General features: G+C 34.4%; 3 protein-coding genes and 1 pseudogene across 5 annotated transcripts in view; 1 reads left to right on the plus strand and 3 right to left on the minus strand.

Moving 5' to 3' along the window:
- Positions 1 to 10,690: 10,690 nt before the first annotated feature.
- On the minus strand, positions 10,691 to 29,272 carry LOC111398611. Of its 2 annotated transcripts, none has more exons than XM_023025605.1 (8): positions 29,121 to 29,272; positions 28,962 to 29,030; positions 27,435 to 27,464; positions 15,977 to 16,009; positions 15,735 to 15,805; positions 15,397 to 15,478; positions 11,038 to 11,130; positions 10,691 to 10,944 (listed from the first exon to the last, which is right to left on the minus strand). In XM_023025605.1, the coding sequence occupies exons 1-8, from the start codon at positions 29,229 to 29,231 to the stop codon at positions 10,885 to 10,887; spliced, it is 549 nt and encodes a 182-aa protein (XP_022881373.1). In that variant the 5' UTR covers positions 29,232 to 29,272; the 3' UTR covers positions 10,691 to 10,884. The 2 variants fall into 2 exon arrangements, with proteins under 2 accessions (XP_022881373.1, XP_022881371.1); XM_023025603.1 differs by lacking the exons at positions 10,691 to 10,944; positions 11,038 to 11,130 and adding exons at positions 14,039 to 14,294; positions 14,388 to 14,480 and having other exon boundaries at positions 29,121 to 29,271.
- Positions 29,273 to 31,692: 2,420 nt separating this feature from the next.
- LOC111398613 lies at positions 31,693 to 41,476 on the minus strand (annotated as a pseudogene).
- Positions 41,477 to 42,431: 955 nt separating this feature from the next.
- On the minus strand, positions 42,432 to 49,771 carry LOC111398614 (carbamoyl-phosphate synthase large chain, chloroplastic-like). Of its 2 annotated transcripts, XM_023025607.1 has the most exons (6): positions 49,632 to 49,771; positions 49,347 to 49,513; positions 47,431 to 48,825; positions 45,868 to 46,560; positions 42,834 to 44,403; positions 42,432 to 42,756 (listed from the first exon to the last, which is right to left on the minus strand). In XM_023025607.1, the coding sequence occupies exons 3-5, from the start codon at positions 48,751 to 48,753 to the stop codon at positions 42,853 to 42,855; spliced, it is 3,567 nt and encodes a 1,188-aa protein (XP_022881375.1). In that variant the 5' UTR covers positions 48,754 to 48,825; positions 49,347 to 49,513; positions 49,632 to 49,771; the 3' UTR covers positions 42,432 to 42,756; positions 42,834 to 42,852. The 2 variants fall into 2 exon arrangements, with proteins under 2 accessions (XP_022881375.1, XP_022881374.1); XM_023025606.1 differs by lacking the exon at positions 49,347 to 49,513.
- Positions 49,772 to 70,817: 21,046 nt separating this feature from the next.
- The window catches only part of LOC111398615 (decapping 5-like protein), a 5,992-nt gene continuing 4,720 nt past the window's right edge, over positions 70,818 to 72,089 (plus strand). Inside the window, exons 1-2 of the mRNA XM_023025608.1 lie at positions 70,818 to 71,067; positions 72,004 to 72,089. The exon at positions 72,004 to 72,089 is cut by the window's right edge and continues 15 nt beyond it. Coding sequence (XP_022881376.1) covers positions 70,902 to 71,067; positions 72,004 to 72,089 — 252 coding nt within the window. The 5' untranslated portion in view covers positions 70,818 to 70,901. The remainder of the gene's footprint in view (positions 71,068 to 72,003) is intronic.

The raw sequence follows: 72,089 nt of genomic DNA on the forward strand, positions 1-72,089 counted from the left end.
TCTACCTGCTTACGGCAACTAATCTTTCACTATAATTAATGATGAAAAAGTGTACAAAGATTCCCACACTTTCATATCAGTCCATGATCGAAGAATAATATAATAATATAATCAAACCTACCCAGTCCATCGACTAGTATATTCAGCCCTCCGCCCACCCTTTCTTCAAAGTTCAAAATTCAAACTACTATAATTATATATTTCAAGAACTGTCTCATTCAAATATATTAAGTACCGATACTTAATTTATGTTAATCATCGAGTGACGTGGCACACTAAAATAGGTGGTGAAAGATAATAATTGGTTTTAAAAGTAATTACACCGTCTACTGTAATTTGCCACCTAAATATGATATTAAGTATAAACAAAGTACCGATACTTTGAAGATCAAACCTGTGTGTCTATATATATATATATATATATATATATATATATATATTATCTAGAAGGGAAATGTGAGTAGCTGTGTTTTATTAATCACAAAAAGTCATCATTAAGTTCAACAAAATCAAGCAAGCTTTACAAGTGTCCAAATGTTGCCATCATTGCTTTAATAAAATTACGTTTTTTCAACTAATTAATTAATGTCAATGGAAAATAAATTATATACATTACAGCTAATGATTTCATTGCTTTCATCATCAAAATCTTTATAAAACTAGTAAGGCTAATTTGACGAGACCTCTGCTTTTTGTAAAAGTTTATCTAATCAGATAACACACTTTTAAGAAAATATTAAAATATATTTAAAAGCAATTTTTTAATGACAAAAGCAACTTTTGACTTTTCCAAATCATTGTCCAATGCGGCCATAATATCTCAATACAGAAGCATTAGGGTACGGATCAATTGATTCGACATTAAAAATGACTCAAAGCATCCAGAAGAACCAAGTTTCCTCATTTTTGTATAAAAGAATTTCTCTATGGATCTCATCTTTTATTAACAAGCTTAATTTATTTCAATTGAATTGAGGAAAATTAAAAAAAATGACGATTTTAGTGTTTTCTACATATGTTGCTTAGACCTAAATATATAATCATTCGAGATCTCAATATAGCTAAGAGGATGAAGCAATTATTAGACATCTCCCTCGTGTAATTTATATATCTATTAACAATTCAGAATGTAGCAAAGTATTGAAAGGAGTTTAAAAATTCTACTCATTTTGAGCCGCCCAACAACTTACGGGCTCGTTTTGAGATGATCATAAGTCGAGTTGAGCTCACTTTTTTTCTTGTACATGCTTGTGGATCAGCTCATTTTTGCTCATTTTAAGGCTTATTTTACTATTTCTTTTTAAAAAAGTGCTCCTTTTTAATTTATTTTATTAATTTCTTTGAAAAATGAGAAAAGACTCGTCTTGTGGCAACTTGCCCCATGAAACCACAAGCAAAAGGATCGGATCGAACCCAGGATTTGGACATGAGCTAAACTAACCCGTCTATAGAGTAGAACAATGCTCGGGTGTCTGAGGCCAAACCAATTCGACTCGATCCGTTACCACGTTTGCCTTTTGACCTAGCTAATTATAATATGAAAAGTAGTTGGAAGATGAGCAATTATATATGTCCTTCAAACCAATTAGATATCAAAATGAGTTGACTCTACATAATATCACAATTAAACAATGCTTTCTATGTCAGAATTTATCAATTGCCAACTTAATACTATTTTACTAATACTTCAAATCAGCAGTAAATAACTTTAATAAGAGCTGGCAACAAGATATTCCAAGGACTTTGTACAATAAGTCAAAATCAATCATATAAGTTTCTCTTAATAAATGGTCAAAAGGGCAGGTTAAATGCTGGCATCTCCCTTAAGAAGGCTACAAACACGAAAAACTAATCCTCTAAAATATAGCAAATCATAAGACAACTTATACATATCTAGTGTACGTATAAACATATCACCAGAAAATGAGACAGCGCAAAGTTCTCAAAACAACCAATTACCAGTACAAAGCACTAAATTTTTCGAATAATGCTATCTAACACCAATTTAGGTGTCAACATTTTATTATTTATATTACCTAGGTCATAAATCATTATATTTAATTGAACATGTAATTTAATGCTACAAGTGTTGTTATCTAGATTGGTGTTAAACATGGATAATGCTGGCCCATGGGCGTAGGTAGCGTTGTGCTTGCCCTAGTTATCATATATCTATACATTGATTAAACGTGTCAAAATGTTTCGGGTTGTCATTTGTCAAGTCCCAAGCAGCCCGGTCTAGATGAGTTGTGATTTGGACCATCTGTAGGGGACCTTAGTTCTGCAAGGGCCTATGTTTATTGGCCTGGTGAACACCTATAGTATTGCATGTTCTACACTGAATGGAATAGGATCGAAGTGGCATTTTTTACTTGTCTCTTTTCTTCATGTCTAATTCGGCATAAGAAACGTGTAGTGAAGTTCTCTCATAATACTTAGTAGGCTGATCATACCATGAAGGAATGAAAATGGACAAAATATAAAGGGGAAGAAAGTATATTTCGTCTGGCACCAAATGTTAGTATAAAGTAAAAGCAAATTTCTTAAAATTGGGATAACTTCAAAACATCAAATAACTTCTTAATATTCGAGTTTAGGGATATAAACAAGTTGAGTCGAAGGTCACGACTCAAGTAAAAAATGGCTCGAGCTTGTAAAGTCATGAAATTCATTTTTTTTTTAACAATATAAATTATGTGCAATTTATGCTAATTCGAAATTTGAATATTTTTTAACGGCTACAAAGCAACTGTAGCTGCCTGATATAACAAAGCGTATAACAATAAATAAATGAGAATATATTATAAAGAGTTTCTATTAAATTATGTTTCAATTTTTAATGCTACAAGGTATATTCCTTTTACTTTCAATGTTTTCTCTATTCTTAGTTTTAGTCAGCATTGAATATTGATTTGTATATTACACACAAAAAAAAAAAAAAAAAAAAAAAAGAACAATTGGATATGTCATGTAATTCCTTTTCTATGACTCAACTGACCCAGGCCAACCGAGACAGCTTGAGCTCAAGTCATCGCCAAAAAATGAGGCTCGATGGAACCCAACTAGCTTGGACTTTTTACAGCTGAGTGACAACAGAATTGACATCCCTATTCAAGTTGTTCTTCAAGTTGGGCAATAACAACTGTCCTACAGGCCCCTCGCCTATTTGGGGAGGGGGCGCCACTTAGCATAGGGCTTGTACAAACAACTTTAATGTAGAATTTAACACGCAAGGAAGATTTTTCATTTTGCCAAACAAGGAAATTCAAGTAAGTGACGGTGGTTTTATACAATTAATCTATTTGTACAATGATTTTGTACAACATTGTTGACAATGATGGGTGTGACAAAAAAGTATTGATTGAAAAGATATGTTATTTTTCAAACTGTTCAATGATAACAATTCATGTGGCAATATTGTCAACAATGTTGTCAAATTCATTGTACATAAAGCATTGCTCGGTTTTATATGTTGTTATCAATTCTCAAACCCAGAGCCGGTTCAAGGCCACCAGTGGCCTTGGGCCTCAACATATAGGGGGCCTCCAAAAAAAAAAAAAATATCAAAGTCCAAAAATACTATGTTTTGTACAAAATTTATGGAATCCTTGCATTAAATATTTGCTTGAAGATGTAGTACTACAAATAAAAGAAAGGTTGTCCCACAACCCAATAATGACATTTTTTTTTAATTTGGTGTAATTATTCAAGGTTATTTTTTAGTTTGTAGATTTGATTGCTTCTTTAGAATTTTTATTTCTTTTTAATGTAGAAAATTTTAGGTAATAAATGTTAGTCACCACTCACATGCCTCACGGGTTTTCAAAAGGCTATAGTTTTATTTCCTGAATGCGAAATTTGATTCTTGAACAAATCAAATGGTGAGTGAGTGTCATCAGCTTAATGTTCTTTATCACGAGAAATTGTGTTTGAATCGACCATCATTGATGCTAACGAAAAAATTCACATATACATCCGTACAAGATATTAATTCACATCTTACTATGTCATGATAATATTAACTAAAAATAATAGATTGATGGTTAAATATGTTTAAAATACTAGCTCCTAAAATTAAATCCCAAACCAAAATTTGTAACTGATGTAAATTTAAATTGTCTCATTCTAGTCCTTCCGTAAACAGAATTTAGTTCAAAAAAAATAAGAAGTATGATGAACGTACACATTCATTGCATTCTAATCCAAATACAGAAAATATTACTACGTTGAAAACATAAATGCTGAACCATATTAATCTTATAAAGCGATCGATACACATATTGTTTGACGAAATATTGTCAAGATTTTCACTATAACACTAGGTATGTTTCAATATAATTTAGGGATTTTGGATGTGGAATATGAAAGGACGCTAATTTAGGATTTTGTTCTTTAATTTGACATAATAAGGGTGTGTTTGTTGAAGTAATCTTAGCTAGGTAATGAATAGCTAATTATTTGTTTACTTTTTTCACATTCCTTTTTACTATATAAAAACAGTATGTATGGTTAAAAAATGTTGAAATCACAAATATTTATTAAAAAGTAGGTGTGTGGCATAACTTTCTTTCGATGTTAAAGAGATTACTAAGCTGGTTAAGAGATTTATTTAGGGGCCTCATAATATTTCGTTGCCTTGGGCCTCAAAATTTTTAGGGCCAGCCCTGACTTGATTATAAGAACCAATTTGTGGGTGGGCATTTTGATTGGAACAAACCCCCCCCCCCAACGGAACCGGAAGTTCCAGTCCGATTCCAAATAATAATAATAATATTAATTAGTGACCGGAATCGAGAACCGTGGATCTCAAACGGTTCTAAGTTCTTGACCCTGAAATCAAATTTGTTCTTTTTTATATTTTTTTGTTTTTTAAATTATTCACCCAGTTCCATTGACAAGGCCCAACAAGTAACAAGTTTGCAAGGTCCAAATAGTAAGTACTCTAATCAATTAAATTCATACACTTGAACAATTGAATCATATCACTCTTGTTCGTAATCACGTAATCACTCCTCATCGTACTTTACATGTTGTCGGCCTCGTAATCCTCTTGAGGTGACATACCAAGAGCCATGGATAGAATTCGATGCTATTAGGATAAATGTTGGATGTTATTCAGTTGCAAAGTTGCAGTGAATTAAAAAAGTGTTGAAATATGTATAAGTGACATTTTATTTTTTCGATATGAAGGTATAGAATAAGGGATTAAATGACTTTACTTGTGGATGTAGGTATAGACTAGGCTTTAATCTTAATTGATCCGATGAAGGTATAGAATAAGGGTCATACCGCAGCTCCTCAAGCAACCTAAGTGCACGGGAGGGGGCGTGGAAAACAAGTCTAGTTCAAGTTGCTCTCTCTCACTCTAGGATTAGGCGATAGTTTGCCCTAATTGCTAAAAGCAGCTTATTAGTGTAATACTCACAGTTTATATTTTATTCGAGTAAAGTCTAGGAAAAACAATAGGCCATCATAGAATAGACTGATACTAAAAGAGGATGAGTTCACCTATTGAACGAAATTAACTATGAGAGCTAACTCTCGCCTACAATGAGTTAAAGCAGATAGAGCAAAGTGCGTTTAGGATTGATGAGGAAGCTACCCTTGGTACACTTGGACTTGTATTTTGATTAAACCTCCCAATAAGGGAAGGCGCCAACGGATATTGAACCAAGCAACAAGGCTACTAATTATTAGAGTTAATTCCTTAATAAGTGAAATCAAAGGGTAAAATGCATTGTGAGTCACTCAACTTTGACTGGATGTACATCCAAGTCACCCATCTTCAATTTGGTGCGATTATATCATCCAAATTTGATTTTCTAACAAATCTAGTTACTTCTATTTACTTGCACCGTTAGTCGCTATGTCCACTACTATTAGTTTAACTAATGAAATATGTTGATCTCGATGATAAAAATAATAAATAGTTGAAATATAAAAACATGTTTTAAGTTTATATTATTGTTTTGAGAATATATTCCAGGATGGATTATGTGCATTGTTGATGACATAGACATATTTGATAGTAATACTTTAGTTTTGGGTAATTAGCACAAAATGTCCTTATCTTTCAATGTTATTGTACAAAACGTCCATATTTTTCATTTTTTGACATTTTCACCTTTCATTGCCGAAAATATTATTTTCTCAATAAAAAAAATGTAAAATGACAAATATACCATTCTATTTAAATAAAACAAAAGGAAAAGGAAAGAAAAATTTTTAAAAAAAACTTACGATTATACTCCCAAACTTTTTAAAAAATTGCAAATGAGTTCAAATAAATTATTAAAGGAGTAATTAGCATAAATCGTCCATATATTTTAATATTATTATACCAAACGTTTCTACTTTTTATTTTTTTGACATTTTCATCCTTATTTGACATTTCATTGAGAAAATTATCATATTCATCCATTTTATCAAAGAAAAGATGTAAAATGATGAATATGCCCTCATATTTAAATAAAACAAAAATAAAAAATAAAAATAAAGAACAAATTATAACTATACTCCCAATTTTTCCAAAAAATACAAATGAATTTCAAATAGATAATTAAAAAAGAAATAGATATCACTTTTTTTTTTAAAAAAAATTATTTGGAATTTATATGTACCTTTTTTTGAAAATTTTAGGAGTATAATTGTAATTTGTTCTTTATTTTTTTATTCAAATAGGAGTGTATATATGTTATTTTACGGCTTTTAATTGAAAAATATAGTGAGAATGCCCAAAAAAATGGAAGATAAAGACTTTTTGTACAATAATATGGAAATGCAATGACATTTTGTGCTAATTATCCTATGAGTAATTTATTTGGACTCATTTGCAGTTTTTGAAAAAGTTTGGGAGTATAATTGTAAATTATTTTTTAATTTTTCTTTTCTTTTCTTTTCTTTTTATTTAAATAGGAAGTTATATTTGTCATTTTACATTTTTTATTTAAAAAATGACATTTTCCACAAAGAAATGTGAAAATATGGATGAAAATGTTAAAAAATAAAAGGTGTGGACGTTTTGCACAATAACGTTGAAAAGTAAGAACGTTTTGTGCTAATTACTCTTTAGTTTTCAAGTCAGCACATAACGTTAATTAAATTTTCGGGGCCTTTAATAGAACAGTCGAATTTATATAACTTGATTGCACCAAATTGAAGATGAATGATTTAGATGTACCAATTGAACAGAGGAGCCTCAACGACATTGAGGATGATTTCACTAGTCAACAAACGGCTTCTATCTACACTAAAAATTGACAACCCTAGATATATTTAACTCTAAAACTCTACCTGCCTACGGCAACTAATCTTTTACTATAATTAATGATGAAAAAGTGTACAAAGATTCCCACACTTTCATATCAGTCCATGATCGAAGAATAATATAATAATATAATCAAACCTACCCAGTCCATCGATTAGTATATTCAGCCCTCCGCCCACCCTTTCTTCAAAGTTCAAAATTCAAACTATTATAATTGTATATTTCAGGAAACGGTCTCATTCAAATATATCTCCTAAGCACCGATACTTAATTTATGTTAAGTATCGAGTGACGTGACACACTACAATAGGCGATGAAAGATAATAATTGGTTTTAAAAGTAATTACACCGCCTATTGTAATATGCCACCTAAGTATGGTGTTAAGTATAAACAAAGTATCGATACTTTGAGGATCAAACCCGTGTTTAAATATTTTTTTTTTTTTATCTAAAAGGGAAATGTGAGTAGCTGTTTTTATTAATCACAAAAAGTCATCATTAAGATTCCAACAAAATCAAGCAAGCTTTACAAGTGTCCAAATGTTGCCATTATTACTTTAATAAAATTACGTTTTTTCAACTAATTAATTAATGTCAATGGAAAATAAATTATATTCATTACAGCTAATGATTTCATTGCTTTCATCATCAAAATCTTTATAAAACTAATAAGGCTAATTTGACGAGACCTCTGCTTTTTATAAAACTTTATCTAATCAGATAACACACTTTTAAGAAAATATTAAAATATATTTAAAAGCAATTTTTAAATGACAAAAGCAACTTTTGACTTTTCAAAATCATTGTCGAATGAGGCCATAATATCTCAATACAGAAGCATTAGGGTGCAGATCAATTGATTCGACGTGAAAAATGACTCGGAGCATTCAGAAGAACCAAGTTTCCTCATTTTTGTATCAAAGAATTTCTCTATGGATCTCATTGTTTATTAACAAGCTTAATTTATTTCAATTGAATTGAGGAAAATTAAAAAAAAATGACGATTTTAGTGTTTTCTACATATATTGCTTAGACCTAAATATATAATCATTCGAGATCTCAATATAACTAAAAGGATGAAGCAATTATTAGACATTTCCCTCGTGTAATTTATATATCTATTAACAATTCAGAATGTAGCAAAGTATTGAAAGGAGTTTAAAAATTCTACTCATTTTGAGCCGCCCTACAACTTACGGGCTCGTTTTGAGATTATCATAAGTCGAGCTGAGCTCACTTTTTTTCCTGTACATGCTCGTGGATCAGCTCGTTTTTGCTCATTTTAAGGCTTATTTTACTATTTCTTTTTTAAAAAGTGCTCCTTTTTAATTTATTTTATTACTTTCTTTGAAAAATGAGAAAGGAATCATCTTGTGGCAACTTGCCCCATGAAACCACAAGCAAAAGGATCGAGTTGAGCCTAGTATTTGGACATGAGCTCAACTGACCTGTCTATAGAGTAGAATAGAGCTTGGGTGTCTGAGGCCAAACCAGCTCGACTCGATCCATTAACACTTTAGGTTTAGCCTTTTGAACTAACTAATTATAATATGAAAACTAGTTGGAAGATGAGCAATTATATATGTCCTTCAAAACAATTAGCTATCAAAATGAGTTGACTTTACATACTATCACAATTAAACAAGGATTTCTATGTCAGAATTTATCAATTGCCAACTTAATACTATTTTACTAATACTTCAAATCAGTAGTATATATAACTTTAATAAGAGCTGGCAACAAGATATTCCAAGGACTTTGTACAATAAGTCAAAATCAATCATATAAGTTTCTCTTAATAAATGGTCAAAAGGGCAGGATAAATGCTGGCATCCAAATGAATACTCCCTTAAGAAGGCTACAAACATGAAAAACTAATCCTCTAAAATATAGCAAATTATAAGACAGCATATACATATCTAGTGTACGTATAAACACGTCACCAAACAATGAGACAGTGCAATGTTCTCAGAACAACCAATTACCAGCACAAAGTGCTAAATTTTTCGAATAATGCTATGTAACACAAGTGGTGTTAAACACCAATTTAGGTGTCAATATTTTATAATTTATATTACCTGGGTCATAAATCATTAAATATAACTGAACATGTAATTTAATGCTACAAGTGTTGCTACCTAGATTGATTTTAAAACATGGATAATGCTGGCCTATGGGCTTAGGTAGCGAAGCACTAGCCCTAGTTATCATATCTCTATATCTCGATTAAACGTTTCAAAATGTTTCGGGTTGTCATTTGTCAAGTCCCAAGTAGCCTGGTCCAAACTAGCTGTGATTTGGACCATCTATAGGGGACCTCAGTTCCCCAAGGGCCTGTGTTTATTGGTCTGGTGAACACCTATAGTATTGCATGTTCTACACTGAATGGAATAGGATCGAAGTGGCATTTTTTACTTGTCTCTTTTCTTCATGTCTAATTCGGCATAAGAAACATGTAGTGAAGTTCTCTCATAATACTTAGTAGGCTGATCATACCATGAAGGAATGAAAATGGACAAAAATCTAAAGAGGAAGAAAGTATCTTTAGTCTAGCACCAAATGCCAGTATAAAGTAAAAACAAAATTCTTAAAATAGGAGAACTTCAAAACATTATATACCTTCTCAATATTCGAGTTTTGGGATGTAAACGACTCAAGCCGAAGGTCACAGCTCGGGTAAAAAATGGATTGAGCTTTTTTGGCCCGAGTCAAGCAAGCTTGATTATTTATTTATTAATTTTCAAAGTCATGAAATTCAAAAAAAAATTTAACTATAAATTATGTGCAATTTATACTAATTCGAAAATTGAACTTTTTTTTAATGGCTACACCGCAACTGTAGCGGCCTGATATAACTTAGCGTTGTGTTAAAACCAATGGCGACTATGAAATTTTGAATTCCAATTTTGTAGATGTTATAAATGTGGTATCTTTCATATGCCTAATAATAATTGCAATTGATTGGTGAAGCAACAATAAATGAATGGAAATACATAATAAAGAGTTTCTGATAAATTATATCTCAATTTTAAGCACTACAAGATATTTGGCTTTTACTTTCAATGTTTTCTCTATTCTTAGTTCTAGTCAGTATTGAATACTAATTTAGTACATTACACATTGTTGTTCACAACAAAAAAGAAAAATTGAATATGTCATGTAAATTCTTTTATATGACTCAACTAGCCTATGACACAGGCCGACTGAGCCACCGAGCTGTCTCGAGCTCGAGCCATTGCCAAAAAATGTGGCTCAGTGGAACCTAACCAGCTCGAACATTTAGAGGCTGAGCAACAAACCAAATTGATACCCCTATTCGAGCTATTCTTCAAGCTGAGCAATAACAACTGTCCTGTAGGCCCCCACCTATTTTGGGGTGGTGGGCGGGGGCACCAAGGCCTGTACAACCAACTTTATTGTAGAATTTAACACGCAATGAAGATTTTTCATTTTGCCAAACAAGGAAATTCAAGAAAGTGACGGTGGTTTTATTAGCTGTTGTCAATTCTCAAACCTAACAGATATAGCTTACAAGCAGGATATAACAACAGCAAAACTACTTAGTTGCTGGTTTGAGATTCACTCAAAGTTTGATGCATGAGACTGCTGATGGTATTTTATGTATTAGTGATCCTCGTGCTGCGGCCATTCTCATAGTTCAATATCCCAGTCCTTAACTGTAGAATTAAGTGATAAGAAACTTTTAGTAGAAGATATTTATTCAAATAATATTCACGAATACTAGCAAAAAAGTCACAGGAACAAATTACCTCAGCAAGAAGGTTCTCAGCACCAGAGAAGTCGTGCTTTTCTCTCTTTAGGAGTTCAAGACGAGCACTGATATCACGCTTCTGTTCTTCTGCCTCGTCAAAAGGCATTTGAGAGAGAAAGTCATTAGCCAAGAGTTCTCCTTTAATTAATTGTGCAATTAACAAGCAGATGAAAGGCCAGATTAAGCCAGATTAAGTTTTACAAAATTACAAGGCTGCCTCAGGTGTTAAGCAGTTCACAGAGGTAGAAGCAATTTAAAGCAGTTGGGAGGCACAAAATGCAAAATTACAGGTGCCAAGAACCTTCCCTGAAAATCGCATAGATAAACAATTAGCCATTTTAAGTTCAAAACCAATTAGGAGAACCCGAAAAACCCATTCTTTTGAGATTTCCCATGTGAATGTGATCCTTTTAATCATCCAACAAATTTCTGCACCATGACAAGAGATAACAAAATCATCAAGTTTGGCTCACCTGTAACAACGAGCCTATTCTTATTATGGCATTTGTATTCAATATAGAGAGATCAGGTGCAAGAAACATTTTTCCCATTCTCAAGCATTTTCAGTAGCATATATTCTACTGTAATAGCTTATCAGAAACATTTTCTTCATGAAGCATTGCACTTTATCATTAAATCTAACAATGATCTATTGATTAAGTAGGTAACTCAGCTAGCCCATAAGCAGTGGCATAATTATTCGTAAAAAAAGTTGTAACTAGGCCGTATAAGTTCAAGTTTTCTTGCTAAAAGATGCCACCGGGTAGTATACACAGAAACACAGGATATGCATGTCTACCTGGACTTCGAATTTAATGTTTTACCATAATTGTTACTGCTGTAGACTATAAATATGTATAAACAGAAGCAAATTATAGCATAAAATTACAATCTAATGCATTTGCATTGCTTCCGACTTTCAGGATTCAATAAAATATAGACTAGATAAACATTTTCACTCAGATGCTGACATTACAGTTTCACTGAGCAATTGTATATGTCCTTCAAACAAATTAGATATCAAAATGAGTTGACTCTACATAATATCACAATTCAACAATGCTTTCAATGTCAGAATTTAGCAATTGCCAGCTTAATACTATTTTACTAATACTTCAAATAAGTAGTATATAACTTTAATAAGAGCTGGCAACAAGATATTCCAAGGACTTTGTACAATAAGTCAAAATCAATCATCTAAGTTTATCTTAATATTAATAAATGGACAAAAGGGCAGGTTAAATGCTGGCATCCAAATGAATACTCCCTTAAGAAGGCTACAAACATGAAAAACTAATCCTCTAAAATATAGCAAATTATAAGACAGCGTATACGTATCTAGTTTACATAGAAACACATCACCAGACAATGAGATAGTGCAAAGTTCTTGGAACAAACAATTACCAGCACAAAGTGCTAAATTTTTCGAATAATGCTACCTAGCACTAGTGGTGTTAAACACCAATTTAGATGTCAACATTTTATAATTTATATTACCTAGGTTATAAATCATTATATTTAATTGGACATGTAATTTAATGCTACAAGTGTTGCTACCTAGATTAGTGTTAAACATGGATAATGCTGGCCCATGGGCTTATGTAGCGAAGCGCTAGCCCTAGTTATCATATATCTATATATCGATTAAACGTGTCAAAATGTTTCGGGTTGTCATTTGTCATGTCCCAAGTAGCCTGGTCCAGACTAGCTGTGATTTGGACCATCTGTAGGGGACCTTAGTTCCGCAAGGGCATGTGTTTATTGGCCAGGTGAACGCCTATAGTATTGCATGTTCTACGCTGAATGGAATAGGATCGAAGTGGCATTTTTTACTTTTCGCTTTTCTTCATGTCTAATTCGGCATAAGAAACATGTAGTGAAGTTCTCTCATAATACTTAGGAGGCTGACCATACCATGAAGGAATGAAAATGGACAAAATCTAAAAGGGAAGAAAATATCTTTAATCTGGCACCAAATGCCAGTATAAAGTAAAAACAAAATTCTTAAAATAGGATAACTTCAAAACATCATATACCTTCTCAATATTCGAGTTTAGGGATGTAAACAAGTCAAATCGAAGATCATGGCTCGGGTAAAAAATGGATCGAGCTTCTTTGGCCCGAGTCAAGCGGGCTTGATTATTTATTTATTTATTTATAAAGTCGTGAAATTCAAAAAAAAATTTAACAATATAAATTATGTACAATTTATACTAATTTGAAATTTGAACTTTTTTTAACGGTTGCAAAACAACTGTAGCGGCCTGATGTAACCAAGCATTGTGCTAAAACCGATGGCGAATATGAAATTTTGAATTCCAATTTTGTCGATGTTATAAGGTGGTATCTTTCATACGCCTAATAATAATTGCAATTGATTGATGACGCAACAATAAATGAATGAAAATACATAATAAAGAGTTTCTGCTAAATTATATCTCGATTTTAAGCACTACAAGATATTTGGCTTTTACTTTCGATGTTTTATCTATTCTTAGTTTTAGTCAGCATTGAATACTAATTTAGTACATTACATATTGTTGTTCACAACAAAATAGAAAAATTGAATATGCCATGTAAATTCTTTTCTATGACTCAACTAGCCTATGACACAAGTCGACTGAGCCACCAAGCTGGCTCGAGCTTGAGCCATTGCCAAAAAACGAGGTTCAGTGGAACCTAACCAGCTTGAACTTTTAGAGGCCGAGCGACAAATCAAATTGACACCCCTATTCTTCAAGCTGAGCAATAACAACTGTCTTGCCAGCCCCCCGCCTATTGGGAATTAGGACTCCAAAAGCCCACTTTATTACTTGAACGCGACCCGTGCACTTGAAGTGTAGTATTTTATTGAACAAATGCACTTAGAGATGACAATTTACCCCTCCCGCCTAGACGAGTTGATGGGGCGGGCCACCCCCGCCCCCCCCCCCCCCCCCCCGGCCGGGGGGGGGGGGGGGGGGGGGGGGGCACCAAGGCCTGTACAACCAGCTTTATTGTAGGATTTAACACGCTAGGAAGAATTTTCATGTTGCCAAACAAGGAAATTCAAGAAAGTGACAGTGGTTTTATATACCGTTATCAATTCTCAAACATAACAGATATAGCTTACAAGCAGAATACAACAGCAAAACTACTTAGTTGCTGGTTTGAGATTCACTCAAAATATTGATGCATGAGACTGCTGATGGTATCTTATGTATTAGTGATCCTTGTGCTGCGGCCATTCTCATAGTTCAATATCCCAGTCCTTAACTGTAGAATTAAGCGATAAGAAACTTTTAGTAGAAGATATTTATTCAAATAATATTCACGAATAAAAGCAAAAAAGTCACAGTAATAAATTACCTCAGCAAGAAGGTTCTCAGCACCAGAGAAGTCGTGCTTTTCTCTCTTTAGGAGTTCGAGACGAGCGCTGATATCACGCTTCTGTTCTTCTGCCTGGTAAAAAGATACATTTGAGTGAGATAAGAATCATTAGCCAAGAGATCTCCTTTCATTAATTGTGCAATTAACAAGCAGATGAAAGGCCAGATTAAGTTTTACAAAATTACAAGGCTGCCTCAGATGTTAAGCAGTTCACAGAGGTAGAAGCAATTTAAAGCAGTTGGGAGGTGCAAAATGCAAAATTACAGGTGCCAAGAACCTTCTCTGAAAATCGCACAGATAAACAATTAGCCATTTTAAGTTCAAAACCAATTAGGAGAACCAGAAAAACCCATTCTTTTGAGATTTCCCATATGATTGTGATCCCTTTATTCATACTATAAATCTCTGCACCATGACAAGAGACAATAAAATCATCAAGTTTGGCTCACCTGTAACCCCGAGCCTACTCTTATTATGGCATTTGTATTCAATATAGAGAGATCAGGTGCAAGAAACAATTTTTCTCATACTCAAGCCTTTTCAGTAGCATATATTCTACTGTAATAGCTTATCAGAAACATTTTCTTCATGAAGCATTGCACTTATGTTTATCATTAAATCTAACAATGAACTAATGATTAAGCAGGTAACTCAGCTAGCCCATAAGCAGTGGCATAATTATTTGATTGTTAAAATCCGAGTAAAACAAATAGTAACTAGGCCATATAAGTTCAAGTTTTCTTGTTAAAAGATGCCACCAGGTAGTATACACAGAAACACAGGATATGCATTGCTACCTGGACTTGAATTTAATGTTTTACCATAATTGATACTGCTGTAGACTATAAATACGTATAAACAGAGGCAAATTATAGCATAAAATTACAATCTAATGCATTTGCATTGCTTCCAACTTGCAGGACTCAATAAAATATAAGACTAATTAAACATTTTCACTTAGACGCTGACATTACAAGTTTAAATTCACCTTTTGCAACATCCCCGTAAGGTAGTGGATTTCGTTTTTCTTTGCTTCGGACAAATTTTGTGCAGTTGCTTCAACATTACTCCTGTAATTTTGTGGTCATTACTTCATGGAAATCATATATTTACATAATACAGAATTGGCCCAATTGGAAGGGTAGAAAGTTTGGCAGCAGAAATCATAACTTTTAATCACTTCAACAAATAGTATTCAGAATTGATTAAAAAGTCAATTTAGTTACAAGAGGTCCATCCCAGCTTCTAGTTGCTTTTCATTCTAATAATGAAACTAATCTGCTAATAATAAATTGCTAAATAGCTAACAAAAATAAGGACACCTACTTCTCAGAAAGAAGAGGGTCCAGACTATGTTCTTCCACGAGTTCCTCTACACTGTCAAGAACTGTTGCAGCCTGCAAAAAGACAAAAATACAACAGCCAAGATCTTTCCAAATTCAACAATGTTCAGCAGAATTAAAAGACCTAAAATCATCTTTTATGGTAACACAATTTCGCAAATAAAACCTTTTAGAATTTCAGGGATACAATTTCAACAGAATAAAAGGATATTTTAGAGATCATACCTGTGTCGCAAGACATATAGACTCGAATTCTTCCTGCAAGAATTGAGAAAGACGAATCACGATAATATTTTATTTCTTTATATACTTTTAATATTTTTTTCCTTCCAATGGGTATGGTATATTCAGATGTGATGAAGCTCGTGACTAAATCTGGATGTATGACATAAATGATTGAAATACACCTTTAAGAGATAACTAGCATTGCCAAATTGGGTTGAAAAAGACTTTTTATGTAAGAAACTAATCCTGATCACCCACAAGGAAGAAATATTTAGCCACTCGGTCACAAATTTTAACTTGACTCATAGAGAGCATGTCAAGTCCAAGGCTTTTTTAGCATCATAGTTTTACTTATTTAAGAAGTTCATATGCACTTGAATGCAGAAGCCCGCACTTCTTTCCAGGCTTCATCTACAAAGATTAACAAAGGTGTTGAGAAAAAAAGTGAAAATACGATCACACATGACAAAGATGACAAACAACAAATAGAAAACATTTAATGCCGGATCTAATAAAAAGCATGAAGTGGCATAGGTGAGACCATCAGGTCAATAAATTATTGGATGGGACATCATAAAATACCTATTATGAGCATGTTAGAGGGACAGTGGCAGTGCATCCCCTAGGAGAAGGATTATGTGAATTAGGCTTGATGGCATTCTATTAAGCCTCCAATCCGTTTCATTTATGCTAGAAGAAACTAGAAGAATTGAAAAGTTACTAGAAGGGATGTGTAACAGCATTCGGTTAGGGAGCAGGAGAGAGGAGAGAAATTCTGTTAGGAAGAAATGTTATAAATAAGGGTAGGAAAGAATAGATAGGAGGCAAATATTTGAGTGAGTAGTAGAGTGGTTTATTCTTGTTTATAGCCTTCTTCATGCTTTATGTTTATTCCAGTTTCTGTAATCACCCGCTTTTAATCAAATAATCACTTATTCCACAATTTAACTTGTTCTTTCCAGTTGGTATCCTAACAAATTGGTATCAGAGCTCGTTCGATCCAATGGCGCAAAAGAAGGACAGCGGGATGGAGGCAGTGGAAAAGGAACTAGAAGAAGTGAGGGGAGGCATGCAAGGACTACCAATCCTAGAGAAATCGGTGGAAAATCTCAACCAAAATATGGTAAGGATTCTGCACTCCTTGGAGGAAACTCAAAACTGTCGCAACACTTGTTAACCCCAGAGCGGGGTTAGGGAAGAATCCGAAAGGAGAAGGGTCTGGTAGCATCACAGAGGACTCCGCTCCAATCAATTCCACCAGGCAAGAAATCAGACGTGGCGAAGAAGTGAGATTAGAGCAGCCCAAGGAGGAAAACAGCTGGAGGGGAATCAAGAAGCTGGAGATACCCATCTTCGCCGGCGAAAACCCTTCCGGGCTGAGAGATACTTCGAAATCAATAGTCTCAACGAGAAGGAGAAACTGGGCGCAATTGGAGTTAGCTTAGATGGCGAAGCTCTTTCGTGGTTACAATGGACGGAGGCAAGGACTCCATTTCACAATTGGGACCAATTCCGACAGCAATTACTGATGCGATTTAGGCTTACCCAAGAAGGGAACGTTTGTGAAAAATTTCTGGCGGTCAAACAAGAAGGGACCGTCGCCGAATTCAGAAGGAATTTTCAGTCACTGGCAACACCGGTCACGGGGATCTTAGAGGAAGTAATGGAAGGGATCTTCGTTAATGGGCTGAAGCCGGATGTAAGAGCTGAGGTTAGGGTGTTGGGCCCAAAAGAGTTGGGCCAAATTATGGATATGGCCCAACGCATAAAAGACCGAAATAACTTAATGAAAACAGCAAGGGAGAGTCCGGCCCAAAAGACAAACAAAACACTGGCAGCTCCAAATCACTGGGAAGGGAGGAAACCCAGTCCATTTCCAACACGATCTGTGACGGTGGGAGAGAAATTGATAGCGCCAACCAAGGACCCGCCGGTCAAGCGTATGACCGACGCCGAATGGCAGCTCAGGCAAGAAAAAGGGTTGTGTTTCCGGTGCGATGAAAGGTACACTGCAAGTCACCAATGTAAGAGGAAAGAGCTTAGGATTTTGTTGCTACAGGAAGGAGATGAGTTAGGAGGGGAAATTGAGTCGCCGGTGGAGGAAGAAAAAGTAGAGGTTGCTGAGTTGGTCGAACTCTCTTTGAATTCGGTGGTGGGGTTATCAACTCCAGGAACTATGAAGCTCAAGGGTGCGGTAAAGCAAAAGGAAGTGACTATTCTGGTTGATTGTGGTGCAACGCACAATTTTATCTCTCTGGGTCTGGTCCACGAATTGGAATTGTCAATCACGACTACTACTAATTATGGGGTCATTATGAGGTCTGGTGAATTGTCAAGGGCAAGGGAATTTGCAAAGAGGTCGTGTTGGAGATGTAGGGCTTGACCGTAGTAGAAAATTTTCTACCTCTGGAGTTGGGTGGAACCGATGTAGTGTTGGGAATGCAATGGCTTGGGAGTTTGGGCTCAATGGAGGTTTATTGGAAGTGCCTGACCATGAAATTTTGGATGGGGAAATCAATGATAGTGCTGAAGGGGAAACCAAGGCCAAATAAAACAGGAATATCACTTAAGGTCATGGTAAAGCCTTTGCAAGAAGAAGGTCAGGGGATATGGGTGGAAAGCATCTCGGGCTTGGGGAACGAAACTCGAAAGGAAGAAGTGTTAGCAGAAAATATCAAACAGCTGATACAACAATTTCAATACATATTTCAGGAACCGCCAGGATTACCCCCCGTCGAGAAACAGACCATACCATTAGACTTAAAGAGGGAACTGAGCCAGTCAACGTCCGGCCCTTCCGCTACCCGCACATTCAAAATAATGAGATAGAGAGGATGGTCCGGGAAATGCTTGCAGTCGGGATTATTCAGCCTAGCATATCTCCATTCTCTAGCCCCATTTTGCTTGTCAAGAAAAAGGATGGCAGTTGACGCTTTTGCATGGATTATCGTGCCCTCAACAAAGTCACCATTCCCGACAAATTTTCAATTCCTGTAATTGGTGAATTACTGGACGAGCTGCATGGAGGAACAGTTTTTTCTAAATTGGACCTCAAATCGAGGTACCATCAAATTCTGGTGCGAGAAGAAGACATACATAAAATGGCATTCCGGACACATGAGGGGCATTATGAATTTTTGGTAATGCCATTTGGGCTCACAAATGCACCGACCACTTTCCAGTCACTTATGAATCAGGTATTCCGAGGCTATTTAAGGAAGTTTGTTTTGGTGTTTTTTGATGATATTCTGGTATACAATAAGGATGGGAAGGAGCATGAACGTCACTTGAAGATGGTCTTTCAAACACATCGGTTGTATGCCATCATTAAAAAGTGCTTCTTCGCCCAACCACAGATAAAGTATTTGGGCTATTGAGTAACGGCTAAAGGGGTGGCAGCCGACCCTAGCAAAACTAGCCAACACCAAAAACTCTTAAGGAACTTCGGGGCTTCCTAGGATTGACAAGCTATTACCGAAGGTTTGTGGCCCGCTATGGAGCTATATCTTGGCCTCTCACACAGCAATTATAGAAGGATGCATTTGGGTGGGGGTAATTAGCATAAAACATCCCTACCTTTCGATGTTTTTGTGGAAAACGTCCCTACCTTTCATTTTTTGGCGGATTACACCCTTACCTTCACCTTTTTTTGCGCAAAACGTCCTTCTGTCAACTCTCCGTTAAAATGCTCCATTAAATAAAAAAGGTAACTAGCACAAAAGGTCCCTATCTTTCAAAGTTATTGTGCAAAACGTCCCTACCTTTTATTTTTTAGCATAATTAGCAGAAAAGGTNTAGCATTTTTACCCCTACATTTCACCTTTCATTGCGCAAAAGGTCCTTTTCATCCATTTTTTCAATAAAATGACGATTTTACCATTCTATTGAAATAAAACAAAAAGAAAAGAAAAAAATAATTAATTAATTGCAATCATAATTCTAAATCTTTCAAAACATTAAAGATAAATCCTAAATTCTCCACTACCGCTACTTTCACAACCCCACCAAGCCACCACCTATAGATCCATATAGCACCACTTTTCGATCACAACACCTATCAGACTCCACCACCACCAGCATCGCCTCACTCTCCCCAATATCCTCCTCCATAGTATTGATCACCAATCTGTCCAAAACAACCACATTTACGGTGGTGGAGTTCGGTGGGCATGGTGGCCGAAAGGTGGTATTATGTGGATTTATAGTTGGCAGCTTGATAGGTTGTGAAAATGGTGGTGGTTGAGAATTTATGATTTTTTTGTAATTTTTTAAAAATTTAAGAACTATGGTTGCAGTTGGTAATTCATCTTTTCTTTTTGTTTTATTTGAATAGGAGAGTAAAATCGTCGTTTTATTGAAAAAATAGATGAGAAGGACCTTTTTTGCAATGAAAGGTGAAAGGTAGGGGTGAAAATGCTAAAAAAATAAAAGGTAGGGATGTTTTTTACAATAACATTGAAAGGTAGGGACCTTTTGTGCTAATTATGCCAAAAAACGAAAGGTAGGGACGTTTTGCACAATAATATTGAAAGGTAGGGACCTTTTGTGCTAATTACCTATTGATTTAATGGAACATTTTAACGAGAACTTGATAGAAGGACGTTTTGCACAAAAAAAGGTAAAGGTGAAGGTGTAATCCGCAAAAAAACGAAAGGTAGGGACGTTTTTCACAAAAACATCGAAAGGTAGGGACGTTCCTTTGGGTGGACTCCAGAGGCTGAGAAGGCTTTCCAACAATTAAAAATAGCCATGACCAAAGTCCCAGTTCTAGCCCTTCCGGATTTCTCAAAAACATTTGTGGTAGAAACCGATGCATCTGGATACGGTCGGGGGGCAGTGTTGATGCAGAGCCAACAGCCCATTGCTTTCTTTAGTCAAGTATTATCCAGCAAGTCCCAACAGAAGTCAGTTTATGAGAAGGAATTGATGGTCATAGTATTGGCAATTCAAAAATGGTGACATTACCTATGGGGGCGACGATTTCTAGTACAAACGGACCAAAGGAGCCTGAAGTATTTGCTGGAATAAAGAGTAGTGCCCGGGGAGGTTCAACGATGGGTTACTAAGTTGATGGGATATGAGTTCGAGATACAATATCGTCCCGGCACGGAAAATAAGGCCGCAGATGCGTTGTCCAGAATCCACCCCTCGGTAGAGTTCTCGGCCATCACTACTCCGACGGTAGTGGACGTCCAAACAATATTGGAACAGGTAGCCTCCGACCTTCTTCTCTCAAAATTAAGGAGGAGTTGCAAAAAGACCCCGACTCCCACCCACGTTTCTCACTGGAGCAAGGGAGGTTGTTGTACAAAGGAAGGCTGGTAATTTCTCAGACTTCATCATTAATTCAAAACTTAGTCTGGTGGGTGGTCACTCCAATTTTCTCCGGACATACAAACGGATGACATCAGATTTATATTGGAGGGGAATGAAGAAAGATATCAGAAAGTTTGTGGAGGAATGTCCAGTATGCTGATAGGATACCAACTGGAAATCAGATGAATAAGCTAATGAGATAATAACCTTTGATTGAATAATAAGAAAATTACATAAATTAGATGACAAAAGCCTATAGAAGGCTGTAACCGAGAACCACTCTACTACCTTCAAATATTTCCTATCTTCTACCCTCCCTTCTACCTTTATTTATAGCAATTTACTAACTAATTCCCCTCCCGCTTGCCCTTGTAACAGAATTCTGTTGCTGTCCCTCATTCTTGAGTCTTCTGGGTTCTTCTAGAGTTAGATGCTTATCAATACCCCGGGGTTCCAAAGACACCTTGTCCTCAAGGTGGAAATTAGGGCCAATTGTCATCATTTTTTTGGGGTTCAGACCAGAGTCAAGCAGAATGTTGCTAGGTTTAATATCGTTGTGTACAATTCGAAGTCGGTATTGTTAATGCAGATAAGACCTCTTGTTACTCCCAAGCATATGTCGAAGCGTGTTGGCCAGTTAAGAGCTAAACTTCTATTCCCAATTAATACTCGATCAAGACTCTTGTTTTAGAGATGCTCATGAACAAGCAACGATTTATCTACCTCGATGCAACATCCATACACTTTCCCCAGATTACAGCGTTGCACAACTAATATAGTGACACTCTTCGCAACAAATTGACTCTTTCCTTGATGTGATGCCACTGGCATTGCGTATTAGCAACAACTCTCAAAGGGGTTTCATCAGTCTCTTTTATTAGGTTAAAGTCTATGAAATCCAATTTTCCCTTGGCATATATATGAAAAACACGCCATCCTAGACCCATCCACTTAATAGGAGCTAGAATTCCAATTTCTGCAAACTTAAGTTTTACAGTAAAATTACCATTCTCAAGATCCAATCTATAGTATCTCAACGTTCCAGCAGGAATTCGAGCAGTTTGAAACAACTCAGAGTCAATAGCAGGAAATTGGGACAAAGAAGAGCCTTTATAGCATGGGCTGTTGCTATCAGAATGCTGACCAACATTGCTAACTGCCCATGTGTCTGTACTGCTTGTGTAATGTGTTGTAGGACCAAGAGGCTTTTCTCGTCCATCTCATATACAATGTGATCTAAACCACCACATTTAATGGCGCAACTGGCATTCAACCGAGTATCTATCATGAGTATGGTATCCAACGAAACTCCATAGCCAGTAGTCCCTATCCATTGAATGCCCGAATTTTGATTCAAAGATGGGTCGGGTACCGATGTAGGGGTTGAAGAGGGAGCCGCTATCATGTGAATTGGGGAGAGAGATGTATTCACGTTGCACAAAGGAAATGGACTTGTATTACAGATTGGGCCTAGTTTTCCTTGGGCTTTCAATATTAAGTTGATTTGTACTTATTGGGCCCTCTCCAAAATCAAGCCCACAGATTTTACAATATGAACATCAACCCTATTTGCTAGCCCATTGACATATTTCTCCTCCCGTCTATTCGTTGATGCCTTTATCTTGTCCAGCTTGTTTTGCAGTGGATTTCCTGGTTCAAAAACTTCAATGAAGGAGAAGCTAGGGCTTCCAACATCTCTTCTTCTTTGGTAGTATCTTCATGTTCCAGTCCCACACTTTCAAGATTTCCACTCATGGCTGCTTAGGATGAATCAATGTTTCTATAGCCTTCTAGGTAGCCTCCATTGGTTGCAACATCCTGGCCATGATCTAGGTTAAACATTCCACGGACCCTTCCAATCCAGATAAGCACTGAATTTTTGTTTTCAATTTCTTCATCTTCTTTTCCATTGCATTCACTCGGCTTCCTATCTTCTTCTCGGCCATCAAATCGGACCTGCTCTGATAGATCCAATGGAATTTTGGGATGATTAGATCATCAAAACTGGAGTATCCAATAGGCTGTGAGAGATCTCCATAAGTAGGATTATAAAGACCCAATTTATATGAGCTGTAATAAGAAAAGATCCATGGAAATACTGGACCCTGCAGCCCCTTATTTTTATTATGATGCTCGTGTGGATTTTTCTCTTTCCACCGATGGTAAAGTAGGTTTCCTAGTTGCAGTAGATTATTGCTCGAATCTGGAGAAATTAGTTGGTTTTTATGGGTGTAAATAGTAGTTGGGCCATTCATCCTTACTCCATTTAGGCCCATTACGCCTTGGGTTTGATTAAATGAAATTTTGCAATTTCCTTGTTGGGCCATCTCTCTAATATAATCCAAACCCACTATCTTCACCCATTTTTCTTCTGTCATCTTCTCTGGAGTCAGCTTAACTAGTTGCTCTTCCATTACAACGGCTAAAATGTTCGCCAGGGGGATTACCCATGCCTCCGACTGCTGGTGGTACTCCTCTTCAAGTGCAGGGCTCTCTAATTGTCGATTTCGGTACTTTGGTCGCCATTATTCGCCCAGTCCTTCTTTCACTTCTCTATTTCCTTCCTCCACAGCCAGCGTGACTACTAAATTCATTGTAAATTCTAAAGGGACGTCCTTTGGCCCCTTTTTCTTCCATTCTCTCTCTTGCCACTTCCCAAGTTCGACTGCAGGATGAGTACTTATGAATTCCGACTGTAGTGGTTCCTCCGTCACACTAGTCTTCTCTCCTTCTAGCGCCAGTGGAAACTCATACTTCTCTTCTTCCTCCGACGACGGTGGCTGTTCATTCTTTGTCTCCCAGAGTGCTGTCGTCCAGTTCACCACCCTTCCCGACTTACCTTCTGGAATTTCTTCAACAATGAAGATATGCTCCTCATGGAATCAAGCTAATGTCAACTTCTTCAATTCTTCCCAGGTTTGTATCGGACAGCAATAGTCTATCTCTTGAAACCATGCCCAAGCCTCTCCAAGGAAGCAAGCGACTGCGACTTCAACCTTCTCCCTCTCCGATAAGTTTCGATTCATGTTTATGCATTGCTCTGCCTCAAACAGCCACGAATCTAAATTATCCTCATAGAATATCTGTGTGTTGAGTATGCACATGATCCAACCCTGAATCGACCTCCTTTCTATTGCATCACCATCTTCTCCGACTCAAGCTCAAAACTCTTTTGATTCTCTGCCGCTAAAAATAGTTTCCCTTAGTCTAAGAATCGACCGCTCTGATACCAATTGATAGGATACCAACTGGAAATCAGATGAATAAGCTAATGAGATAATAACCTTTGATTGAATAATAAGAAAATTACAGAAATTAGATGATAAAAGCCTATAGAAGGCTGTAACCGAGAACCACTCTACTACCTTCAAATATTGCCTATCTTCTACCCTCCCTTCTACCTTTATTTATAGTAATTTCCTAACTAATTCCCCTCCCACTTGCCCTTGTAACAGAATTCTGTTGCTGTCCCTCATTCTTGAGTCTTCTGGGTTCTTCTAGAGTTAGATGCTTATCATATGCCAGCAGAACAAAAATTCAGCTTTATCGCCCGCAGGCCTCCTACAACCCCTGCCTATTCTGTGTCTGGTTTGGGAAGATACTTCCATGGATTTCATAGAGGGACTACCAAAGTCAGGGGGATTTGACTCCATATTGGTGGTGGATCGCCTAAGCAAGTATGCTCATTTTCTCCCCCTCAAACACCCGTTCACAGCACCGATGGTTGCAGCCATATTTGTCAAAGAAGTGGGAAAACTTCATGGTATCCCGAGATCCATTGTATCAGATCGGGACAAGGTCTTCTTAAATCAATTTTGGACGGGATTGTTCAAGCTACAAGGCACTAGTCTCCGTCGAAGCATGGCGTATCACCCACAAACAGACGGCCAGATAGAAATTGTTAACAAATGCGTGGAAGCTTATTTGCGGTGTTTCACATTTGATAAGCCTCGAAACTGGACTATTTGGCTACCATGGGCCGAATATTGGTATATTACTACCTTCCATGCTTCCACAAAAATCACTCCTTTTCGAGCAATTTATGGGAGAGACCCTCCTCCACTCATTCGATATGGTGTCCAGAACACAGTTGTTTCAGCCGTAGAACAACAACTGCAGGACAGGGATCAGATTTTGGATGAACTGAAACATAATCTGCTCCAAGCTCAGGCCCGAATGAAGTTATCAACGGATCAGCATAGGAGAGACACTGAGTTCATGGAAAGGGATTTTGTCTATGTAAAGCTAAGACCATACCGCCTACGGTCTCTAGCGAAAAAACCCAATGAGAAACTGGGTCCCAAGTATTTTGGCCCATATAAAATTATAAAGAGGGTGGGTACAGTAGCCTATCAGCTGGAGTTGCCACCAACAACTACAATTCACCCGGTTTTTCGTGTGTCTCAACTAAAAAAGGCTCTAGGAAATTTGGAGTTTAGCCAACCACTTCCCATGCATCTGGACACTAGTATGGAGTGGATGGTTGAGCCAAAACAAGTGCTTGGGGTGCGCAAGGTAGGAATTGAGCAGCAACCAGAAACAGAAGTGCTAATTCAATGGAAGGGGCTACCTAAAGAAGAGGCATCCTGGGAATTAGCTAGTTTGTTCCAGCAGCAGTTTCCCAATTTTCACCTTGAGGACAATGTGATTTTGGAAAACGGGGGTAATGTTAAGCCTCCAATCCGTTTCATTTATGCTAGAAGAAACCAGAAGAATGGAGAAGTCACTAGAAGGGATGTGTAACAGCATTCGGTTAGAGAGCACGAGAGAGGAGGGAAATTCTGTTAGAAAGAAATGTTATAAATAAGGGTAGGAAAGAATAGATAGGAGGCAAATATTTGAGTGAGTAGTAGAGTGGTTTCTTCTTGTTTATAGCCTTCTTCAAGCTTTATGTTCATTCCAGTTTCTGTAATCACCCGCTTTTAATCAAATAATAACTTATTCCACAATTTAACTTGTTCTTTCCCGTTGGTATCCTAACACATTCACAAGACACAACACCAAAAATAACAGTGATTTGAACGAAGAGAAACTAAGTACTCTAGGTCGACCGCCCAAATCGTGGAACTAGTTGGACTAAAAACAAGATTTGAATGATCTTTCGCTTAATAACAAACTGCTCTCAGCAATTAATTTCTGATCGCTTGACTTGAATGATCAAATGGGAACAAGTGATAACTAATTTGAATCCACTTCTCTTATCATAGAATTCATAGCACATTTTCACAACAATAAAAACCAGAACAGAATTTAGTATGAAGTGTTTAGGAAAATAATATACTCCCTCTACCACACTAAGGGATTTCAAATTGAACTATCGTTTAAGGAGTATGCACCGATTGCATTTCTTCAATTTAGTCTAGCATTCATGTACGAAAACACCATTAAATGAAAAGTCTAATTAAATGTAATGGCTAAGTACTTGACAAAACAATTGTATGGAGATAAAATCAGAAATATTAATCAATATTTTGAAATGATTTTATTTTGGGGCATCCCAAAATGTGAAGTGTGGAATAATGATGAGATGGAGGAATATTGTCTACTACTAGACAATATCCATCCAGATAAAATACAAATAAAATGTGAAAGATAAATTTGTTTTGATATACTTTAAATATATTATATATATAAAACATGACAATACTCCGATTCCACTAATTGGTCTCATTCTGACTCGTCGTAAAGTAGATCAGAAAAGATAACCTTAATGTCAATGGACCAGCAGAATGTACCACCACAGTTTCAAACTTATAGGAGATATAGTAACTAGTAAGTTATAAGGAATCGGCCTACGCTACATATCAAGTCAACCTCAAGGCCTGTTTCTCAAAGTTTCTTTCATGGTATTCATTCTTGAATCTTTCAATGGCACAGTATGGTCAAAGTCTAGTCACGTGGTAATGGGATAGCTTAACTCAATGGCACGCTCAGTCGTTGAAAAGCAGGTGAAGAACATCAGAACCGCCTAGAATGGCGAACACTGGTTTTGTTGGTTAAAAGTTAGTAATAATAGATCAGGAAATAGCAGTAAGATGATAATCTTAACGATTGAAAAACCACTGAATTATTTCAATTCATAAATAGTGCAGAGATATAATTTTGTGCAAATGAAAGCCAATACACATTATAAATTGCATACCTCTATATCTTCATGCAAAGAATTGATCACCTGAAATTAAATCTTAAAGTTCAGTGAGGAGGAAATGCCAAGTGCCGAGGAAGACATTTCCTACTGTTAGGTTCCCATAAAAAACAAGGGTAAAACAGAAGCAAGGGAAAAATCATACATGGAAGGCATATTCTCCTACGGTGTTCTCAACAGCAAAAAAAAGGTTAAAAAAAATATTTTTATTTATAATGTTGTTTAACAGAATTAAAAGAAGAAAAAAAAATCACATTCTGCATGCAAAAAATAAAAAATAAAGCAAGGGAGTTCATTTTTCACATAATTTTTTTTTTTATTTTCCTTTATTATAGCTTTCCCACATCCATTTCCACAATGAAGCACAAGTTACAGCCAAAAGGAAATATTTTTAAGCATCAGATGTCATAACTTGATTATAAGAACCAAATTATGGGTGGGCATTTTGATCGGAGCAAACCTCCCCAATGGAACCGGAAGTTCCAGTCCGGTTCCAAATAATAATAATAATATTAATTAGTGACCAAAACCGAGAACCGTGGATCTCAGACAGTTCAAAGTTCTTGAACCAGAACCGTAGGAACCCGACCTTGAAATCAAATTTGTTATTTTTTATAAATTTTTGTTTTTTACAATTATTCGCCCAAATCCATTGACAAGGCCCAACAAGTAACAAGTTTGCAAGGCCCAAATAGTAAGTACTCTAATCAATTAAATTCATTCATTTGAACAATTGAATCATATTACTCTCGTTCGTAATCACTCCTCACTGTACTTTACGTGTTGTCGGCCCCATAAATCCTCTTGAGGTGACATACCGAGGGCCATGGACAGAATTCGATGCTATTAGGATAAATGTTGGATGCTATTCGGTTGCAAAGTTGCAGTGAATTAAAAAAGTGCTGAAATATGTATAAGTGACATTTTATTTTTTCGAAATCTGCTAGATATCGGGAAGATATATATTGTCAGCTCACGTTTTTTATGAAAAATGTTATGGATAGAATCGAACTGAAACCGATAGTGGTTTCAATAATGATGTGGACCCGAATGGTTCCACTTACGAGATACCCAAAGTGTAATGGATGGTTCAAGGTATTGAAATATTCAAACTGATCCATCCGACGCCTAGGCCTAACCAAAATAGCCTCCAATATCAGTAAGACCCTTTTCCAGTTATACATGTTTGACTAAGCTTAAAATTTTTTACTTAAGTAAATAAGCTTTAAATGAGATAAACAGTTTATCCATAAAAAGCTAAAAATAATGAAGTTGCTTATTAAGAGGTACTAATTTACTATCACAAATATAACTTATTTTACTAAAAAAAGAAAAGGGTCAGTGATCCAAATTACCCAAAAATGTTGAGAGACAAGATTTTTTAGGCTTAGCCAAACAATCTCTTCGAGAGGGGGGGGGGGGTTGAAGGGGGGCAAAAATTAAATTTTATATATATAATAACACAGAAATTAAAAAATAAAACCCTACTCGGAATAAACTTAAGCAAGCATTGATATATCAAACCTGAATGAACAGACGGTGGAGGCGTGCGTGTTCTGCTGCAGTAAAACTCGGAAAAGCTTTACAAAATTCCTATGAATTAACAAAAAAGGAAAAATCAGTTACTGATTCAATTGAAATAAAAACAGTGATATTACTGTAATTGACTAAAAAAAAACTAACCTCTTTGGAACAAGCAGTTAATAAGGAATGCAATGCACGCTTGAATGATTTCTTCAGATTCAATTGCCTAGATCCTGGAATTGAGGCCTTCATTTCACTATCTTTTTCCATTTTATTTTTTTTCTCTTTTTCTGGTGAAATGTTTGAAAAAATATTGGGAATAAGTAAAGAGAGTACCAATTTGAGAAAGGGACAGAAAGAGGCGGGAAATTATATTGGTCTTCTTTTAGAGAGAAAATAATAGTAAAACATATATAAACAAGAAAAATTCGCAAAGTGGTGTCCCATAATTTTTTTAAAAAATTAGAAATATATTTCATTTAAAATAATTAAATACATATTAGCACAAAAAAAAAAAAAAAAAAAAAAAAAATTTAGCCCCTCTTTGGGAGCATTTTCAAGGGAAAAAAATGAGATTTTTGACCGTTAATTTCAAATTTCAGCCGCACTTTTTGACTGTTTCTCTCTACCGTGGATCCCGGTTGGCATCTCAATGGTCAGAATTTTTCTACTAATTTCCTAAAAAATGGCTGCCGAACAGAGGCTTAGTAAAATTTCTTTTATTTTGTATTATAAATTTTTTTCAATAATATATTTAAAAATAATAAAATTTATCGCCAATTCAGCAAAAAGTTGGGATTACAAACATTGAAAAAAACAGAATGGAAAAAAGTTCAAAAAGAATGAAAAGGTTAAGAATGGTCTCGTTTGACATTAATATAAGAATAAGTGCATGTTTGAGCTACATTATTTTTAAAAAATTCATTCTTAAATAGTGATTTGACATCATTTCAACCACACATTTTTCAATAAAATAATATTACACGCAATTCAAAAAAATTCTTATTTTTTAACCACACATTTCTCATCAATACATTATTCAATAATGCATTATTATCAAAATAATGTGGCTCAAACACCCCTTAAGAATGAAAAATATAGTCATTACAGGCCCACACAAGAAATAGAAAGTCAAATATGGTATCTTGATGTAATGGATAACGATTATATTTTTTATTTTCATGGACAAATAATGGGAAACAAATTGGGGCAAAAAATTTGAAGATCATAAAAAGAATCATTCATTCAAGCCCTAATTTTCAAGATGCTAAATTTTAGGTAGGGATGACAACGGTTCGGTTTTGGTTCGATTCGACCAAAATCATCACCGAACCGTCAAATTTTTTGTCATACCATAACCACGTAAATCGGTTCGGTTCGTATCTCGATTTGGCTTGGTTCAGTTCGATTAACAACCACGAAAATAAATTATTTTTTATAGGTCCATCCGTCAAATTGAGATAAAGCAATTTATAAAAAGAGAGTTAATGAAAAAAAATACACGATATTCCAAACGAAAATGCAAACATTATCCCAAATTCTAATTGCAAACTACAAATTTAACAAACAATATTATAAATATAATAATAATAAACTTTTCATTCATTCTTGATTCTTGTGCATTGTAGTTACTTGATTCATGATCAATAATTCAAAAGTTTGAACCTTAACTCATATTTAATCTCTATTCTTCCTCCACAACTCTTACTAGCATAGGTCAGCACTCAAAATTAATTCTTATATAGTAACTAAGAAATATAAGTAAAGAATACAACGATACCACCTAATCCAGAATGGTTTTAACTAAGATTTAAATAAAAAAATGTATCTCTTCGTCAACTTTCTCCTCACTAAACATTGTCATCCCTAATAAAAGAATGATTTTTTTTAAGCGGGTAATCGGTTCGGTTTCGGTTCGACGGCATAAATATCATACCCGCACCGTCACGAACCGGTTCATTAAAATCAAATATCATATCCGTCTCATTGCACCATCGGTTCAGTTTTTTCGCCCCATTCGTTCCGGTTAACCGCGATTTTCGATTTTAACGATTCAAATTGTCATCCCTAATTTTAGGTTACTTTCAATTGATTTCTGACAACGATATAATAAACATATTCTTTAGCAAATAATATGACATTGGAAATGTTACGAAGTGAGTATTCTAAGAAGGAAAATACTTCTTACACATAATGTGATGTCCACCCCTCGCATGGAGGGGATCCATTTCTAAGAAACTTAACTATTCTCAATTCAAACTTCTCTATAAAAACTTATGATTGTTTTTCTCGAAACCTAGCAGTTACCTTATCTACCATTTTCATATTTTCATCTTCTAACAGATTTCCTGTGAAATTCAATTGTATCCATATGCACAAATTTGTTATTTAGACTTCATCTGTCTAGGAAATATTAAAAGAATGTTTTGATACTTATGCTTAGATATGTTTGACATGAATTTTGTTTTTGCAGAAGACTTTTTGGATAAAACAACCTTAATTTTTGTTTAAAAATTAAATCTTAAAAGAGCTTTATATTTCAGGAGTACTTTTAAAAGAAATCACATTAAACCAACTTTCCTCTTAAAGCTCGTCCAACTAAAAAAATACTTTCATTTAATTAGTTATCAAAAGTCAAGCTAAACGGTCCCTTAAATATTTTGTCCATAAGCAAATAAAGTCACCATCTTTAGTATAATAATTCTATTGAGAAGTCTATTAAATTTTTAACAACCTCAAGAAATTATTGTACACAGTCATCTGGAAAAATGGCTCCAGGAACAAGAAAATCAAAACATAAAATGAATGTCAAGTTACATGCATGGAAATCACAACAGCAAAAAAAAGGTCCTCATTGAAATCCCTCAGCAGTGCAAAACATGCACAAAAAGTGCTATGTGGCTCCAAGAACCAGTAATCTTCTTACACAAACACCGTATTTCTACGTACACTAAAGATTTCCTGCAAAGAGATACAGAAGTAGCACAAGGTTTTACTGCCACATATGGATGCCGCTTGCTGCACTCCTATCAGGGTCCTCTAAATTCCTCGGTGTGAACTGTGACTAGTCTCATAGGACCAAAATCACCATCTCTTAGCCAGTTGCTCGAAAAAACATTACCTCAACCAAACAATGATAATTCTCCAGAAAAACCTAATCAAGCAGCATATGATGTATCCATTCAACAAAATTCTAGTCGAGCAAATCCTTGAATAAGTTCGGATTCTGACCAGATGGGGTCACACCCACTTGCCTTACAAGTGCATCCTTCTCCAAAAATTCTTGAACATTTGATCCCTTGCTTGGTTGCTTTGCCAGATGTGCTTTGGTCACATTTGGAGGTGGCGCAACAGTAGTACTCTGGCTGCTAGAAGACATGTCTGCATAGATAGACATAAGATCAGGTGCATCGGGCATGCTAACTCCGCTGGAACTTAGATTGGTCGTGTCTTGTGTTAGATTCAGAAGACCTTCCAATTGCTTGAAAGGATCTACAGACGGTGCACTGCTAGTAACAGTTTGTTCACCCAAGTCTAGCAAGTCTGGAGGTGATTGGGATGTTGGTCTTACAGCAGCAGTATCAGATGAACTAGTAGCCTCGGCTATAATAGACTTGTCTGAAGCATGACTGTTGGTCTTTGAAACCTTCTGGCCAGAATAAGATTGTTTTCTGTCAGATTTTGATGCTCCTCCGAAAAGAGAAGCAGCCAATTTTTTCTTTTCTGATGAAACCTCAGTGTGCTGCTTCCTTGAATCATAAGAGACATTGTGTACTTTCGACTTTGTACTGCTTATTGACTCATGTTGAGTCGTCCCATTATTACTTCCAAAGGTATCACTGCTTGAAGGAGATGGTGTGGTAGAGGAGAAAGCAGGACGACCCCATTTCTTTTGAACACCTTCTAGCCGTAACTTGAGTTCGGATGAGCCTGAACTAGAGACCGTTGGAGCAGATGAAGCAGGTTGGTGGACTTCTGCAACATAAGATGGCTGAGTTATGGGAACAAGTTCAGCTGAGGATGACAGTACTGAGGGAACTTTTGATGGTACTGAGGGTTTAGGAAGCTCATATGCTTCAAACCTAAGAGCATGTGTTGAAGATTCATGATCTTGGCTTCTGAAGTTACTAATGTTTGACAATCCGGAGCGTACATCCTCAGGAATGTAAGGCTGAGCTCCCTTTTCCAGTGATTCTTGGACATAAGCATCAAGAAATGAAAGGTTCTGGTCAATCTGCAAAAATTTAAGATGCTACAAGTATCACTAAAACAAATTTATTGAGTGAAAATTGTCAAATAGCAATTAATATTATGTGAACAATAGCCAATTAACAAAACTCATAATATATATAAAACGTAGATATACAACAAGCCATGTAAAGAAACTCAGAATACTGAAAAGACTCATGATTCTTCAGTGATATTTTCAAAGCAACGGAACGACTGTCTTATTATTCTTAAATGCAATACATAATGCAACAGTAATTTCAAAGGAAAGTCATAATTGTGAAAAATATCATATGGTACCATGCTTATTGTTGTATAACTCAAAGTCGCCTCTGTGGTTTAATAAGTAAAATAGTATACCCCAACGATCATATTGAGTGCCAATTTGTGGGAGCTTGAGTATCATGGGGCTGAAGTACAAAAAAATTATTATTGTTTTATCGTTTTAGTAATATCATTTATTCACTGGGTGCCAGGCACTACTTTTGAGCATTTTGTCCTCAGAATATAACTGATATAGTGTGGGAAAAAATGAAGTGATTTACATTGTGGGACAACTTAAGAAAGAAAAGGTAATATCCAACTTGTATATTAAATGAGATTAAACAGGTATAGGATCTTCCTCTGTGCCCACAAACCATGGAGATCCATGCACATCCAAGTCTACAACTCTTACCATTCTGCTACCAGTTTTGCCAGTATTAAAATAAAAGCAAGCTGGACAAATAGACCATCTCGGCTTAATTACGTGAAGAGGCTGTCTCAGATCCGTAGAAACTTTAAGCAACTAGCTGTATCAACAGCACTATGGCTAGGACACAAGCAAATTTGAATTCCTAGAATGCGTTCTTCCCATATTTCTGATCAAATTTCAAAATGATAACTGCTACAGCCTATTATTTCTTTTAATTACATTTTCCTTCTCTTCCTATTTCACTTTCCTAAAAAAAGAAGGCAAATATCCCCACTTAAGAACTGTATTGAAAGTTTAGAGCATGTTTGGTGTTGATTATGAGAATCAATTTTTTGACCATTAGAGAGAAAAGTAGGTCACACATGTCAGTGAAAAGGTTAAAAATGACAGCTGATTATGTTAAGTAACGGTCAAAATATTGATTTTTTGACTCGAAAAATCAGAACCAAACGGTGGGCTTAATATTGCCCTTTCTTGAGCAAGTGGAATTTATATCTGTCTCTAGCAATCTCCTTTATAGCAGTGTCTTCCAGGGCTACAGATACTAGGTCGGCGTACAAACACCGACATATTTGCTACTTTTTACGATTGGGATAATTGATTTGAGAGGCTTGCAAAAGAAAACAAGTTTCAACTCAACTATGCTAAAATTATCCTAAACCCCTTTTTGGCTTTGCTAAAAATCAGATTGTTAGTAGATTTTGATCAATGTTGATGAAATGTGTGGTTGAAAAGTTGATAAAAGTTGTGGGCCCAAGAAATGTGTGGTTAAAATTATTTATTGAGTTTGATTTTTCTTTTGATTTTTATCAACTTTTTTTAGCTAAACACGGGCTAAATGTACAGAGATTTTACAGCATATCCCACAGAAATTAAACAGAAAGAGGTAGCATACAAAGTAGGTGAACATCTGACTAACTAAGAAACAAGCAGGAAATACGCATTCATATACATGACATATATCAAGCAGAAAGCAAAAATAGCGTTTTTACTGTCACGGTTACTACTTAAGAAGTCTCTATCAGAAAGATAAAAGAGTGCATTCTTATAACAGTCATGGTCCCAGAATAATGTAATGAAACTAGATTTGCCCTAAAGATGAATATCACCTCAATGTCTTCACAATTTGCATCCACTGGCATAATGTTCTCAACTGCACGAGCATCCAAGCAAATGACTGCTTGAAGTTCATAAGCACGCTGCTGTAAATCTGTCGAGCTGGATGCTAATAATTCTTCAATCAAGGATTGACACTGCAGCAAGCAAGATATCCATCCAAATATTATATCTCGAGTTTGAATAATCACAAAGTTGGATTAGATTAGAATTCATATTTTTCTACTAATTAATATTTTCCTGATGCAAAAACATATTTAAGGTACCCATGGAAGAGGGATAACAGATTCAATTTTCAGTTAAATACATAGAGAGATCAGATTTTTCACATTATTTTACCATTCATAGTGTTGAACCACGAGGTTATGTAGCATAAACCAAGGCAAGAAGAGAACACCAACAAGAACATTATATTGTTAATATCATTTCTTTAAAACAAAATGTGGAGGCTTAAAATGCTTTATGCACATCCTACGACAGCAAATTGTGAAAGTGCAATCATTATGCCATACTGTCATTTAATGCCTGATGAATGCTAATGATTTCAGATGGGGTATGCCTAATCTACACCAAAAGCATACGACACGAGCATGTCCTACAGTAAAGTAACATGTTGATCATAATATAATACAAAGAACTCAGGTGTACATGAGAAAATGAAAGTGATTAAATTCTATATTTTCAATCATTTGAAGTATAAATTGTTTAGTGCTACATGAACATTTAAGTTTCAAGCAAAGCAAGCTTGTACGTGACAAGGACATCAGATTGGCATGTCAAAGCAAACATAGATATGGGTTACATTTCCTACCTCAGGTAGCATGTCCACTTTTCTCCCTGCTGCTATTTCAAACGAATATATCTTCATGAGTGCTGTTACCGCATATGCCTTCAAAATAAGCAGGATACCAATCAGAAAAGCATACTCAAAAGAAATCATTTCATTATAATGTCAATGAAATCTTATTCCATTTAAGCTCACACACTGTATATGAATATCACAATATCTACGAGAAACAACTACAAGCATGTTCTATTTGAGTAGGCATTTACACTGAGTTGTAGGACTGCTCTTAACCAATCAAAATATGTTGTCAAAATGTAGTGCAGCCGAAAGCTACTAGTAAATTCACTGTATGTAATGAAAAGAGTATCGCTTTTTATATGTAGACCACCACAGTCTCCATTCATGTCAAGATAAATTCATGTGTTGCATCACTCAATGGGCATATATAAAATAAAAACGTACTTTGACAGTGTCATCAGTTGAATGTGCCTCTGTCGCATCACATAGCTTCCCAGTGATATATGAGGCAGAATACTTCCCATCTGCAGTTCCGTATTCCCCCAGGACCCAGCAAATGACCTGCAACGAAGGACTTGGTAAATAGATAGCAGATGCAAGATTTATTTCTACAATGGCTTATGTATAGGAAACGAGAAAACGGGAAGGATGAAAAACTAAGTGCGACAGGTCATAGATGGAAAAATAAAAGGAGTAAACAGAACATACTTGAAGAAAGTTAGACGGAAGTTTTGGCTCACCAATAATTCGAAGATATGACTCCACCTGTACCCAACAAAATTATTCTGATTAGAAGTGCTAAAAAGAGCACGGTCATTACTTTCACCCATCTATTCTGTTCTTCTTTATGAGCAGAGACGAACAAAAATACAACTATAATATGTCATGTTGATGTTTTAGAAAACTAAGGATTAAAGGAAGAGGAAGGTAAAGGAGATCTCTGATGGTAAAAACACAGCAGACAAGTTTCACGTTAATGTAAAATACTATCTAAAAAGATTGCATACCATGCAAGGGAGTTACATTTCTAAATGTGCACTTATTATCGGCATAAATTTAAAAAGTAGATATTAATTTATTTTCTCATAATACTTATTAGTATTCAATTTGTAAATTTTCTCATTTGTTTTCTTGCCTAGTTTCCATTCTTGCACAGGATTTCTAATTATTAAAATACAAGTCTTGTTGATTCAGTCGGATTCTCATTTATGATTTTCACAATACGGATTTTCTCGGATAAATAATTGCAAGGAATCTTGCATCTTCTTTAAATTGCAAATTGAATGAAAAAAAAAAATAAGAATCTCATAAATATGCCAGGTGCATTTTTCCTGAATCATCTCACTGCTAGTCATGAAATCTTTCAGAACTACTTAATTCATTACTAGCATACTTACATGCACTAAGTAAAGAAATACATGCACAAATCATTGCTCAAAGAATGACTGTTCAAAATAACTGCTACAAATGAGTTCAGAACTCGAAACAGTTGTTAAAAATAAATGAACACGTATACATACAGCTGATGATCTGAGCTGACTATCTGCAGTATCATCATCCTCTCCAAATCCCTCGGCAATCAACCGCATCAAGTTATGTGCAACTTTAGGATTCACTAGGTCCCCCGCATGCTCAAAAACCTTATTCATGGTCTGACAAGAATAAACACAGCAAAAGAAACAGAAAATTAGTAAATTTACAAATATAGATGCAGAGTCACCAGGAAAAGCATAAAAACATTATGAATTGGTCCTTCACCTGTATAAACCACTGATTGCTTGGAGCAAATTGCTCAGCAAGTTCAACACATCTCGATGCTATTTCAGTTTTGTAATGATGATCATTGATGCTTATCATGTAGTCGATCATACGATCAACTATGACTTCTACATTTGATGACTTTGTCATTTTATAAAGCAGATCAAATGTCTTGCGCTTTAGGGTATCATCTAGGTCCTGTTCTGAGAAGTATGTCAGATTTTGAAGTGAAATTAATATGAAAATCTCAGTCATGAAATATTTTTTCATTTTCAAGGTGTTTCCTTTTTTACATATAGCATCCATACATCTCTTTTATCCATCACTTTTCTTTAATCCCCTTAACTATACATTATCTCAGACACAAAGTGACCTTGACATTCCTCCAATTATTATTTGTCTTCTACAAATATGAATTCAGTCCTAGTCCCACTTTTTCATCCCATAAAACCTTCACACAGTAGTAAACCTTGTTTCATCAGATAGAAGAGTTTATTAATGCTCAAATTGGATCATCTAATGAAAATTTAAGGTCAATCTGCTTTTAGAATGCACAAGATAAATCTATTATATTAAATTAATAAGTTTCCAGCTGAAATGATAAATATTTTGGGCGTATATCAATTGGTAATTTGCAGTAGCAAGATGTATGATTTTAGAACTTACAATGGGAAGTTATTTTCTACGCACTCAGCTAAATTGCTGATGTGCACACTGAGATAATTATAATACACGTACGGCCACTAAGATAAGTATAATGAACTGGAAAAGCAAAGCAAACCAAGTTGCAAAGTACAGACCTTCAAAAATTTTGAAATGGTGTCTGCGGCAGATTCAAGTAACTTTGGGTTGGGATGTATTGAGGAAACACAGCATATGCACTCATAAAGAACAGCATTCCCTATATTACTATCCGAATCACATTTTCTAATTATGTCACCTAAAATGGTATACATTTGTTCACTGGACTTTTTGTCGCCATTACCCAATAGTGACAGAATCTTCAATAACTTAATCTGCAAAACAGAGGAGACAACTACGCATAATTAACAAACAAATGCATAAATTGAAAGAAAACTGAAGATAACATATAAATTTAGGTATTATTCTAAGCTGAAGCCCTAACCAAATCACATGCTTTGCAGCTAAACAGTATTTTCAGTTGCTATAAAAAGAGATGTGACCTCTTTTTGTAAGATGGTAGCACATGTCACGGGGCTGACCACATGAGATTAAATTATTCAGATACTTGAGAACAAGAACTTTATAGTACCATAATTTGATAGAGAGAACATATATTTATCTTTTGCAGGTCATTTCAAAGAATAAATATAATCCCTCTCTCCAAATATTTCACATCCTTTTTAGGAAATAGATCAACTTATGCTATGATAGAACTAAAATGGAACTAAAGGATGCAGAGAATCTCTTAATACTTCAATTCGCCAGTGATTCCAAATTACCATAATCACGTAGAGCCACATCCAAAAGTTTTCCAGCCCAATTAGGTTTGCTCTGCGCTCCTTTCATCCTCTATATTCCACTTTTTATCTCAAAGTGGATTATGCATGTGTGTACAGTATTCAAATTTTCAAAAGGATCGATCCAAATTCAATGCAAAAAGGAAGAGGAAAAATTGGAAACCAGGTATTTTGTATCAAAGCTTTAAGAAGTGAAAGACAATTCCTTGATGAATTAGGTTCACCGTAGTAACCAGTAAGGTTCTTATCGAAATGTCAATTTCATCTTTTCAGCCTGTTAAAAGCCTTTCCAAGCACGCAATGATTCCAAAGTACCAAAATCATGAATGGTATGTGCTTTATAGTTTTTTGTATTTTTTTGGCCTATTTTCATCTTATTCATTGTTCTTTCTGTACAGCTATTACAGAAACAACAAATATGATATAGAATTTAGTGGCAAAATTCAATGAATTATGAGATTTGAATATTTGGTAGATATAAGAAACTGCAGTGTGGAAGTTTACTGAAGCCAATGGAAGTAACTTCCTGGTTTTTTACCCCGAAGGAACACCATCAAGTATGATTCTGCTCCAGTTATAAAATATTCAAAGTTGAGTATATGAGAACATACCCAAACAAAAATTAAAATAAATAAATAAATAAAATAAAAAATTGTTTCAGGAATACCTGAATAAATGGAGCGGGCATCTGATGATAATCATAACTCTTTGGCAGTCTGCGTTCGGCTACTTGCTTAAGAATGTTGACAAAACTGACCGTCAAATCCTTGTAAGAATTAACATCAATCACAATAAGATCAAAAAGAGGGCAAAGACTTGCAGCCATAACACCCGGATCATTGTCGCAAAGCCTCTGCAACAACAAAAACAACAATCACTTCTAGGAAATTGAGAACATTTTATCTCCTTATGCACAAGCAAATCACACATTGTTGATGTCACTCTATTTTATTGCCGTGCATGCAAATATCCTTGTAAAACTGACAATAGACACAGACAAGTGTACCACTCTCATCTTTCAGGAAACATTCATGATTTAAGTGCGTTCTTAAATGACACCAGGACATAATATCATTATAATGAAAAACTAAATTAACAACCTCGGATTATTGCTTGAAGTCATTAAAAGTAAAACTAAATAAATAAATTCAAGTTTTTATATTCGTAATTTCCAGAAATTGTCCACTTATCTCCACATATCCTCATTTCCGATCCATCTAATAATATGAGAGAAAATTTATGCTAAATTTAAGCAAAATTACTACCACATAATAATAAAATTATTTAGTACCATACTAAATATTCATCATGATGCTATACTGCTTTTGCATAAAACAAAAATTCATTCCACATTATTCACCTGCTCATCTATGCCCATTGTTGCAAGATATTAATATTTTCATGTTCACATTAATGCATTACATATGCAATCATATTCTAAAAAACAGCTAAATAACTATTTTCGAATGCTCAAGTGCCCATCCATTGAGAAAGCACACCTTACGGAAATTGGAAATGAGATGGGAGACCGACCCTGGAGACCTCTGATAAAACCTGTGGAGAGCCATCACTGCCTTCTTCCTCACCGCCTCTTTCTGATGCCCCAAGAGCTCCACCACCTGCGGCAACACAGCAGGTATTGTCTCCTCATTAATCAACCTACACACGGCATTAAGAGCGGCACAAACCACCAGATAATTATCGCTCTTCAAATCCTTCTGTATCGTATTCACAATCAAAATTATCAAATCGTGATCCTCATTCAGAAACAAGGTCACCGCCAAATAACCAGTCCTCTTCAACGACAAACTCTCATCATGGGTCATTTTAACAGCATGAATATAACCAAACGAGGCGTCGTGACCCAGCATCTCAACATAAATAAGACGCATTAGATACTCCTTGAGTTTGAATTTCGGGGTATTGGGACTAGATAATCGGGCTTTGAGGGTATCTATTTCGCGCAAAACAATGCGGTCCTCCTCGGCCTTGGATCGGGTCTCGCCGATGGATTTGATGAGGTCAAGAAACTCTTTGGACTGCCCGAAACCACCTTGGGAGCTCATTGCGAGCTCTCGGCCGATTGTCTTCAGCTGCTCCATCTTTCAAGTCGGTGGGATTTCCGGTCCGAAAATTGAAGTATTAGTACGGATCAACTTCGGGCCGGGTACTGATGGTTGAGAATTCGATACTAGATTGTAAGAATTTGTGATTGAAATATTGAGATGAGATTTGAATTGAGATCTGGGAGACGAACTGCGAGTTGATGAAAACCTAGATAGAGAGAGAGAGAGAGAAACAAGATTCACATGTATGTAAACGTGTATATCTGGGTCTGTGTATATACGACAGAGAGAGACTGGATCGGAAGAAAGAAGACACGTTTAAACGGAGGGGCTAATTGAGGGATGTCGAAGTATGACTGCAATGGGTTCTGCGTCGGATAAGGTAAAACTAAAGCTCTGTTTGGCCCAATTTTTAAAACTCATTTTACATCAAATTCATTTTTCAACGATACATTTTATGGAATTCATAATTATTATCAATTTTTTAATCATATATTTCATTAATTTTTATTAAAATCTACTAAAATTCTTTCTTTTTTTATGTTTTATCCAAATCAAACAGGGGCTTAAAAATCAAATATTTAATAAATTTCGATAAAAATTAACGAATGATACTATGATTCCATGAAATTATATAAAAAATAATTGTTAATTCTAACTTTAATTTTAATCAATTTTTTAACTCAAAACACATGGAATAAATTTTGCCAATAATTATTATAAGTAAACATTGCCCAAATTATTGTTATTTCAATTCTTATTTTGTAGAGTAAATCCCATTCTTTAAAATTTATTTTATTTAAATTCATTTTCAACCGCACATCATTTTATTAAAATAATTTAACACACGAATTCAATTTTTCTTTATATTTTCAATAACACATTCTTAAGAAATCACCTTTTACAAAATTTCTTCTAAAACAATAGATCTCGAACATCGCTAAGTTTACTAAAAATATTTTCTAATGCTCAAATTTAAATTATATTCACATTCCACTTTTATTGAAGAAAAAAATTAAATATGTTAAATGAAATATTAAGTAGCTAATGAGGCCAAATTTAAGGGGCAAACTTCAGTGTGAGGATTTTAATTTCAAGACTAGATAAATATTTTTTTTTTTTCAAATGAAATGGTAATTCATTTTCACATATTTTTCTATTTTCTTTCAATTTTACTTAATTCAAAATAAAGATATTTCAATACTTTTTAATGGGCTACAAACCTAGAAGGTAGAAGAAGACTGATTGCCACGAACCTGAATTTAGCGTTGAAAATTTCTCAAATCTTTCCCCGGTCTACAAATATAACAGATCTTCTCAACATGTATCCATAATTTTCAATCCTCTTCATAAATAGCAAAAAGCAAAGTACAACAAATTAATTTCAGTTCTAATGGCCACAGCAAATACTTCCGATATCGAGTCTAGGCGACATTTTGACATCAAATACATCTACACACTGATCAAGAACTGAAAACCATAAGAGAAGGAGAAGGGAAGATGAATAGTGCAATTATGTTGCAGAACCAGGTAGTAGACGATTACTCGACAGCCACCCAAAGCGACGTTTTATATCGTCTGACCAGATCTGTGACCTTCATGATGCACCATCTTCAACCTTAGTTTCTTCTAATACAGCAAATTGAGACTGCAAAGGAAAAAGACAGATTACAAAAAGAAAAACTGATTTGAGAAAATTAAACAGAGACAAAAGAAAAATATTACCTGACTGAATATCTTTAACTTAAAGAGAGGATGAGATTGACTGCAAATTTTTATTGCTTTCTGCTTCTTTATCAAGACTGAAGTAGTCCTGAAGAGCTGTCATCTCAATCTCGTTGCTTTTCATGCTCTTTATTGCCTCGGCAGTGGCTAAACCGCCGGCAACTGTGGTTATAACAGGAATCTTGTAAGCCAGAGCCATCCTCCTCAACTTGCGCCCATCAATTTGGTCAAGACTGTCACCTGAACTAGTAATCACCATAATCTGAATTTGCCCGTTAGCGATCATATCACCAGCATGAGGCCGCCCTTCATGCATCTTCAGTACTCGCTCTACTGGAAAACCTTCTAATTCAAGAATACGAGCTGTCCCAGAAGTTGCAACGATTGTGAATCCAATTCCCAGAAAGGCTCGGGCGATAGCTGGAAGGTGTGACTTGGTCAAGTCATTTAAGCTAAGAAAGAGGGTTCCTGAAAGTGGTAGCTTCTGTCCTGCAGCTATTTGTGCCTTTGCAAATGCGATTGAAGACTCATAATGGATACCCATAACCTCACCTGTGCTACGCATCTCAGGACCGAGAAGAACATCTGCCCCTTGAAATTTCTCGAATGGAAGAACAGCTTCTTTCACACATACATATTTTGGTATGATCTCTTCTGTGAATGACAAGTCACTAAGAGACTTCCCTGACATGACGAGGGAAGCATATTTAGCCAGTGGGTGGCCAATTGCCTTGGAAACAAAAGGGACTGTCCTGGATGCACGGGGGTTAGCCTCGAGCAAGAAAACGTCCCCAGAAGTTGTGATGGCATATTGGCAGTTCATGAGTCCACAAACATTCAACTTCTTAGCCAATTTTGTAGTCCACAATCTAATAGTTTCCAAGCATGAAGAAGACACGGTTTTTGTGGGAAGCATGCATGCTGAGTCACCTGAATGAACCCCGGCCTGTTCGATATGCTCCATTATTCCACCAATCACTACATTACCATGTGAGTCAGCAAGTGCGTCGATATCAATTTCTATTGCATCAGATAAATATTTATCAATCAAAACTGGACGCTCTGGATCCACCTCAACAGCAGTTTCAAGATAAGTTACAAGCTTGTCATCACTATAAACAATCTCCATTGCTCGACCACCCAAAACATAGGAAGGCCGGACAACAACTGGGTAACCGATATCTGATGCAATGGCAAGAGCATCTTCTTCACTCTTCGCAATTCCTCCCTTTGGCTGCTCAATCTCTAATTCATTCAAGATTGCATTGAATCTCTCCCTGTCCTCAGCAGCATCAATAGAATCCGGTGATGTCCCCCAAATACGAACAAATCCATTACCACTTCTGCACCTAGGCTTGCTGTCATCTAGGAACTGCTGAATCGGAAGAGACAGTTTAAGTGGAGTTTGACCTCCAAATTGCACAATGATGCCATCAGGTCCTTCCAAGTCAATAATATTGAGAACATCCTCAACTGTAAGAGGTTCAAAGTAGAGTCGGTCACTGGTGTCATAATCTGTAGATACTGTCTCAGGATTTGAATTCATCATTATTGTTTCATAGCCTGCATCCTACATCAACAAATAAAATCATAGCTCTAGAATCAGAAAAAGAATAAACAAATGAAACAGAAATAGTTTATCTAGGAGTGCTATCTGGTGTTCCTTTCCCAACCATGTTTTTGATAATTACAGATATTATCCAACATAGGAAAAAATTGAATCAGACAATACCCGATTGAATACATTTGTGCTTCATATGTACGAGTATAATTTAAATGTTTCCACAAAAGTAACTTAAAAAGTCTGGCATAGAAAATGCAAAGATGAAAAAATTACATAACATCACGAGTAAACTGCATATTACATGCATGTTTGGCAAAGCTTTTATTAGATTACAAGCTGTGGATCCTAAGGGATGTGTGAATAAAAAAAGAGTTTGACTAGCTTTTAAGCAATTATAAGTTTTGCCAAACGGGCACTATAATTACATATGCTCATAAAAAAATATAAGATAAAAGATTAACAAATAATACATTACATTGTGTTATGCATCGAATAATACATCATGAGCTTGTGATACCACTAGTTCACTACTAAAGAATGAAAGAGAAATCAAAAATAATAATAAATTTATATTATCAATAAAACCTCTTATAATTTCAGTGAAAGTTATATTTCGAAGATTTGAGTCTACTACCAGTCAAACAGTCTCAAATCAAATACGACAGTACACCTGTTTTAATGAATTTTTTTAAAAAGCCAAATTGTTAACTTTGCACAAATAAGTATGTGCGGATTAAATCACAGAAGCCAGGCAGAGCAATCAAATCACTGATTATGAGGCCTACAACATGTTTGACTAAGCTTATAAGCATGGTTTCTTGGCTGGCTTTGGAGTAAGCATGTCTTTACAGCAGAAATAAGATGGCAAATAAGCCACTTAAAGGTTAGTAAACATGGTCATAGCAATGATTGAACTATTAAACTAAGAAGTACAATGCATTTGATTGAGATAATGGAATCCACAAGTCACCATCCAAGACTTCTATTTGGGAAGGTAGCTGGTCATTGAGAATGGGTAAAACTAATCAAACAAGAATCTGCTAGCTAAATATCCTCCATTAAAAGGTCTTGAAAATAACAAATATGAAGCTTGAGAGCAAAAACGAGAATGAGCTTCTACAACTGGATAGCTGGATTGTTAACATCATCTTTGGTAAAAGCAAAATATAAAATGACAAGCTCAAAATCTTAAACTTACAGTTGTATGTAGTTAAGTTCATTTCTTCTTCAAATTAGACATTCATTCCATTGACTCATCTGAAATATCCACAATTATGCCAAATATCAATAGTGCGCTCATGCAGATTCACAGCTTATACAGTTCCACTGATTAATTCGTGTAGATCTTCAGTAAAATATTACTCAAATATGCACAGAAATGACATGAATGCCCAATATCATCAAAATATCAACCCATTAGCCACCGAGCTCAAAAAATAGATCGATGTGTAATTAATGGAAAACTCAAACCTGAAGAGCAAAGGATGTGTGGCAGCAGCAATAGTCAAACTCAATTCCCTGTCCAATCCTATTTGGCCCTCCACCTAAAATCAGAACCTTTTTCCTGTCAGTGGGAGCTGATTCACACTCAAAGTCATAGGATGAGTACATGTAAGGCGTATCAGCCTCAAACTCGGCAGCGCATGTGTCAACTCTTTTATATGCAGGTTTAACACCTAAAGATAATCTCTTTGAACGAACTTGTTTCTCTGTGGATTTTGTAGCAAAAGCTATCTGATTATCACTGAACCCTCTCTTTTTTACTTCCCAGAAGTCGTCCTTTGTCAATTGTGACAAACTCCTAGCCAAAAGATACTGTTCTACATCAACAAGTTCTTTAAGTTGAGTGAGGAACCATTTGTCAATGTAACTCAACTCATGGATGTCATCAACCTTCATTCCCCTCTTCATTGAAGCATAAACAGCATGGATGCGATCTGGACTGGGGACCCGCAGGCCGTATTTTAATTGGTCCCAATCCCAATCAAGTTCCTTGACCTGTGCACAACCCCATCCAGAATAGCCACATTCCAAAGAGCGTAATGCTTTCTGAAAGGATTCCTGGAATGTTCGGCCCACCGCCATGGATTCACCAACAGACTTCATCTGGGTAGTCAAAATTGGCTCTGAGCCAGGAAACTTCTCGAAGGCAAACCGAGGTATCTACAGAATTTCCAGAAAAAGAGAGAAAATATTCCTTAAACTTATGTGAATATAATAAGAAGCCAAAACGATACTAATAGAAGTAATCATAAAGCTGTATTAATGGCTAATAGAAATAACTCACCAAATTGCTAATGATAAAATATCTGACGGAAGTAGAAAATGTTATCCTAATCTACCAATCTTTTTTTTTTTTTTTTGGAAAAGAAGCCTTATAGAAGTAATACCAAACGTTAGAAGATCATGTAAATTAGCCATCATAAAGACCCCTGTGGATGTTTCTACTCTTAATTTATTTTTCTCTGTCAAGTGTATTGATTTTCTGCTCATGAAATCTCTCTTCCCACCTCCAAATCCTTCCTCCTTTCCCCTTCCACTCTCTCTTTCCATCTATATATCTATGCTAACCATCTTCATCTTGCCCCTATACACAAGTGGGAAAAATGAGAAAAGAGAGATCAGGTTTTAAGTCATTGGTCCAATACTACAAAGTACTAACAAACAACTATAAGCAACACATTTAAAAACCACACAGTCGGTCTAGAGGAAAAAACTCACGGTAGAGGGAGAAACCCACAGACTAAAGTTTGTATATTGGCAGAAGAAAGGAATGGGAACTCCTTATTTTCTATTTAGAAAAACTTCCTTTGATCTCATGGTGAATATAGACATCCATCTCCCAGTTTTAGCAATACAGCATGAAAAAATCAGTGGAATGGGGGACAGACCGATTTAAATAATGAATTCCAGATAGCTAAACACCAGAATGATGACTTTCAGACATTTTGTAAACAATATGCTGTTGAATCTAAAAGATTAAATCAAAATACAATAATTAGAAACAAAAGGTGAAATGAGGATGAATATTACCTTGGTTACAACATAATCAATAGAAGGCTCAAAACTAGCTGGTGTTTTCTTTGTAATATCATTTGGAATCTGATCTAACGAGTAACCAACTGACAACTTGGCAGCCATCTTAGCAATTGGAAAACCAGTAGCTTTCGAAGCCAAAGCTGATGATCTCGAAACTCTAGGGTTCATCTCAATTACCATCACCTCTCCATCTACTGGATTCACAGCAAACTGAACATTTGAGCCACCGCATTCAACTCCAATTTCCCTGATAATAGCAATTGAGTAATCCCTAAGCCGTTGGTACTCCTTATCAGTCAAAGTCTGAGCAGGAGCTACAGTGATAGAGTCCCCTGTATGGACTCCCATTGGGTCAATATTCTCGATGGAGCAAATAATCACCACATTGTCTGCCAAGTCTCTCATAACTTCAAGTTCATACTCTTTCCACCCCAACAGAGACTTCTCAACCAAAACCTGAGAGGTCAAACTAGCTGCAAGCCCTGACTTGCAAATCAGCTCAAACTCCTCCTTGTTGTAAGCAATCCCACCCCCGGTCCCACCAAGAGTGAATGCTGGCCGAATAATCAAGGGGAACTCCCCAATTGAATTGGCAATGTTGATACACTCCTCAAGAGTTGTCCCAATTCCCGAAGGAGGTGTCTTGACCCCAATGTTCTTCATCGCCTGCTTGAACAAATCCCTATCCTCTGCTTTCTTGATCGCCCCAAGCTTTGCCCCAATTAACTCAACCCCATACTTCTCCAGCGCACCACTTTCAGCCAAAGCCACTGCCAGATTTAGGGCAGTCTGCCCACCCATTGTAGGCAACAGAGCATCAGGCCTCTCCTTTTTAAGCACTTGCTCAACTAATTCCGGTGTCATTGGCTCAATATAAGTCCTATCTGCCATATCGGGGTCAGTCATTATAGTTGCAGGATTCGAATTGATCAGGATAACTTCATATCCCTCCTCTTTTAGGGCCTTACAAGCTTGTGTTCCCGAATAATCAAACTCGCAAGCCTGTCCAATGACAATTGGACCGGCTCCTAGTATTAAAATCTTTTTGATATCTGTTCGTTTCCCCACTTTTTGCACACTGGAAAAAACCCCATTTGTCGAATCCTCGCTAGTTTTAACACTGCCCAGCTCACTTCGCAATTTCACACAACTTGGCTTCAAAGGCAGAGATTGCACGTCCAAATTTATCGAGTTCTTCTTTGATTGTACTTTTGTAGGGTTAAAAACCCGAGGAAAAAGGTTTGGCCATGGTAAAGAATGATTAGTTTGAATTAGCTTGCAAAAAGCAGTATTGCAGTGATGCATACAATGGCTCATTTTCTCTTACAGAATATCTACAACCTTTTTTCTGTGCCCTTCTGTTTAATTTTTTTGGTCAAAATTCAACAGCTGCACGAAGAAACAAGGAACAAAGAATCTCAAATTAGTATATACAAGCACATAACGGTATGTTGGTGTCTACCGAAGAAAATGATTTAAAAAATAAAAAATTGCACATTAATGATAGATGACAGACCCTTCCCAACTTTAGACACATAACGGTTATATGCAAATGATTTAGGAAAAAACACACACAAATTGCAGATTAATGATAGATTACAAACCATTCTCAACTTGATATATACAAGCACATCACATAAAGGTATGTTGGTGTCTAATGAAGCAAATGATTTAAAAAAATAAAATAAAATAAAATTGCAGATTAATGATAGATGAAAGACCCTTCCCAACCTAGACACAGACACAAACCGGTTGCTAAAGTTTTGTACTTGTATTTGGACACATGTTGGCGAAAAAGACTTTGGTAACTGGCAACATCCGTGAGAAACACTACTGTATCGTCCAATCAGTGAATATCAAACTCGTGTACGTACATAAACAACTTTGTTATCAGATTGTTATAAAATTACAGGGGTGGACTGGATTTTGGTCCAGTGTATTTCATCTGTTACACTTGAGGGACAGCCAGTTTTTAAGGCAATGCAAAACGATAAACAACCGCATCAAAAATTCAAGAGAAATATTGCTGAAAAAACCACTGCTGCCAGAGAAAGATTGCCATCAAGAAACAACAATTCTGGAAAAATAAAATAAATTATAAGGAGTTGAGTTCAAATTAAATCATTCACAACAAACTGATCGAGTCCATTTCAACGTATGAAGCTCGTTTTAACACTAATACAATCCTATATTACCTTCCAAGTTTGGGGGTGAAGAAGTTGAGTAGAAATCGCTGCAGCGTAAGATCAATTAGTGCCGAGAGAGTGATGAAAGAAACCTAAGCGTCTCTTCTCCTTTTGCTTGACAGACATGGGTTACCCTATCATGGGCCTGCCTTTCAACTGGGCTTTATAAATATTTTTCCAAAAAATTAACTTATAATCGAAAGAATAAAAATAATTGGGTAATTAGCACAAAACGTCCCTACCTTTCAAATATATTGTGGAAAACGTCCCTACCTTTCATTTTTTGGCATTTTTGCCCTCATTTCAACCTTTCTTTGCGCTGGATGTCCTTCCGTCAATATTCCGTCAGTTTTTCCGTTAAACATTCGGGTAATTGGCACAAAACGTCCCTACCTTTCAAGTCTATTGTGGAAAACGTCCCTATCTTTCATTTTTTGGCATTTTTGCCCTCATTTCAACATTTCTTTGCGCTGGACGTCCTTCCGTCCATATTCCGTCAGTTTTTCCGTTAATTAAATACAAAAATACCTTTTTCTTTTCATAAACAAGGGTAAAATTGTCCTCACCTACTTCACCCCTTTTTCCCGCCATCAACTTAGTCCATAAGTAACAGTAGCAGCAACATGAATTTGAAATACTTTAAATGATTAAGTTAAATAAAGAAAAAATATCGTGAACACATTATATTTCATAATTCCACAACTACTGTTGCTGTCATCTTGTGTCACTGGAAAAATTTAGAAAGACATATTAAATGGGTAGTCAATTTATAATGAGTCAATTTAAAATGAGCCATTCATCTTCTCCATTGAGCCAAAAAGAGCCATTCACCATTTTGACTCATTATAAATTGACTACCCATTTAATATGTCTTTCTAAAATTTTCCAGTGACACAAGATGACAACAACAGTAACTGTGGAATTGTGAAATATAATGTGTTCACGATATTTTTTCTTTATTTAACTTAATCATTTAAAGTATTTTCAGATTCATGTCGCTGCTACTGTTACTTATGGACTAAGTTGATGGTGGGAAAAAGGGGTAAAGTGGGTGAAGACAATTTTATCCTTGTTTATGGAAAGAAAAAGGTATTTTTGTATTTAATTAACGGAAAAACTGACGGAATATGGACGGACGGACGTCCAGCGCAAAGAAAGGGTGAAATGAGGGCAAAAATGCCAAAAAATGAAAGGTAGGGACGTTTTCCACAATAGACTTGAAAGGTATGGACGTTTTGTGCCAATTACCCTTTAATTAACGGAAAAACTAACGGAATATGGACGGAAGGACGTCCAGCACAAAGAAAGGTTGAAATGAGGGCAAAAATGCCAAAAAATGAAAGGTATGGACGTTTTCCACAATAGACTTGAAAGGTAAGGACGTTTTGTGCCAATTACCCAAAAATAATTCATGAAATACTATACATTAATTTGTATATTATAACTACTATAAATCATAGAAAAGAAAGAGAAAAATAGTTTTTTTTTTTTTTTGTAGCTGAACCATAAATAATCAAAACTTGCTAAACATTCTTCTAAAATTAAGCAAAATTAATATTATTATTTCTTGATTATTGTATGTTTCGCAACTTCTAACTTCTTGTGACATCTATTAAGTACTCATGAGTAGCACTGGAAAGATGTTCCAAATAAATAATGTGAAAAAGAGGTGTTCGATATCATAAAAAGATTTTCTAAATGGCCTTGTTCACCTTCTTTACTAACCGTCCTAACCTTCCTCGAAATGCTATCATGATATATTCGACCATGTTACGTCTCACTTCAAAATCAATTATGATCATAATGTATGTTTTAAAACTTAAACTAAACATATAATATTATGCATCAAACTTGTTTTCAATGTAATGTAACATATTACACTGTGTACTCATATGAAGTCACATACTTCACGTGTTACATTACACATCACACTATTTCACATTTCAAAATCAAGCAAAATCATGGGACCGTCTGGTGTTGCTTCTTGCAAAATGGAGAATTGGTTCTCCTGTCAAGTCACGGGCCCACACATGTCATTCAATGCAAAGTAAATGTATTGCTTGTCCATTTTACCATTACATGCCTCCCACTTTAAAAAATATGTGAAGGGCCTCTTTTGTTTGACCATTCAAAACCAACACCATTAATTCTAACCATTATTGCAAGTTGGTGGTCCCACCAAAATACAAATCCGCAAAAGAAGGATTGCAATTTTTTGGAGATGTACATTTCTCTTTGAGTGTACGTAATTCGTCTTTCCAAATCCATTCAAAATCAATTTAAACACAACGTCGCTTGCGAAATAATTATGCTCGACAAATGGAAAAATTGCAATTAAATTGTTTCTTCGTTATGGAAAAATGTTTTCAAGTAATAGAAATATTGAAACATAAACAACCAAAATCATTGTTGTGCCAAATAATCTCTGAATCAATTCCACTCATTTCATGCGACTTCCGGTGCATGCAATTCAACTTCAATTTCAACCCTTTCGTCCGGAAACTCCACCTTTGCTACTTCAGGATCCGTCTCCGCTCTAGTAAATGCTTCGTCTACCACACCCCACCCCACCCGTCGAAGGAAGTTGTAGATACCCATACTTGTGATTACAACAGCCGTTTGCACTTTGAAATTATAACTCGGCATATGATCGAGTATTTTCCAACGATTCTTCCAAACCCCAAAAGCAAGTTTAATTATGTTCCTGCACGACGAGTGTCTGACATTAAACTTCTCCCATGCATTTCGAAACTTACGCCTACGACTTGTCCCTGCGTTGTAAAATTGCTGAAATGATACAATGTATCGGAACCCTTATAAGGTGTCGTGTACCTCAGTCTGTGAGCGAACCCCAAGTCTACCAGATAAAAATCTCCAAGTGCTAGTTGTGGGAAGTGAATCGCAGGGTTGTGTATTGCCCCAGCCAAGATTCTGGCATCATGATAATTGCCAACTGTACCCACCAAAACAAATGTGAAGCACAAGTTAAAATCACAAGTAGCTAGCACATTTTGTGTTGGAAATCCCTTTCGTCCGATAATATTCACTCGTTGGTCTCGTGGGAGGATGGCTTTCACATGCGTGTCGTCTATTGCACCAATACAATCCTTAAACAACGAATATTTGTTTTGATCTGGTACGTGATGCTCGGCACCGTGATTATATTAGGATTAGGTTGAATTATGAGTCTAGAGAACTGTAGGATTGCTCAACGCACTAGTTTGAAGTAGAGTCGGACAGTTCTAACGAATGATTGAATAGCATCTGTACCTGTTTATAGCCTTTTCCATGAGCTAAAATGCAAAGAAGCATATTGACTTGCTCATACACATGTATTTGTTGCAAAGTGTACAACCCGAACTGGTCGCGAAGGATGTGCGTGAACATTCGCAGCATTGGTGGATACATACGGAACTTTGCATAGCACTGTTGCGGATTACATGCCATGGCATCTAACATGAACATATGACCGTTCCGTGTGAATGGAAATCTACAAATCCTACGTCTCTGTTGGCTGTAGTAATTATGCAATGCAACTGAGTTCATATGACACTATCGAAACCACTCAATGATATCCGTTTGTAGCTCTACCATAAATGCCTCTTCCCTAGGTTCATCCTCATTATCGGAGTCCAGCAACAACATGCAACTGATATTGAAATGTGCCATACCACTGATTTGGAATAAGTTATCGAAACCCCTCGAAGAAGCAACATATGTTGTTCCCAACTCAATCTTCGAGAGTATGTAATAATGAGTACGTATGTGTTCTATTTTATAGACGAATACCTCTAATAATTGTTTTCCAATGACAGGAAGTTGTGATACCTACTGCAAGTATTCCCAACCAATTAAAGTGAAAGACATTAGTGATGTGAAGTGTACTTGTTATGCTTCAATTACTTATTTAACAAATTAACAAACATCCAACTGCTTGTTTTGTAGGCATTCATAGTGCGAATATATGGAGATCAACATTTTTTGTAGCCAAGCGTACTAAGGACGTATGATAACCAAAGTTGTTGTCACTGGCATTTACGTGGCATGCAACAGTACGTCTGACATAAAAAGTTAATATATAACGAAGTTTGACCAAATGTTTTCATAACACAGAGTTAGAGAAAACGACAAATTGATAACTCACTGCAATATCATCAGGGTTGTGCTCTCCTGTACTCCTTCCAGTTCCACTCGACCAACGCAAATTTCTCATTCGCATTGTCCTGCATGTCCAATATCTCCCTATTGTGCGTTTGGGACAGGTAAGTGCACGTCCAGAAGTATAGATCTGCTCTCTTTTCTAGTCGACCTTCGACAACAACTCCTTTTTACAGGTCTTCGGGTTGGTCACAGTAGGGCCAATAGAGCTGTCAATTTTGACAACAACATTTTCACTGGCTGTCGTCGCCCAATCGACGTAGTACAAAAGTTCGTATGCGGTAATTTTCTTCTTCTTCCCTTTTTTCTTCCCAGTGTCAGAATTCCACTTGTCCTTGCTATGCAAGCAGGACACATCTATGCTTACTGCAGCCCCGTCTAGTGCGTCAGGCTCGTCACTTGATCCACTGCTCTCGATATCAATTGGAACCTCATCACGGTGTTCTTCATATCAATTGTCTTTGAACATCGTGAACCCAGTTCGACAGAGCTTTATCGGTGTGACTGCATACCTATCACTATTGAATGCGTCCTCGAACAGAGCCTTATAGCAGTACACCGGGCGACAATCGTTGTCCTTAATTCTCATGTGCCAGTACAAACGGACAGTGTCATCATATATGTTATACAAACACATATGAATGAAATGCATGGATGGAAGCATAAAGGAGTTGAATCGTAATTTCCCAAGAAAAAATTGCATTAACAGAATGCTTTTAGGTTTAGCCCGATGTAATTCCTACTCGGTTGAACCAATGGAAAAATGAAATCTCAGCAAACAGGTGAATACATGAACACAAGAATGATGATATGGAAATGGCTTTCGTTCAAATCGTCCTCATTACACCGCAGACACATCTAACTCCAGTCACTCACAAAGCAAACGCATTCATCGAAAATCAAAATGACCAGCATTTATGACATTTAACAGAAAATCATGCGTAATGAATTTAATGAAACAACCACAAGAGATTCAAATCTCATACAGAAGCCTGGAAACGGTCGATGAGTCACAGAACGATGGTACCTTGATCTTTCAAGCCCACCACTCCTCCGTCCATCAATTCTATCGGTCGATGGGTCATACACAATGCCGCTGGAGTTCAACAACTCCTCAATTCTCTTGTGTTTCAGGCGAAGAGCATCCCATCAATTTTTTAATTGCTGCTTGGTCCAATTATGCCTAGAGTTGGAATTGAACCAGTGTCTCCCAGCCGTGTTTTGTGAAACGCTTCCTATTTCGGTGTCCTTCGACGATGAGCCATCTCAAGCGGACATAAATATCTTCGTCTCATAAGAATTCCATTGCGCATTCTTACAGGCTCCCGGCTGTCTCTGATCAGGAGGAGCGTATGAGGTTGACAAGTTCGGGTATTTCAATGACTGTGGCAAGAGATTGAGAATATATCATAGGTGAACCACGATTTGTACAAAGAGTCTATAGAACAATAAGTTTAATAAAAAAACTTTGTAATAGGAGATCAACTGTACTGAAGAGTAGATGGGACCCATGGCAATTCGTACGGGTGAAGAGGAATGATGACTGTGGATGACGTTCGTGTGCAGCAATTTCGACCAACGTCATAGTTGCGATGGATTGAAGTTTAGTCAATGGGCGTGAATTGAAAATCTCACCGTCGGCTGCAAGATTGGACAAATGGCGTGCCTGCAGGTTGTAGGTAGTGGGAAAGAGCTGATGCCTTGGAGTTTTGCTGCAAGCTGCGACAGTTCCTTTCTCATGGTCGATCGGAAGGTAGTCGACGGGAACTTCTCTTCTACAGCTAAAGTGATGGGTCGTCCATTTTTAGGTACTATCGATTCAGTGGTGGAAGGTTTGTGTCCCAATGATTGAAACTTAAAATCTTTACTTCTGTGAGGGAGACAATTGATTAAGGCCGGGTACCTGTGGCAATTCCAATCGATGTCAATTTCTGGTGTTGGGACGATTGCATTCGGGTTGAAGGAGATTACGGTGGTAGGTGAGTTTGTGTGTTCAATTTGGTAATCAATTGAATGGCAAAAATGACAAAAAGGCCCTGACATGAGAATGTGGAAACTTTGAATACTTGCCAGGACTTGGAATTTTTCTACATCAGAAGACAAAGCAACGATGTGAATTTTTCTTTTAATCTAGTTTGAAGCGGGACCAACCAGGCACATAATATGTAACGTATTATATTATACATCAAACTTGTTGTCCATGTAACATATTAGATTACAAAATGTAATAACATCAATTTCACATATTGCATTACACGTATTATATTCATGTTTGAGACTACAAATAGTATAGATCTCTTCTTGGCCAAGCCCTCATTACGTCTCTCCCTTTGTTCCATCAATCTAGAATCAAGAAGCTTTTGGCACTCAAGAGCTTCTAACATAGTCTTGATAATCCTCTTCTTCTTATTGGTAATTCTGGTTGTCTTCCTATGCAAAGTCAAGGGAGTCATCAGCCTCTGAATCTTCATTACATTTGGACATTATATTGACATGTGAAGTCTGCTGTTCTCCAAGATCATAACCATACCAAGAAAATGGGACATGATATCGACCTACCAAATAACAAAAAATGTAATCTCATTGAGTATAGGAAACATGATTTCATGTTTTGAATAAATTTTTTGAAGTAAAAATAGTTGAAATAATTAATTGTTAGTTTTTGGTCGTAATTACTTGGGGAACCCACAAATTGCGCCTTTCCTTGTTCCATTTAGACACTGTAAAAGAAATTTAGAATTAGAACCTTTTCTTGAAGTAGTATATTGATTCAAAATTTTGTCTACAATTATCTTTTGCAGCGACCTCTCTACCACATAAAATCATACTTGAAAAGAGATGCAGCCTTTTCACGTAGCCTTTGGATGAATCTCCTCTGTGAAAGTTTCAGTAAAAAACATTTGAATTGAATTCTTATAAAGGATAGGACAATCTAGCATATTTTCTTTTCCTTGTAAACTGCATAACGATACACTTGCTGAGAATTAATCCCAATGACATAATCTGTCTTAAGATATATTCAATTATAAGTCAAAAGCAACTCTAAGTTAATATCCAAAAGAATTTAGATTGATGAATCAAAATATAGGACTCGCCATCCATTCCCAACTCGACTAATTTAAGATAGCCTCTTAGTTGTAGCAACTCACCAACAATTTTATCAGGTTAGCTTAAGTTCCTCTCAATCACATGCACTCAGCGACCATCCTATGATTGAATATAATTGAGTAATGTCAAAAGTGAAAAGTAAATTGTATATGCATACAAAACATGTTAACATGGATATTAAAGCATTAAGTAGCAACATGACACCGGTCAAGTACTTGAGTTATGCAGATTACATAAAAGAGAATTCTTAATTATACCTTGCCCTCAAGAACAGCCAACCAAGAGGGGGTGAATTGGTTATTCAAAACTTTTTCGAAAATAATCGCAATCTCAAACAAATAACAAATAAATTAATTGTATAAGTAAGAGAGTACAAATAAGAAAATAATAAGTAAAAGGTAAAAGAATATGCAAATGATATAATTATGGAGGTTCGATCTAATCATTGATCTACGTCCCTTGTTAACAAACTCTCTATCACATACAAGACATTTTTCACTATGTTTGATTGACTTAAGGCGCAATCCAAACTTTATCACGCTTTCAGTGACTTACAAACAAAGAGTATCGATCCTTTGACAATGTTGAGCTTTACTGGACCTCAACACGACCCACAAGTTTATAAAATAAAGAGTTTACAAATTAAAACTTCCCTCACAATAAAAGATATATTCAAATTTGAGTATAAGGAGAGAAGTATGCTAATACTTTAATGAATAACAATGAATAAAGCAGAAGTATTAGGTTTGAAAAACTTTGATAAATGAAATTATTTTCAAAAGTAAGTTCAATCAAAAGCTTTTCAAAAATAAATGAATCACAAGAAAAAATTTGTACAAAAATAAATTAAACAGAAAGTACTTATATAAAATCTCAAAATTTGTTTTTCATTAAACACGAGATTTTGGTAGACTTTAACAATTTTTTTTTCAATCTTTCTCTTATTTTTCCTTCTACGAACATTAGAGGTGTGATTAAAATTTTTTTTTATTGATTATATTTATTTCCATTTATTTTTCTCTCTCTCCGATGGTCTGTCTCTATTTTCTATGAAAAAATTAAATTGGATTCTTGTAACATTTTTTTTCCTTTTTTCATTCATTTTTTGCAAAAAATATCTATTTTTTTATTAAATTATAAGATTTTATATGAAAAATTTATAATTAAATTTAAATATATTGATTTATATATGTGTGTGTGTATATATTTTGATTATTATTTATTTAATTAAGGTCTTAAATTTTTATTTCTTTATTTTTTTTATTATATGGGAAGAAGAATGGAAAGGAAAAGTGGAATTGTGTCGAAACCAACACCTCGTATGTGAAAATTTCATACCACTGTACTAGATCCACGTAAATTCTATTTCAAATAAAAATCTTTTGAATTTTACTAAAGTCTATAAAAATTTTAAAATAAAAGTCCAAAAATTCTACAAAAAACTTCCACTAATTCCATACAAATCTATAAAAGATCTATAAAATCTACAGAAGTTATCACTTAATAAAAATCCATCAAAGTTTTCAAAAATCCCAACTGAGTACAAACCCCCTAAAATTTGAATACCCCAACACTTCTAGAGGCTTCTAAAAAGTTTTAATTGAATACACCGTGATTTTTAAAGATTTTTTAAAAGTTTCAATTAAATACACTTATACTTTTAGAGAGTTTCAAAAAATCTACATTGAATATCCCTAATTTTTTTAAATCCTAAAAAGTTATTAAAAGTTTCAATAGAATATACTCCCTAAGTCTACTAAGGACTACATTCATTTTGGGAGTCTTTTTCGCATATTCTTTTCTTCTAATTGATAATTACAAAGTATGGTTTTGTATAATTTTTTTAAAAATTATATCAATAAAATAATTTAGCACCGGAGTCATAATCTTTTCCTACTTTTAGTCACATTCTTAAAAAAATTATTTTCCAAAAACTCATTTATAAAAATTTACATCAAATAGATCCTAAATTTATTTTAAAGAAGTAAAAAAAAAAAAAAAAAAGAGAGTAAAAAAGAGTTGATATTGAACTTTGATATGGTTAATCATTTTTTGTTATGACGAATCCTCAATATACACTGTCTTATTAGCCGAATGGCAATTGGCACACACAATAGTAGTCGAAATTTTTTGAGAATTGTTGAGATGAATTTTACCTTGTTGAACCGTATTCAATATTTCTATTTATCGAAACAATGAAAAACTTGATTATATATAGATAAATTTTGTTTTGTAATTATTACAGGTTTGCTGGTAATGAAATAAATAAATACTTTTAAAAAAAATTAAATGCTCATTTATGGCCTGTTTAGGCATGTCGTGAAAATGAACTTGAATTTTACAGCGTACTATAAAGAACTCTGAGATGTTATGAATTTAACACCTTATAGGCGTACAACTGCATGCTGTAAAAAGTATGTCATGTTTATGACGTTCATTGCATGAATGCCGTAAAAGGAATATAAACAGCGTATAAATTTGAACGCCGTAAAAAATGGGCTGCTTTATACGGCGTGCAGTTGTACGCCGTAAAATGATTAACAGCGTTATGTGTACGTCATACTATGCACACATTAAAAAAGGTCTTACTTTTCACGGCATTGCTTTATACAGCATGTCGTTGTACGCCGTTAATACTTTACAGCATACATTGTATGCCGTAAAAAGCAAACTTTGTTGTAGTATTGTTTTAAAATAAATAATTATTCATAGGCAAAAATTAAATAAATAAGTTATTTTTTTCAATAACAAGATTTAGCCCCAGTTTGACATCATTTAAATTAAATTTATTTTTTTCTCAAATTTATTTTTAATCATAAAGTCACACAATAAAATATTTTATACATGAATTTAATTTAATATATTTTTTTTTAACTTTTAATTACACAAACTTCAATTTATTTTTATTTTTTTAAAGAAAAAACTCAGCTTACTTTTAAACTTCTTTTACTCAAATTATGAAAGAGGTCTCTGGACAATGAGCTATCTTTAGAAGCAATAGGGACCACGGACTAGTGGCGACAGAGATAAGTCAATCATTGGCTCTAAACCAGATAAGCAAGTAACGACGATGAGTCGATGACGCTCATTTGACTAAATTCAACTGTTATTTTTGACTGGTGGAGATTAAATATATGTTTTAATAATTTTTTATAAAAATTAACGAAATGTATGATTAACATATTATGGTTCTTATAAAATATATGATTAAAATTAATTATTAATTTTGATTTAGATCAAAATCTAGATTTCATTTCCTACCAAACAAGGACTTAATTTTAACAGCATATTTCATGGATCCACTACTTTATAGCCATACATTTTATCAATTTTCATTAAAGTTTACTAAAAATTTAACTTTAATCGGTGTCAAACATGAACTTATCTACTAAAACACACTATAGGTATCGTGCTTATAAAATAAAAACTTTATATACCAAGCATGTGACCTATATATGTACTAGTTTTTGTTACAATTACAGAAGAAAATATTTAGCCCCCATTTAGTAGTAATTTTAATATAAATCAAAGTTAATAATTAATTTTAATCATATAATTTATGGGATCCACAATTTTTCAACCACATATTTCATTAACTTTTATCAAAACCTCTTAAAAATGTAATTCTAATCCCGCCAAATCGGGGCTTAAATTATTGTTGATTATACCCTCTTGTACTCTTTAATATTACGCCATTGTTTGAGCCTCATTTTTTCAAAAATTCATTTTTTTTGAAATTTATTTTCAACTATATATTTTTCAATAAAATAATTATACACATAAATCAAACACATTTTTATTTTAATTTTTAACTACACATTTTTTAAAAAAATCAATACTCAAAAGTTTTTTTTCCCCTTCAAAATGGAGCTTAAACAAGGGCTACGTATCAAATATATTTTAAGGGTAGTAGCCAGCGACGACGATCAATATTGGATAGGAAGAGGATTAAGGATTGATTAACTTATTTTAGCAGGTTTCATTCTTTTCTTTTTATCTTATACAGAATAAGGGTATAATAGTCTTTTTAAAATAATATGATTTTTTGAATGTTAAATTATAAAGGATTCCTTGAAGCGAGAACTCAAGTTCACATAATTACTTTGGTTTAGGAGTTGAAACCTCATTTTTGAAGGTTATGGTGCCATTTTCACACTACTTGAAAGGTTGAAAAGCAAATCTCTAAGGGTGCGTTTGGTTTGCATATCCATTTTCTATATTCAATTTTGAATTCATTTTTAGTTTTCTATTTTGAGGGACTATTTTGGAATTGCAGAAAATGTGTTTGGTTTGAAATTTTTAGAAATTGTTTTATGACATTTATTCAATCAATTTGATTATTTAGTAAGACATAATAATTTTATGTTAATATATTACCAGATAATATATATATTTTAAATTTAGTGAATTTACTATTTTCTTTGCTACAAAAATCGAATAGTAAATAATAAATTTATAGACCAAAAATAATAATCGTTGTAAAGGGATTAGCTAGTATGTCCTTTATCCTTCTAGATGTATTTTGCTGTCACATGGACAGTAAAAAAAGAAATAATAGTTCTTCTAAATTTTGATCGACGATAAAAAACAATAATGAAAATTGAAAAATGTTTTATGAGTTTTAAAATTATTATGTTTCACTAAACTGTATCAGATTACAACATAAAAAAAGGCTTGTTTGGAGTGTTTTCTTTGTTTTGAGTTTTTTTTAACTAATAACACTCAAAATGGAAAAAAAATCATTTTGAGTTATAAGGGTATGTTTCTTTGTCGTTTTCGAGCCATTTTCTATTTTCAATTTTTCAAAATAGTGAAAAGCGTTCTCCTTTCCGTTTTCAAAAATGAATTTTTGAAAAAAAAAAAAATTTGTCTCCTCGATTCGGCTCCTCAGATCGACTGGGAAATTGCGTGAAGAGACGAGAATTCCTGTAAAAATTTCTCATATTTTCACCGAGGTGTTCTTGAAAATTCCTGTAAAAATTCTTTGCATTGAATCTTTTAACTCTCAACTTTACAATCGCAACTCGTGGTCAGCGTAGGTTAGGTAATTTGTTTTTTTTTTTTTTTTGTTTATATTTCAGGTATTCTCTATTTGAATGATTACGTTACTCGGCCTCTTTGATTTCCATAGTTCATACAGTGTTTGGGGTGCTTGCATTTGTTTATTTTTTCTGATTTTATATACAAACTTGTAATCTGAGAAATAAAGAGAGGGTAAGAGATGTGGGGTTAGAAGGATAACATTGCAATTAAAGCTATTATTAGGTTGGGAATAACCTGGATTTAGCGATTGCCCTTGTGAGAGGGATATTGCCCTTTTTATGGGAGCAATCTCAGTCACTGTAAAAGAGATGAAGATGATAATTCCTTTTAACTTTTGTCGAAGCATGTGCAGTATTAATATTCAGATGACATAATGCTTTTATCTTTCATTGGTGTTAAAACAATGTTATCAGCTAAAGAAGTATAAGTTTTTGTTAGAATAATGTTTGAAAACTTCTTTTGATCATGCTCAATTGATGTCATACTTTGTAAGTCAGGATGCTATAACAATCTGCTGGTGCACTTTCATGTTTTCACATTATATTTGTTTCAAGTATTTAAATTATAACTGTAAGGTGTTCTTTTCCTTGTAATATTTTAATCTGGTCTTAGTTTATTTGATGATAGATCCAGAAACAAGGAATGAAAATTATTTGCTTGGCTAAAATGTGCACAAATGCAACAATAGAACATGAACTAGCTATAGATTGATTTATCACCATTAGCTACTTGATTGCTGAATTACCAGCTCCTTGAATGGAATTAAGCTACGTTGGCAATACAGAGTTGGAGGCTTCGAAGTAGAATTCATAAGTAATACCAATTCAAGTTTGATATGGATAATTTCTGAAATGATTTTTAATCTGTTTCTGATTCTTGTCTAGGTTTTACCTGTAAATTTGAAATTTTACCTTTTTTGCTGTAGACATTGATTTGAATACAGCTGTTTGGGACTTTCTGTGAAGAATTTGAAAGAAAGATCGATTCTTTAAGACCACTCATTTCTTCAAATGAAAGAAACATAGATGAAATCAAATCCATTCTTGAAATATATTTTTCGAGATTCCTCAATGTCCCAACTATTAATAAAGAGTGAGAAAATCATCTATATTTGGAAGAAATCGAAGAATTCATGCAATACACAGTACTATAATCCAAGACAATAGAAACTTTTATGCACACCAAGGCGAAATTGGGTGGATTTGAAAAAGCTTTGTAGAATTGTGAGTGAAAATAAAGGATGATGGATAAATTTATTTATTTAAATTTGACGAGAGGACCTCACAATTCATCTATAATCTATCTATAACCTATAATATATTAAATATCACATCAAGTGAGAATAATTTTTGGACAATCTTAACTCTACAATTTAATTATTTCAATAATACATTACTTTTCATTTTTCAATAAATATTTCACATTTAATTATTCATTTCACTATTTACGTTTATGTATAATAATTAATATTTATTTTTAGGGTTTTAAATTTATTTCATATTTAGATCAAAATGGTACAAATTAATTATACTTTATGTGTTTTGGAGGCTATTCAATTGCTCTAGGAGTAAATAAATTATTCAAGTTCATTTACATTTAACCTATGATATAAATTTATTATGCAAGTTCGAGTACACACCCTTCCGTCTAAATTCTTTTTCAAAGGCTACAAGGGACTTATCGCATATGAAAATAAATGATCCATCAAAGGAACAATAGTTTGAAAGGGTTTGATCGAGTCTTATTCCAACAAGGTTGTAAAATTTGATATTTTGAGGCTCATCTTAATTGACAAGGAGGTAATACGTTTACTATATGATTTTTTATTTTATAATTATATTATCCATAAAACGTCCTTAATCTTAATCTTAATACTCAATTATTAAAATATTTTTTTCTCCATTCACTGTCTTCAAACTTAAAGTAAAACAATTCAGGAAATTTTTTCCTATATGAATACATGAGGACACGAAATCTCAATTAAATGCCCAAAGTGATATAGCAACTATAAATATTTTAGTTAAATCAAATACTCCTAATCATACAAAAAAATATAGTGTACAAAGAGATTCTTATTGAATAAAAAGTTCATAGGTTGCTATTTGTATATAAAAATGGTATATAATAGATTACATAAAATGAGGTGGAAGAAAAAGATTAGCAGTTTGTTAAGGAGTGATTGAATCTAACTTTAATCCAAGTCAAAGTCAAACAATCAATATTAATCACATATTTCATGGATCTCACAACTTTTCAACCATACATTTCAAATTTTTTTATCATAATCTACTAAAAAATTTAATTTTAATCCCTACCTAACACTCTCTAGATAAAAAAGTTGACCGTGTTTTAAACTGACAAATGATATGATATGTATCACATTATATAAAGTTTGATATACATGTAGCATGGTCCTTATATTTAACACTTAATTTTAGAGCTGGGCAAAATATTTGAACCGAACCGAATCGTGCAATTTTTTCTTAAGTTAAATACCAAAATGGATATCTGAATCGAGAACCGACGATTTTGATTTGGTTCTCGATTCTAGACGAAGAACCGAATCTTTTTAAATTTTTAAATTTTTTATATTAGATAAGTCAAATTATTTTAAATTTTTCTAAATAAATTAGCAAATTAACTAATTTTTTAATTAATGCTCCAACTCCCAAGTTTATGCCTAGCTAGCCCAACCCAATCAAATTTCTAAATCCAACTTTTTATTTTGATTTGTGGCCCAATTATTAGTTCAATATTAACAACTAAGCCAAACTGCCCAAAAGGGACAAGACTGGCCTTGCAGACTCGTGGTTGTATATAATATACAAATTATTAGTTACATGTTATTAAATTGGACTATGTTAATTTGTAAAATTACGATTGAATTCGTCATTAGTTGTATTTATGTAGTGTTGTTATAAATGTTAAAATATTTAATTATAGCACGGAACCGATCGAATCCGAACGGTTCCATAATTATATTTGGATCCAACGATTCCATTTACTAAATACTCGAATTTTTTTGATTCGGTTCGATTCTCTTTAAAATCGAACTGAACCGACTCACCCAGAGGCCTACTTAATTTTACTACTCCAAAAAAATATTTATTAATTTTCTCTACTTTTATTTAACTAGCTTTTCTTTAAATTATTTTATTATTTTTCTACATTGAAAATTGAAACGCTTTGAATGTACTTAATTATAGCGAGTGTTAATTTAAGGAGTTTCTTAAAATGTGATTTTGAATGTTAACTTTTTAAAATAATGAATATCTCGTGTTCAAAGAATCTTTTGGAGGTACTCTTAGAAGTTAAAAGTTGAGACCTCATTTTTGAAGGTTATGGGACCATTTTCACGCTACTTGAAAGATTGAAAAGCAAACCCCTAATTTTCCCAAATTAACATTCCTACTTTTCCATTAAAAACTGCAAAAACCTTCAAAATATCCAATTTCGTTAAAAAACATTTTCCTTTTTTTATTTTCAATAACATATTTTTTAATAAAATAATATTACACATAAATTCAAAATTTTTATTTAATTTCAAACCACCAATCAATCTACACTTAAAGGGTTTGCTTTATAGGGGCTATACAGAGAAATGTCACTTGTTTAAAAGAAAAATGTAAGGCAGGGAATGAATAAGAGGTAAAGGGGTTTATAAATTCATTAAATTTTTTTATTGTTGTCTCAATTTTCAAGATCGTTACAGAATGTTAAACAAAGTTGAAATATTATATTATTGATACTGTTTTGAAGCACTCACGATTTAGTATTTTTCACGTCATTAATAACGCGCAAAACGATCAATAGCAAATATTACAATACGTCAAAGTAGAGAGTTTCAAACTTATATTTCGAGAATTTCAATAACATGCTAACTTAAAAAAATTCTTCAACAATCATACACTAGTCGAATCAACAGATTGCTACGTCATCTCAAAACTTGTTTCGAGTATTACATCATGACATATCGAATAATCTAAATAAATATCAAAAATAGTTAAATGTACGTCAAACGTGTGTGTTAAAAAGAGGCGTATAATTCGTATTTTCTTTAAATTTTTTCAGTTATTTTATTAATGTTTATTATTTTTGGGCTACAAATTTTTCAATATAATTTATATCATTTTATAAAAAACTTTATATGGGGTATGATGTAAAAGAAAAATTCGTATGTAAAAATTCATTATAAAATTTTTATTACTTTATATGGAGTATGAATTGTTATACTACTTTGATCCTCTCAATTATTTTTAAATCATAAAAATTCCTTAAAAAAAATTAAAAATCAATCATTTTAAAGATTTTTTTTATTACATTAATGTTAGTTTTCCTCTCGATCATTTCAAGAATAAAGATTTTAAATAATTAAATAATTTTTCTAATAAATTTTTTAACGTCATTTCCTAATAAATTTTTAAATGATGTCTCTTGATCATTTAAGAAATTTTTAAAAATTTACTTTTTAAATGACGTAATTTTACATCCGATTTCTTTTTTGACGTCATACCCTATATAAATTTTTCTAATAAGATGATGTAACTTATATTGAGAATTTTTTTATGTAAAAATAATAAACATTAATGAAATATTTGAAAAAATTTAAAGAAAAAACAAGTTATATGTCTCTTTTTAACACAAATGTTTGACGAACGTTTAACTATTTTTGATCTTCATTTAGATGTTTCAATGTATCTATGATGTAATTCTCGAAACTAGCTTTGAGCTAACGTAAATGGTTTATTGATTCGATTAGTGTATGATCGTCGAAGTGTTTTTAAATTTAGTATGGAATTGAAGTTCTCAAAATATTAGTTTGAAATGACTTATTTGATGCGCTATAACATTTGCTACCAGCATGAAAAATTAATTTATGAGTGTTTCGAAATGATATTAAAAATACAATATTTTGATTTTATTTGACATCCCAAAATGATCCTCAAAATTGAGACAAGAATAAGAAATTTAATGAATTTATATAAATGTTTTTCCCTTTCAAACGGACCGAGTTATTCATTTTCATTTCCTTCATTTTTTAATTTGTTTTTCTTTTACCATTCACACGTCAACTTTTCCTAAATCCCTATAAAACCCTCGTCAACAAGGCCTTTATGTATGGCTTTGTTCTTAATCCACACTTTCTCAAAAAATTCATTAGTACAGACTTGTTCTTACAGAAGAAAACTAGAAGTCTCACAAAAGGGTCGGCCTCACTGCGGAACCCGATGTAATAAAAAATGAGAAAAAAATTTCGACCCCACCCATGTGTGAGATCTTTGTAAGAGGTCAGTGAGCTGGAGTTTTGTACACCCAATTTGACTCAAATCATTATTTCAAAACAATTTTTTTCTCAAAACATTTTATTATCTTTTAACCACACATTAAAAAAAAAAAAAACAATTTGCTACAAAAATAGGGAATGAAGCAGAATTTAAATCTAGGTGCCACATGTCAACATCTGGTTGGCTAGTTTAAAAAAAAGTACCCAGTCACGTGCTGCCACGCAGCACCTGAATTTAAAAGATGTTCCAATTCCTTGTCATAGTAGCTTTTTCCTTTCAAAAAATCACTATTTTAAAATATATATTCTCCCAAAATCACATTAAAATGAAACTCGAATAGGAACTAAGCCTTTTCATGGAGTCCAAACACGGGCCGAGTATTTTTAAATGAATTTGTGATCAATTAAAAATAAATAGTTTTCAGTGATTGTGTCCACCTGATTGCAAGATATGGTTATACATTTATTATTATCATTATTTAATAATTGTAAGATCTAGCTATATTTTATTTTAGGATTGAAGTAGGAATTATTGGGCAGTGATTGGTGTATCATGCAGAACCCCTACAGATACCTCACATGGACGGCGTGGGTGCGTGTGTGGGTTTTTTGACATTATTTATTCATGTGGGGTCCACACTTTGTGAGATATTTGTAAATTTTCTGTAAGAATCTTTTCTGTACACCAAACATTTTCCTGAATTATTTTAGCTTGAATTTGAAGTAATCGAAAACCAATGCAGCCTTTTCGTAAACATCGCAGATTAAATTATGTAAATTTAAAATGTGATTAAACCCCACTAAAACCGGCCACAATCCAAAGTAATACTATTTATTTAGATGACTGCTAGGTGATGCTAATTAAATTACCATCATAAATGGGAATCATATCCCTACATTTAATTAATGTCGATTAAATCAACGGCGCTAACAACAAAAAACTAATAGCACACTCTATTATGTTCGTTTTTAAAAGGATTGGCTGTTATACGCTATCTTAATGCAACCTAAAGGCATGGTATAGTCAGGCTCGCTTACAACCTCTATTGTGCACAAATTTCATGTTAAATCTTTTATTAATAAATGAGGCTTATATTGATCAATCAAAGAGAGATTCAACATTTAAAAGAAAAGATCGACTGTTTAAGACAATTCATTTCTTCAAATGAAAAGAACATAGATAGAATCAAATTTATTCTTGAAATGTCTTTCTGGAGATTCATCAATATCTCGACTATTCACGAAAAGCGAGAAAAAGTCATCTACTTTTGGAAAGAAATTAAAGAATTTATGCAATACACGGAACTATAATCCATGCCAATAAAAACTTATACACACAAGAAGGTAGGGATGACAATCGGGTTCGTCGGCTCGAACCACCAGTGGGTCGGTCTGAAACAGCCTGAACCGGCTTCACTCAAGGCTCAGGTCGAGCCCTACCTTAGGGTGTCAAGCCGAGCTGGCTCGCCTACTCGGGCTCACGGGCCTAATTTAAAAAAATAAAATAAAATAAAATTAAAAGGCCGCGGTTGCTACCTATTTTAAGGCTTTTAAAGCAGCGGCAACTGTCTTAAAAAGGCAGCAATTTTTTAGGCATTTGAGTGTTGCCTTTATTAAAAAAAAATCGAGCCCGCTCTACTTGGCTCGACTCTATAAGGCCCGAACTGAAAATTTGGACCGAGCCTTGATTTCTTGGTTGAGCAAAAGCTCGGCTCAGGCTTGCAAAAAAGTTCGAAACATTTTACTCAAGTCAAGCCCTATCCTCGAGTTTCGGCTCTGGAGCCGACTCGACTCAATTCAATTTGTTGACACAACTACACCAAAGTGCAATTGGGTGGATTTGAAAAAGCTTTATAGAATCATGGGTTAGAAAAAAAAGGACGATGAATATTTATTTAGGTTTGACATTGAATATTTGTCATTTCAACAAATTATATACCTATTTTGGATCAATTTTGCTACATTTATATTATGATTGACAACATTGTTTTGTACTCTTGGACTTGATATACAATATTATCATTAATTTTAACGATACTTATTCGAATCAATGAACTCTATTTTGACACCTCAAAGGGTGTACAACTAGCTTAATACATTTTGAATTGAAAATTGAATCACGAAGGGTGAATATGAATTAAAATAAAAAGTTGGTGACTCAAATTGCCCCCAAAAAAATTAAAGGTAATTAATATATAACGTCCATACCTTTTACTATTATTATGGAAAACATCATCACCTTTTTATTTTTTGATATTTTCACTCTTATTTCCACCCTTTATTGCGTAAAATGTCATTTTGATCTCTTTTTTCAATTAAGAGCTATGAAATGATAAATATAATCTTCTATATATATATATATAGCTAATTGCAACCATAGTACCAAAAAATTTAAAAAAACACAAACAAGTTCCAAATAAATTAGTAAAAGGGTAATTAGCACATAATATCCCTACTTTCACTATTATTGTGAAAACTTCTATATCTTTCTTTCTTTTTTTCTTTTTTTCTTTTTGACAATTTTCCCTTAATTATACATTTGATTGTGTAAACCATCCATTTTCATCCAATTTCTCAATAAAAAGTGTAAAATGACTAATATAACATCATATTTCATTGCAATCATAGTCCCCCCCCTTTTTTGAAAAAAGTGCCAAATGATTTTCAAATAAATTATTAAAAAACTAAAAATTATTTTTTTAGAAAAAAGTACAAACGAGTCCTAAATAAATTATTAAAAAATAAAAAATTAATTTTTTAAAAAAGTGTGAATGAGCCCCATATAAATTATTAAAAAAATTAGAAAGTAAAGGTAATTAATTTTTTAAAATAGGAGGATATATTTGTAATTTCACAACTTTATTGAGAAATTGGATGGAAATGGATAGAAATGATGGTTTGTGCAATTAAAAGTAAATTAAGGGTGAAAATGCCAAAAACTAAAAGATAGGGATGTTTTCACAATAATAGTGAAAGATGGGGACATTATGTTCAAATTACCCTTTTAATATTTTATCTAGAACTTACTTCCACTTTTAAAAAAACTTTTGTGACTATAATTACAATTATTATTATTATTATTATTATTTTAATTTAAATAGATTGATATATTTGTTATTTATATCTTTTAATTTAGAAAATGAATGAAATGGTCATTTTATGCAATGAAAGGTAAAAATAAGGGCGAAAATATCAAACAACAAAAGATAACTACATTTTTCACAATTATATTGAAAGGAAAAGACGTTACTTGCTAATTATCTAAAAATTAAGAACAAAAGGATTTTGCTAATTATACATAAAAATAGTACATAAACAATTAACGAAAATGAAATGAAAAAAAAGATTGACTTAAAAAATTGACTGAGTTTTAAATTGATAAATAATATAATGTCATGGGGACATTATGTTACACCTACTAAGGTCCAAGGCCAAAATAGAGGAACCCACAATTGTCATTTTAATATTGGATCTCGTTACATGTACATCAAACTTTATATAATGAACTAAATAATGTAATCTATCACTTTATTATTTATCAATTTAAAATATTTTTCGTCCACGTCATTCTATATGACCCCATGCGTACCATAAAAATGTACTAAACGCACACTATACTCAAGGGATTTCAATCTTCCTGTAATTTCTCACTTTTCATTTTCATCGGTTTCGATTCAAGGTTTTTGATGGCGAATGAATCCTCTAGAATCGACAGCGGCAACGGAACGACGGCCTCTCAGGCGGACTCGTACATTGGAAGTTTTATTAGCCTGATTTCGAAGTTTGAGATCCGATACGAGGGTGTTCTCTACCACCTCAACCCTCAAGACTCCACCCTCGGCCTAAAAAACGGTACCTCTTTACTCGTTTTTGTTTCTCAATAATTTGTTCATCGTTTATATACTTATGTGATATTAATGTTCGAAGCATACTGTTTATGGGTATTTCAGTGGATACTTTATTTTCTACATCTATTGGATGTGACGTGGTTTTATTTTCTCAAAATTAATTGAGTTACCGATATTGAAATTCTAGTTTATTGGTTGCATAATTGGAGGTCCTTCAAATGTTTAAGTTTCAGCATTTCATTTGTAATTTGTTGCATTATTGAGTTCTTTGTCTACATTGTTTTCTTCCCAAAAATACTATTTTTATTTTCAAATGTTTGAGTTTACGCCTATTTCTTCCTTGTGCACTAAATTTCGAAGTTTTGGCTGTGTGTCTGTATTTTTGGATTCAATTGATTAAAATTCTAAAGCTTTTTTTACCATTAACTAGAAAATAAAAATTGTAAAATCATATTCCTTTTAAACAATCTCAGTAATACATTCTAATTCAGATGCTTTTCCTAGCCACATAGTATGCCTGGGGCTGAAACCAGGCAGTCAGGCACTCATGTATTCCCTTTTTCAAGCATCTCAGTTAAAAAAAAGGGAAAGGTAAGTATAGGACTATTTAAAACTCTCAATTCAAAGGTATTGTAAAGTTTAAATCTAAATCCCTACAGCAACCAGTCAGTTTGTCTCCTAGTAATGAAATGTTAGACTGTTAGTCTTCACTGGCCGTTTATGCAACTCAGACTGGAAAATATAATGATATAATGGTCTTATTTACACATTTAAAGGTCAAATTTATATACATGTTATTGGTTTGAGCCGACGAACTAAAATGTTTCTGCAGTTTTATGAACCTTTTTCACCCTATGGTTTGTTATATTTTTTATAAGCTTTCGTACTTTTTGTTAATTGTATGATTGACTTCTGGTTGTGTTTGGTTGATCACTTGCAGTGAGGTCTTATGGAACTGAGGGAAGAAAGAAAGATGGTCCTCAAGTTCCTCCGAGTGACAAAATCTATGAATACATTTTGTTTCGT

Source organism: Olea europaea, chromosome 8 (genome assembly GCF_002742605.1).
Source record: "Olea europaea var. sylvestris chromosome 8, O_europaea_v1, whole genome shotgun sequence".
Classification (NCBI taxonomy): Eukaryota; Viridiplantae; Streptophyta; class Magnoliopsida; order Lamiales; family Oleaceae; genus Olea; species Olea europaea.

Bases quoted from the DNA above. Each gene is read 5' to 3' on its own strand.
- LOC111398611 (XM_023025605.1), bottom strand. From the start codon at position 29,231: ATGGAAAAAGATAGTGAAATGAAGGCCTCAATTCCAGGATCTAGGCAA. The intron at 29,031-29,120 runs GTTAGTTTTTTT...GTTAATTCATAG, and splicing joins TAACTGCTTGTTCCAAAGAG to GAATTTTGTAAAGCTTTTCC. The intron at 10,945-11,037 runs GTAATTTGTTCC...TTAATTCTACAG, and splicing joins CTGAGAACCTTCTTGCTGAG to TTAAGGACTGGGATATTGAA.
- LOC111398614 (XM_023025606.1), bottom strand. From the start codon at position 48,753: ATGAGCCATTGTATGCATCACTGCAATACTGCTTTTTGCAAGCTAATT. The intron at 46,561-47,430 runs GTAATATTCATC...GAAATTCTGTAG, and splicing joins TTGATTATGTTGTAACCAAG to ATACCTCGGTTTGCCTTCGA. The intron at 44,404-45,867 runs GTTTGAGTTTTC...TTGTTGATGTAG, and splicing joins ACACATCCTTTGCTCTTCAG to GATGCAGGCTATGAAACAAT.